At 39.2% G+C, this 72,089-nt stretch overlaps 3 protein-coding genes and 1 long non-coding RNA gene across 5 annotated transcripts in view; 1 reads left to right on the forward strand and 3 right to left on the reverse strand.

Moving 5' to 3' along the window:
• Positions 1-15,635: 15,635 nt before the first annotated feature.
• LOC125245596 (gastrula zinc finger protein XlCGF57.1-like) lies at positions 15,636-53,316 on the reverse strand. Of its 2 annotated transcripts, XM_048156265.1 has the most exons (4): positions 23,916-23,996; positions 23,302-23,401; positions 22,501-22,660; positions 15,636-17,670 (listed from the first exon to the last, which is right to left on the reverse strand). In XM_048156265.1, the coding sequence occupies exons 3-4, from the start codon at positions 22,658-22,660 to the stop codon at positions 16,160-16,162; spliced, it is 1,671 nt and encodes a 556-aa protein (XP_048012222.1). In that variant the 5' UTR covers positions 23,302-23,401; positions 23,916-23,996; the 3' UTR covers positions 15,636-16,159. The 2 variants fall into 2 exon arrangements, with proteins under 2 accessions (XP_048012222.1, XP_048012229.1); XM_048156272.1 differs by lacking the exons at positions 22,501-22,660; positions 23,302-23,401; positions 23,916-23,996 and adding exons at positions 36,946-37,501; positions 52,829-53,316 and having other exon boundaries at positions 15,636-17,441.
• On the reverse strand, positions 19,945-21,255 carry LOC125246090. The gene is made up of 2 exons (XR_007179721.1): positions 20,676-21,255; positions 19,945-20,235 (listed from the first exon to the last, which is right to left on the reverse strand). It is a non-coding gene; the product is annotated as an uncharacterized LOC125246090 (long non-coding RNA).
• Positions 53,317-64,883: 11,567 nt separating the features above from the next.
• Positions 64,884-67,737, reverse strand: LOC125266670 (gastrula zinc finger protein XlCGF49.1-like). The gene is made up of 2 exons (XM_048187587.1): positions 67,702-67,737; positions 64,884-67,590 (listed from the first exon to the last, which is right to left on the reverse strand). The coding sequence occupies exons 1-2, from the start codon at positions 67,735-67,737 to the stop codon at positions 66,835-66,837; spliced, it is 792 nt and encodes a 263-aa protein (XP_048043544.1). The 3' UTR covers positions 64,884-66,834.
• A 4,017-nt stretch (positions 67,738-71,754) lies between these two features.
• The window catches only part of LOC125245430, a 1,350,402-nt gene continuing 1,350,067 nt past the window's right edge, over positions 71,755-72,089 (forward strand). The window contains 1 exon segment of the mRNA XM_048156021.1: positions 71,755-71,812. Coding sequence (XP_048011978.1) covers positions 71,755-71,812 — 58 coding nt within the window.

A 72,089-nucleotide genomic window follows, 5' to 3' on the forward strand; every position in this document is an offset into this window, starting at 1 on the left:
TCAATTCAAAGCAGGTCTTGCTTCAAAGTTAATCCTCAAGTGTGGATCGTTGCCTACTGTTCGCGATCCAACGTCACCTCCAGAAGAAGTAAGTGTATTTAATGTTTTTTGAGCAAATAGTCATTTCAGTCGATGTCAGCCAGTCCAATAACAAATGCGTCTAAAGTTGTTGTTGTCGTCGTAGAATGTCTGTGTATATAATTTAAACCTTGTTTGTATAGTGTGTATCCACACGTATATATATTTTAAAGATATTGTATTAAAAACTGTGTATGTTTTCCGGGATGGTCTACCATACATGATGGAGTGACTTGAAGTTGTTTCATCCATCTTGTAACCTTTGATACAACAAATAGCGTCAGACAGTTTTATGTCACGTATTATTTTTTGCAACAATTACAAATGTAAATAAATTAATACCTGTTCTATCTCCCTGCAGCATATATTTTCTGGTTCTGTAGCCATCTTCTCACATTTGCCACATAAGCACCTGTACGACAAGTAATGTCAACATGACGCAACCGTTCCCTCGCATAAATATAATTTCGTTTGTACTTAGCAAACGTTATCACAGTATTTGTGTTTGTAGTTTCAAAAAATTGCGCGAACGTTATCACAGTGTGTGTGTGTGTGTGTTGCACATCCATAATTGCAAAGGGGACGCCGGAGTCTCTTCATCATCTGGGTCTGATTCCGGTTCAAACATGTACGGCTGAATGCCATTCAAAACAGCGGGTCTCTCACTCTCAGCCATTCTGCTTCTACCGACTGTTTATTGCCATAGGTATGCAAGTTACGCCCTCATCCAAAGGCAGGGCGGGGATTTGCAGCTCATTTATATTTAAGGTGGTACACACCAAAACAGCTCTTTTTAAAACAGGCCCCAAAAATGACATTTTCAAATGGTTATAATAAATTAACTGTGGGGTATTTTGTGCTGAAACTTCACAAATACATTCTGGGGACACCCAAGACCAATATTACATCTTGTAAAAAGGGGCATAATAGGTGCCCTTTAATGTTGATTTACCTCTGTCTTTTTTGTTTTTAACTGATAGAGAGCTTGCCCAAAAAAAATCGCACCAGGACTGTGGTCAGAGACTGTCCTCAATGACATTACAGTGAGATTTTTTTTGTAGGCATAATATACTTGTGATCACAAGTCCTGCTTTTAATATGTAAGCCCCAAATGCATATGTTGTGTGTTTATCACAGCAGTTAATTATAGTATGTTTGATTTCATCACTAGGATTATGAAAGACAAAGGATGTCAAATAACTGTGGAGTATTTGTCTTGATGGCAAGTATATGTAAATGAGGAGCAGAGAAGTGTAATCACTTGCAGTCTTTTACCCATTTGATTTTTTTTTTATTGTTTCTTTGAATATTACAGTATGCACTGTATGTTTCTCTGGGGTAAGTTTGACTTCACTGAAGTAAGTTTTTTTTTTTTTTTTTTTTTTTTTTTTTTTTTTTAAGATTTAGCTTGTTTTTGTAGTTATATATTTTAAATACAATTCAACATTATACTAATTTATGTACATAGCCGAACATGAAGAACATAAGGAAATGGTGGTGTGCTGTCCTGCTTGACAATTTCTCTTTAGAGTAAGTGTTTTTGTGGTGTTTTTAAGAAACCTTTAAAGAAAAGAAAAAAATAATTCTTGTTCACTTGTATGCTGTCAACAGTTAATTCTGTTCAACAAGTCACTGAACAGAATGATACAGTGAATCACTCATAATACTCAGTAAAACTATATTCTGCAAACCCTGGGTGAAAGAAATAGCAAAGTGTTTCAGATAAAAATCATAATAATAATTATTATGATTGTTCTTGAAATGTTTGTGCATGTTAAACAATAGATATAAAGTCATGCATATCTTGGATGGCATGGGGAAAGTTTTAATTCGGGTCAGCCCTAGTGCACATTGTGGTTTTTGTGCACCCACCAGGTTATGCTGGGAAGGGCAAGCGAGGTGAGCTTTCAGGAATTTACAGCGAAGCCATGCATCCAGGATTTTGCAGTATCCACTGCATGCAGGATTATTGTTCATAATTTGTTTCAGAAATAAAATAATTTACCCACCCTGACTCTGAATTGTGATTTGAGAATACATTTATTTGTGTAATGTTCTGAAGAACATTAGTTGGTCATTTGCTGTAATTTGAGTAAAAACAAATATGAAAAATAAAAAATGTTCAGTACAGATGAATAGTAAGTAAGTAACAGTATTCAACATTTTCTTTATGCATCACACATTTATTTCATGAGTGCAATTGCATCTAACTTTAATATGTTCTTTGGTAGGCTACTGTAGAAGAGTTGTAAAATACAATATCCAGAAATATGCTTGAATTACATTACAGCTAAAAGGATTTAAAATAGCATCATCACAAAGGATGACAAACGGTGTAAAAACGTGATTCAGTGTTGACAATGAATGGTATTTGGATACAAACAATAATTACAAAAATGTAAGAATTTCAATTCAGACTATGAAAATGCGTTATATATACATTTTTTAAGATACTATGAACTCCAGCCTACTTGCGGCATAAGCTCCACCCACTTGCTGTTGTTGGCGTAAGCTCCTCCCACTTGCGGGTCTCCGGGCTGCAGCGATATCTACTTGGATTCGCACGGGATAAGATATCTCAGTAATACTAGCAGAAGTGGGAGGGATAACTCGATTTGCGCTTTCCCGTCATGTGTGTATACATAGCTAAATTACCTGATATCACGAGCGCAAACACAAATAACAGTTATTATGTGCAGTTGAACAATGTATGTATTAACTTCAGATTGGATTGTATTGGTAATAGGCACTTAACGTTACCTATCGCTAAAAGTAAGTTTCGTGCATCTAACAAGTGCTTTTGAACTTCATTCTGATCTGAATAGTAAGTTATGTGGAAAACACTTGAGTTGAGGGAGGGAGATGCATAGCCTAGCTAACGTTAGCTAGCTATGATTTCAGTACAGTACTATCAAAGATCCTTGCTCCTTCTCAATTCGCTGAGCTAGCCAATGACAGAAATGGACTTGCTTACAGAGATGCTTTTGCTTTGCAGCACTTCTCATAAATGAGCCTTGAGTGATACATAAATGATTGGCATAGACAGGTAAAAAAAATTCAGGAAATTATTTATTTAACTGAGATTTTGTTCCAAAGACAATTGACACTGCTGCTGCTTCATGTCTCTCTCTTTCATAGACAACTCAAGATGAAGAATTTTCATTTTGACCATGTTCTTCTTTTAAATATTGTAATTTACGTTCATGGAACTCTATGGCAAGTTTCTCATGAATGGTCATCCTTTTCCCTCTTGACCTGCTGCCTGGATTAGAGACTGCTGGATGCTGACTAATGCTACTGCAGGAGACTGGATGCTGCTGCATGTTGGTGCTGGCTGCTGCTGGATTCATTTGAGCATCTTGACTGTTCCCTGCGCCCCCCCCAAGTCCTGTGTCAAGATCAGGTCATCTAGGTATGGAAAAAAATGTAGCATTACATTCGACTTCAACAATAAAGGTCATTACATAATTTTTGTTACAAGACATGACTTTCATTTAATTATGTTGGATGGGATAGCACATGTTACTGTAAATGAGACGTGTCCTATCAAATGAGTCTTTGAAAGATTCCTCACCTGAACTGTCCAAATGGTCATCATCTGGAATACCTTCCAGGGGTTGCTGACTTTCAATAATCCCAGCCAACAAGTCCCAACTCCTCTGTGTCTGGTGGAACTGGGAGTCCCCCACCTGTCTTGAAAAGCTCTTGACGCGTAGGAGCAGTTGTTTTTTTCAGGTTTATTTTTATGTTTTTCCACAGGACCTTTACAAGATAATATATACTCTGAAGTAGGAGTTCTATATAATATTGTTTTCTTTTTACATTTAATTAATGAAAACATTTATAATTGACTGATTTGTAAGAATGGGGCAACAATAAATCTTACCTGAACTTGTTGGAGTGTCCGTTTGGTTACTTTTTCATTTGAGTTGAATTCATTCAACATGGAAATCCATGCCTTCTTCTTCTTGTTTTCTGTACCTGAATCATGCTGTTTGTTTTCAATTACAGGATAGTTTGATACAATTTGTTTAAAAAGGGTCTTCTCAAATTCACTGAAGTTTTTTGAGCGTTTTCTTCGGCCTTTATCCATTTTTTGGTTAAGTGTAGTGACTCCTGTTCCACACACTCCTTAAGACTAATGAATTACAAGTATTCCATACCAGGTTTTTATAGCAACCTCTCCTTAGCCACATGTGCATGCCATTAATCTAATCGGGTTTCCAAAAGATGATCTCACTGGTCCTTGATTACCTTAATCTAAGACTCTGTAGTCTAGAACTAGTTAATCCAAACTTAAGCAACATCTCAGAAAGTCAGTTGTTTAGTGTTGATTAATTTAAGTAGAATTAGCCTAGTCCTGGTTTATTTTAAGCCCTTAACGGGAAACTGGGCCCATGCGATTAAGACCTTAATCTTATTATGAGAAATAATCGCATTATTGGTGCACATGTTAATTTTTTTTTTTTTTTTTTTTTTTTAAATCTTTGAATGGTACAGTACTAAATGACTTCGTCTGACTAATTCAAATCATCAGAATTCAAAACACTGGAGGCTTACTGTATAAATATGAACATGTAACTGACCATGATGCAGTGCACTGTCATAAAAGACTGTAAAACCCATCATTTGGAAAGGAGTTCTGAACCTCAAAATACTCTTTAGTCTGAATCAAAATGAAATACTACAGTATTTCACAGAGGGTTCAGGAAAATGCAGCTGTGCTTTAAGAACACTTCTTTAGTTAGTCCACAGCTCAGTACCTGACCGCTGGAGCGAGGTCTTTTCCTCTGTTTCTTCTATATTACAAGAGGGTCTGTCATCACCAGAGCGGAAACGGTTAGCTTCACCCTGTTCCAGACAGGGAAAAAAACAAAACAAAACAAAAATATAGCTGCAAGCAGCAATTACGGGGCCAAGCACAAAAGCGGCACAAGAAGCAGGCCAACATGGCTGTGAGCATCAGATCAACAGCAGCAGTGAGCAATTAAAGACCTATTAAGATCATTTTAGGCAAAAGAGTTGAAAAATGATAAAAAATGAGGATTTACTGGTTTATGACTTTTGACCTATAGGTGGCGCTGTGACCAAATTAATGTGGTATTGTCAGAGTGAGGTAATAATGACACTTGCAAAGTTTGGTGTCAATATGTCAAAGCATTGCAGAGATACAGCTTCAAGAGTGGGTTTTGCATCATGCCTCAAATTTGTTGCTCCGGTATACGAAAATTGTTTGTTGTATCGACTTTTTGTCAGCATGGGCTGAAGATGATATGGTTAAATTTTGGAGTAAAATTGGAGAAACGGTCTAGGAGGAGTTCTAAAAAGTAGGTTTTTATAGAAAAATAATATGGCGTACAGGAAGTTTATTTGCCACTATGGCAAATTTGATGAACCTATGATGTTGCAGATAAAACACACAGCATCTCCTTATGTGTGTATGGGGAGGCAAAATTCTCTCAAATGCTAAGTGGTACAACTTGACAAATGTGTCCATGCGGCAGTTTGGTGGAGAAACGTGCATATCCACAACAGCTCAGTCAAAATTAATGATGTTAGGAGATCTTGACATTGAGGTATTTCGAGTTTTTGACAACTACACAGTTTTTGAAGGGCAAGTTGTGACAGCAGAGGTAAATGTGGACTACTTGTGTCCAAAACAACACGTAGTGGAAAATGTGAACAACAGCCATCACAAGACGCCAACAGTCAACATAGTGGCAAGGGCAAGTTGACTGATTGCAGGACAACAGAACAGGTTGTTGAAGAGAGTGAGGAAAAAGAGCCGGAAGCATCAGCACGTCCAAAGTATGGCAAATGTGACAAAAAGTTGAAGCATTCTGGGAACTCAGGAAAGAAAAAGTTACTAATTATGTTTATTTATAGAGTTGTAAATATTACAACTTAGTTGGTTTTTAAATTTTTAAAATTGTGTTAAAAAAGTTAAAATAGTCATTTAGTGAAAAAGTGTTAAACACAAGTACTGTTATTATTTTTTAGTTAAATATGTTTGTTAGAGATTAAAGGTAAAAGTAGGTGTGGTGTTGTGTTCTGAGAATTAGGATAAAAGTTTAAAATGTAGCAATATTGTTTATGTCCAGTGTGAAGTTATTTTAAAGTTTTATAATTAGTCATTGCAGTTTAAAATTGATAGCAGTTAATTGTGAAGTTGTTTTTGTAATTTTAATGTTAAATGTTTAAATAGATGTTAAAGGTCCCGTTTTTCGTGTTTTTTTGAAGCTTTGATTGTGTTTATAGTGTGCAATATAACGTGTTCTAGGGATGGGACGAAATATCGTTTGACAAAATATCGCGATACAAAATGTGACGAAACGCATCGAGGTCGAAAAAAATGGATCGCGAAATAAAGATACAGTAGATGGCACTGCTGCATGATTTGCGTAATATATAAATAATTTAGTGTATTATATTTGTGTGTATGTATATGGGGCAGACATACAGTCTATGGTGGCAGGGTAAAAAAACTAAATGAAAAAAAAAAAATTATATCCGGGGAACGGTGCGGTACGTCGTAACGTCAAGACAGCGCATGTTGCAATAACAACACTGCAGCGAGCTAACAAATATTATTAGCATTAGCACCAACTGCCTTGCCCCCAAACAGCCGACCATGGAGTCAAATGAGGTCGAAATTGAGGACGCTCCGCCTGGATACAAGTCATATGTCTGGCAGTATTTTGGCTTTCTCATTAAAAAAGACAAAGACGGCAATAGAGTAACTGACAAGACTAAGACTGTGTGTAAGCTATGCCATGCTGTCATTCCGTACACCACATCCAACACATCAAACATGAACCACCACCTTCAACGTCACCATAAAAATGTGAAGACGGCCCCGGAGAAAACGAGCCTACCGAAGGGACAGCTGACCATGAAACAACGCTGACACCAACTCTACCTCCGTCAAGTCTGCATGCAAAACAGATAACCAGGCTCATTGGCGAATTCATAGCGGACTATATGGCTCCATTTAACATGGTAGAGAACAGAAAATTCATCCAAATGTTCAATGTGCTGGAGCCCAAGTTTAAGATGCCATGTCGAGGACATTTTTCAGAGAAGGTAATCCCGGAAATTTACAATAAAACCAAACAAAGCGTGAAAGAGTATCTAAAAAATGCCGACTGTGTCGCCCTGACCACCGACAGCTGGACCTCGCGTGCAACACAGAGTTATATAACCATCACGGCAGAAGTCATCAACGAGAAATGGGAGAGAAAAAGCTTTGTGTTGCAAACTCGTGAGCTAAGTGAAAGTCATACTGGTGTTAACATAGCTCACGTGTTGAGAAATGTGAGTGAGTGGGAGCTAACGAGGCCACAAACAACCATTGCTTGTGTCACAGACAACGCGAGCAACATGGACATTGCTGTGAGAGAGAGCGGTCTCCACCCTCACATCAAGTGCTTAGCGCATGTTGTGAATCTGGCCAGTAAGCGAGGCTTGGCTGTATCCAGCGTCGCGCGCCTTCTTGGTCGTGTGCGAAGAATAACTACATTCTTTCACAAGAGCACCACGGCCACCGCCGTCCTGACCAACAAGCAAACCCAGTTAGAGCTGCCTCGGCATAAACTTATCACCGATGTCCAAACCAGGTGGAATAGCACATACAACATGCTGGCGCGCTACCTGGAGCAACAAGCAGCTGTCTCAGCTGCACTGAGCTGCCCAGGAATCCGAAGGAATGCGAGAGAAATTGACACTCTGGATAACAGTGATATATCAGATGTCGAGGACATAGTGAAACTGCTTAAGCCACTGAAGACAGCCACAACAGTTGTCTGTGATGAAAAAGAGCCCACTGTTTCACTGATAATCCCACTGAAGTTCATGATCGAGCAAAGCATGTCACCAGACGAAAATGACACACAGACCATCGCCAACATGAAAAGCGGCATTCTACTCGACATCTCGGACCGGTACTCGGGGGACTGTAATGACATGCTGCAGGAGTGCACTGCGCTTGACCCACGATTCCGAAGCCTGTCCCATCTGAATGATGAACAACGCGAGTCCGTCTATGCCCGAATACGTGAAAAAGCTTCAGCACTTCATGAGCAGCGCAACCAGGTAGGCTAACTTTTATTGAAAAAAAAAAATGAGGTGCCCTGTATGTGTAGGCCAGAGCCCGAAAACTTATTTCTCATATTGTTTTTTTTATTAGTCGATGAGAGAGAGAGTCTCTGTGTGCGTGTGTCTGTGAGAGAGGGAGGGAGTGAAGGATTGAAAGACAGAAATGTTTGAGCTAGTTTTATTTTATTTTTTTCAGACCAGTGACATAGATGAAAGAACCACTAGGGCCAGTGCTTCAATATAAGGTGCAGCAGCAGAGCAGGCCAGGGTCATGGTTGAGGCAGTACAGGGAGCAGAGCAGAGCCAGGAAGAGCCAGTGGAGGGAGAAAGGCAGATGCAGGACGTGACACAGCCTCCCCCACCAAAAAAGACAGCGTTAGAAGATCTCCTTGGGAGCTCCTACACTACTGTTGTTGAGACAGTGCAGTCCTGCAGAGGGATTGAAATGGAGATACTCTCCTACAGAAATGGGATTCCTATCCCACTCAACAGTAGTCCACTTGAGTGGTGGAAAGTTAATGCATATGCTTACCCCATACTTGCCCCCCTGGCCAAAGCCTACCTTTGCATTCCTGCTACGTCAGTGCCCAGTGAGCGTGTCTTTTCCACAGCAGGAGACATTGTGTCTGCTCAAAGATCACTGATTACACCAGAACATGTTGATATGTTAGTTTTTTTGAAGAAGAACCAGTCCTGAGATAACTTAACCTAGGATTAGAGCAGCACTAAGGGAGTGTTCTTGTTTGTGTTTGGCCAGTTAGGCCTTGTGTTTCCCTGTGTGCAGCTGAAACAAAAATAAATAAGTTGTTGTTATACAGTAATATTTTCTTCTTTTTTTTTCTTTTTTGATATCGTATCGTGACGTATCGTATCGTGACCCTGGCATATCGAGGTGCATCGTATCGTGAGTTTAAGTGTATCGTCCCAGCCCAAGGATGCAGTGTGTATCCAATGATCCCGGACCCATCCATGTTCGTTTTCCAACGTGGAATAACACAAAATAGATATCATTTTAAAGCTTAGAATCTCATCTTTTTAATGCATCTAACCATTTTGAAAAACTCCTAACGAGTGCTGAGAAGCACCTCTAAACCGAGTTTACCTCCCGTTGGTGCCACCTTGGCCTGCGGAAAAAATGAACAACAATTTTCGAAACTATTCTTTATAATATCACCACGAAATTTGAACCAGATGCAGCTCACATATAGGAGAGCATCACCAAAAAAGATTTTTTTTGCGATCTTATTGTGTTCCTGAGTTATTCCATGTCAAATAAAAAAAGAAAAATTATTTTTAAAAAATTATATATATTTTTTGTCTTTTATCAGCTGTTTCTCGGCAAGAAAATGTCCAAATGTAATGTAATTTATATTTTCTTAAAATTTAAAATGTTTTGTATCAAATGATACCTACCTTTTGACTCTCCTTGCTAGAGTTTTGGAGTTATGAGTCTTTACTTTTGTGTGTGTCGCTCAGAAAAAAAAAAAACTCTAAAAAAGACTTCAGGTCTTAAAGGGTTAATTCAAATAAATACTTTAAAATAATTTGAGCTTCAGCCTGGTTTAATAGCATTTATACATATATAAAAATGTCTTTGGTCAAATTAAGCTGTAAAATAAATAGTTTATCCCTTTAAATTCAATGGATTTTGAAAGATATCAACAAAAAACGGGCAAAAAACTTTAAAAGCGATTTTCTCAGGTTTTCAATTTGAAAAAGAGGGCAGACAACCATAATTCAAATGGGTATATCTTTAAAACCATTCAAGGTATTTCAAGGACTTTGACTAGGATATCATTTTAAAGCTTATTGTCTCATCTTTCCATTGATACCAAAATCTCAATTTTGAAATTTGGGTCACTGTGACTCTTTTTGCTGGATCAGGTCACATATATATATCTTCCAAGGGGTTTTTTCCCTCCTAGGACTTTTTTCCCAGTGTTAGCGCGCTGGGTTTTTTTCCTAGGGGTTTTTTCCACCCCTGGGAGTCAGCCGACATTGGCTTAATGTAGCACCATCTTGTATATGTTACATATTACCACGCTTGCTTGTACAGCTTAATTTTAACCACTTCTCTTTTTTCTGTGCTTCTAATATGTAAAGCTGCTTTGAAACAATTACCAATTGACTTGACTTGTTGTTCTTGTTGTTCTTGTTGTTGTCCGTCAGAGTGGATCTAAACGGATCTATCCATCAGAGCAGATCTGAATGGATCTTCCTCACACGACAGGACTGCTACCTGTTAAGGCACTTCAAACTGATAAACAAAGTTTCAATCTCCCCTTTTGCCAAGACACCTCAAACTGCACCACATAGCCCTAATCCCCCTTCCTGAGATATCTTATCTATGCAACGCAGTTCAAATTTCCCCTTTGGAAATTTCCCCCTTTGGAAAGTGTCCTGACTGTAATCCAGAGATATCTTAACCATGCACTACAGCTCAAATTTCCCCATGGTTCGTCCCTTTATCCAAATTTACCAAATTTTAACCTAATCACAAATGCTTTCTTCCTAATTCTCCCAGCTCTTTCAACCAGACAGCAATATTTAAAATGCATTAAAAGTCAGAATAACAAGATGATACATAAAAGATATAAAATACATTAAAAATGAAATAAAAACAGGAAAAGGAATAAAAAGAATAAAAACATAATACGTATTAAATAAAATGCAAACAGTTTGGACATAGCACAGTGCTCAATCAGCAAATGCATAGGTAAAAAGATGTGTTTTGAGTCTGGATTTGAATGTGGCTACTGTTGGAGCACACCTGATCTCTTCTGGAAGCTGGTTCCAGCTGCAGCTGGCGTAACAGCTAAAAGCAGACTCTCCTTGCTTTGAGTGAACCCTTGGTATTTCTAAATGACTTGATCCTGATGATCTGAGTGATCTGTTAGGTTTATATTCTATGAGCATATCTGCAATGTATTGAGGTCCTAGGCCATTGAGTGATTTATAAACAAGTAACAGTACTTTAAAATCAATTCTAAATGCAACTGGAAGCCAGTGCAAGGACCTGAGGACAGGTCTGATGTGTTCATGTTTTCTGGTTCTGCTCAGAATCCTGGCAGCAGCGTTCTGTACGAGCTGCAGCTGTCTTATGGTCTTTTTGGGAAGGCCAGTGAGGAGTCCATTACAAAAATCCACCCTGTTGGTGATGAAAGCATGAACAAGTTTCTCTAAGTCTTGACTGGAGACAAAGCATCTAATTCTTGCAATATTTTTGAGATGATAATATGCTGATTTAGTTACTGTCTTTACATTGCTACTGAAACTCAGGTCTGACTCCAAAATAACACCAAGATTCCTGACTTGATTTTTAATTGTTTGACCCCTAGAGTGAAGGTACGTGTTCACTTTGAGAACTTCATCTTTGTTTCCAAATGCAATGACTTCAGTTTTGTCTTTGTTTAACTGACGGAAGTTTAGGCACATCCAATTTTTAATTTCATCAATGCATTGAAACAGGGAGTCAATGGGGCTGTATTCGTTGGGTGATAGGGCTAGGTAAATCTGGGTGTCATCTGCATAGCTGTGATATGCAATTTGGTTCTTTCTCATTATTTGGCTCAGTGGCAGCATATATAGGTTGAACAGGAGGGGTGCAAGTATTGAACCTTGAGGGACTCCGCATGTCATGGATCTCCACTCAGACTTATGGTCACTGATACTCACATAATAACCTCTCCCTTCTAAGTATGACCTGAACCATTTAAGGACCATCCCAGAAAGCCCAACCCAGTTTTCCAGCCTGTCAAGAAGAATGTTGTGATCGACAGTGTCAAACGCAGCACTGAGGTCGAGTAGAACCAGCACTGATAATTTACCTGAATCTGTGTTTAGGCGAATATCATTTATTATCTTTATGAGTGCTGTTTCTGTGCTGTGATGCGGTCGGAAACCAGATTGAAAGTTGTCAAAGTATCCATTCAAACTTAAGAACTTGTTCAGCTGATTGAAAACATCTAGGTTACGTATGTAACCCTCGTTCCCTGAAGGAGGGAACAGAGACGTAACGTCAGAGACTGACGAATGGGGTCTCGCCCGAGAGACCAAACACCTTTCGAGTGTTAACAAAACGAGCCAATGATACGAAGAGTATCTTGGTCTGCGGAATTTGCATGCGCAAGCCCTGCCCCACACAGTGGGTATATAAGGAGCAGCGCGAGCAACTCGCATTCAAGCTTTCGCTTCGGAGCCAAGCGCATCGTGCCTTCACCGGAGTGTTTTCAGCGAGTCTCTGCAGTACTGGTGTGACGGCGCATCTCAGCGGATTCCAGCATTCCTGCCTTGCCTGTTTCCCCTGAGAGCTGAAGACTCGGCTGCGGTGCCTCCCTCTGGGAAAGCAGCGTTGTCCGAGTCAGATCCTGAGCTGACGGCCATGCTTGCCCCGGGCAGCTGAGAGCATTGGGTTGGAGTGGAATCCTCCACCCCGTCCTGAGCGCTCGAGGCTGGATGATTGGCTCCTAGGGGCTGCACGCTCTGGTGAACGCCAGGGCCCCCTTCCGGTTCTTTTCTTCCCGGAGGTGCATGAGGAGGTTGCCAGTTTGTGGAGGGCACCTTTACCTGCCCGAAACCGTTCTGCTGCCTCCTCCGCCTTTACCTCCCTCGACGGCGGAGCAGCCAGAGGGTATGCTGGGGTTCCCCCTGTGGAACGCTCGGTTGCGATGCAATTGTGTCCTCCGAGCACTTCTATGTGGCGCAGTGATCCCAAGCTCCCGTCCAAGGCCTGTAAGTTCTCGTCCACGCTTGTGGCCAAGGCTTACAGGAGTTAATCACAGTGTAAAACGTCTCAGGTTACGTATGTAACCATGGTTCCCTGAAAACAGGGAACAAGACTGTGTTTCCTTGCCATGCTTTGGGTTGCCTGCCTGCAGAAGAGTCCCCCAAGACGATAGCTGCTGACTGTTTCTCCAGGCGCTCCTCTACTCCGGGTCGCACCATATTACGTCATAGGCTGTCGCCGGCCAATAGGGATTGGAGTTGTTAGATAGTTGGCTTTCAGACACCTGGGTCACGTGACGTTCCCCATTGCGTATTCCAATGCAGAGTCTCGTTCCCTGTTCTCAGGGAACCATGGTTACATACCTAACCTGAGACGTTTTACACTGTGATTAACTCCTCATAGAGATTCATCCAAAACCACATCATATATGGTCAGTCTAATCTTAAGGGCTTAGCGATGTTACTCTGCAAAGATCTTGAGTTTTCATTGAAGGGTGTGTACGTGGTGGCTTGACAAAGCCTGAGTCCTTCCTAAAGACATCTTTATGACAATATACAATATACGTAGCGCCACCAGCTGGCAACAGGAAATGGCATGCTTCACACATTTCAATATGCCACAAAGTACCAAACATGTTAGGCTGCGTTCCACTCCAGTTTTAGACATGCACTCGCGAACTTCCATAAACACTTCCCTCGGGGGAATCTCTGCCATCATTTTTAAGTGTGTTCCACTTCATGAAGTGGACGAGGGAATTTTATATGGACAGACCCGATTTTGACAGAGGGAGCGAGTCTACTTCATATGTACACTTCAGGCAGCTCCATAACCAACAACACGTTTATGACATGACAGCATATCGCGTTTAATTTACCCCACCAGAAACAACTCTATGATATTGTAATTATTATTTTTTAAAACATTTAAAACTCATATATACATATAGAATGCTGTATTAAACAATTTTGTAAGGGCAAAGAATAAATAATAAATCAGCTCCATTCTGGAATGGAGGGCTTAGGACGTTCCAGTTCAGGCCATTGCAAAGTTTCCACCAGTAGTGGGCACTAGTGCAATGTAAGCAATGACGTACATCCCAGTCAACGAGACTGAGGGAAGTTAGCAAGGGAAGGGCATTTAAAAAACGAACTGGTTCCTGACCCAGTCACTCGTGACTCCGGTCAAAGTTTAAACTATGCTCGAAAACTGTGCAATGAACTTCGAATGGACCATCATTAAGAAATCATTTTAAACTATATACAGAATAATACATGCCATGATGTAATTACTAACATGTCTATTCAATGTATTCAATATGTGGGTTTTCTTCAAATGCATTATTGTAATCATTGTTTTAATTAGGTCAGTCTCGTAATATGTGTGTGTAAGAAGTGTGCCATGTTTGAGCTCTAAATACAGAGTTTATAATTCTCTGTAATTCTGTGTGAATGAAACATTAAAATTCAGTATCAGGAAAATATTAAGAAACTTTATAAAGTTGTGAATCAAACAGGAGAATGTTCTGCAGATATCACGCGGTGTGATCAATGGACAATAGATGAGGCGTGTCTAATCTCCGTAGCAACGTCTCATTTGAGGATCGCATCTGAAGGATGGACCCAAATTGCTCCTTTAAAACTATGCTTTCCCAATAGCCAGTGGTCAAAAGATATGTAAAAGATACGTCAAAGAATCGATACGCTGAAGAAGGGTTGAAGAACCCATCTAACTGCCGTGGCTGATTTCCATCTGACAGTCGCTGACTATCTTCATCCACGAGCCGCAACAGCCGTCACATCCCGAACCCTGAAACACTCCGTTAAACCTTTTGACCAAAGTCTCCAAAGAAGAGAGCCGCTCCAGCCAGACTCTCAGAACAGCGCGTTTCACCAGCCAATAACCTTCTTCAAAGCTTCCGCGCAGCCCAACGAAGGGCTTTCCCGAGAAGACGTCACCTGAAAGACAGCCAATCCAGAACGGGATTCCGCTGTACACGAGTCACGGAACAACCCGATTACCTCAGCTGTCACAGCAAACGCAGGTACAAGCAAACTTCTCTCTCTCTTGCTGGGAACTGGTGAAACTCCTTTAAACCTAAAGAATCAAGCCAAAGCTCTGCTTTTGTGATTTTCCTCAGGTTATGAGTTAAGTTAGCACTGAACTTGGGACTTTTCATAACTCATCAACTCCGCGAATGTGTGTACATGTATGTATGTGTGTGTGTGTGTGTTTAGCCTTAGTTTTCCGTAATCATTAGAAGTAGTCAATAAATCTTGTTTTGATTTTTCACATATACGAGTTTCTTGTGCTGTGTATCAAATTACTGCCTTAAACTTAAAAGATCCTAAAAGTTACCTCTTGCTTATAATATAATAATTACAATAATAACAATAATCATAATAAAGTATTGTTACTGTTGGCCGCAGAATAATATTTTGTCCAGAATTGGTAAAATACTCTAACCTCAATTTTCGCTGGACGAATAATTGATGAAGTGTTAAATATTAATCCTGAATCATTTACAGTGAATCATTTACAGTTGATTCAATTCTTATTCCCTGTAACAATTAAATTGAGCTAATAAATAGGCTAAGTCCTTACAATGGACATATGGGAAAGTGAATATTTACACCCTACCAACAAAGAAATGGATCAACTTCTGTCAGCTTGTTGAACACATTTATTTATTCTGACATTTTCTACCATATGATGGCTGAAGCAGCAGCGCATGACACAGTTCTCATGGTAACCAGATCAACATTGTAAATCGAATTCAACAAAACTGAAGTGAAAACACTAAATAATCATTCAATGGGATAAAATATCTTCTCTTCCCTGCAAACGATACCATGAAGAATGTTAATATTTAACCAAGTAAAAAATGAAGTAAGCAGGTTCCATATTCATTTCAGTATCAGCAGACACAAAATTATATTTTAAAAGTTAAAAAAAAAAAAAACATACAAGTTACATAAACAGTAAAAGCTCATTGTGGTTTCTCGGTTTGATAGATTTGAGCAACTATAACAATGCAAAAAATAGGAATTTTGATTCCTATATAGTAAAATCACTCCTTGCCCACCTGCCGCATTTCGTGTGCAGCACTGACGTCATGTACAAACAACTTGTAGAGAAGGCATAGGATGTAGCGTAAGCTGTTTGAACTGTGAGCGTTTCACACTTTTAACATTTAAGAGGCCGTTATGTTGACCTTGATTTATTACAATATTGAGCTGTTCAATTTTATTTTGATTTTAGAAATTAATGAATCAAAGCTAAAGGCTTTTCTCCAGTGTGAGTTCTCATGTGGACTATAAGGTTTCTTTTTTGACTGAAACTCTTTCCACACTGTTGGCAGGTATAAGGCTTTTCTCCAGTGTGAATTCTCATGTGGGCTATAAGGTTTCCTTTTTGACTGAAACTCTTTCCACACTCTTGACAAGTATGAGGTTTTTCTCTAGTGTGAGTTCTCATGTGGACTTTAAGGTTTTCATTTCTAATGAAACTCTTTCCACATTGTTGGCAGGTGAATGGGCTCTCTCCAGTGTGAAATCTCATGTGGTCTATAAGGTGTCCTTTTTGACTGAAACTCTTTCCACATTGCTGGCAGGTGAAAGGTTTCTCTCCAGTGTGAATTCTCAAGTGGATTTTAAGGTTTCCTGTCTCATTAAATCTCTTTCCACACAGTTGGCAGGTGTAAGGCTTTTCTCCAGTGTGAATTCTCATGTGGATTTTAAGGTTTCTTGTCTCATTAAAACTCTTTCCACACAGTTGGCAGGTGAAAGGCTTTTCTCCAGTGTGAATTCTCATGTGGACTTTAAGGTTTTCATTTCTGATGAAACTCTTTCCACATTGTTGGCAGGTGAATGGGCTCTCTCCAGTGTGAATTCTCATGTGTTGCCTGAGGATTCGTTCCTCTGTGAAGCCATTCCCACACAGAGTACAGGTGTAAGGCTTTTCTCCAGTGTGAGTTCTCATGTGGGCTGTAAGGTTTCCTTTTTCACGGAAAACATTTCCACACTGTTGGCAGGTGAAAGGTTTTTCTCCAGTGTGAATTCTCATGTGGACTTTAAGGTTTTCATTTCTAATGAAACTCTTTCCACACTGTTGGCAGGTGAAAGGCTTTTCTCCAGTGTGAATTCTCATGTGGACTTTAAGGTTTTCATTTCTAATGAAACTCTTTCCACACTGTTGGCAGGTGAAAGGTTTTTCTCCAGTGTGAGTTCTCATGTGGGCTGTAAGGTTTCCTTTTTCACGGAAACCATTTCCACACTGTTGGCAGGTGAAAGGCTTTTCTCCAGTGTGAATTCTCATGTGGACTTTAAGGTTTTCATTTCTAATGAAACTCTTTCCACACTGTTGGCAGGTGAAAGGCTTTTCTCCAGTGTGAATTCTCATGTGGATTTCAAGGCTTCCTTTTTGACTGAAACTCTTTCCACACTGTTTGCAGGTGTGAGGCTTTTCTCCAGTATGAATTCTCATGTGAACTTTAAGGTGATTTTTATGTGTGAAACTCTTTCCACACTGTTGGCAAGTGAAGGGACTCTCTCTAGTGTGAACTCTCAAGTGGACTTGAAAGTTTCTATGTTGATCAAAAGTCTTTCCACACTGTTGGCATGTGAAATAACTTTTAGTTCCAGTCTTTTGAGCTCCTTTTTGTAAGGAAAACTTTGTTGATTTTTCTTCAGTCATTAAATTATAATTATAATTTATAATTTTCTCTTCATCCCTTTCATTAAGTTCATGACTCGCCTCTCTCAGTGCCATTAGGTCTAGGACAAAAATAGACAAAAAAAACAAGTTAAGACATTTCAAGCATCAAAATCAACAACATTGATTGATTTCGTATTTCAACAGCAGTAATTGTGTGTAAGGGATTAAAAGTCTGGATTTCCTACTTTGATAAACGCATGTCAAAATAATTTGTTTAGTGTTTTATGTCTTTTTGGAGATGGTCCGAAATTAAAGCGAAGGCGAGATATTCAGTTGCCATGACATCCAGTGAGTGTATACTTTTGGCGACGCGACACTTCACTGCAGTAAGCGTTTGAATGGGTGTGGAGCAGTGGTTCTCAACCTGCGGCCCGTCACAAATGTAAATGCGGAGCGATATGCCGACCACAATTTAGAAAAAAAATAAAATAAATAAATAATAGCATACAATTACAATGAAATTTTAAATCAGTAAAAAATAACCGCATCAGTGCACCGCAGCAGGAATGAGCCCAACTCTGCGCACGCGCGCTGATCCGATGCTGTGCGAGGGATTGCGACATGACAGAATGCTTGATATCGTCAGAGATTGTAATTAGCCTACAGTGCGCTCAGTGTTATTTGTAAAAAGAACTGAGTAACATTTGCTTATTAAGGCGTTTATGTGATTGTTTGGTGGCTATTGCGATGCTGTTGAAGAGAGTCATACAGTCATACAGAATTAAATAGCAACTTAAAGTGATTGCATACACAGTTTGTGTGTTCATTGAGCAATACGATCCGATTATTATTGTAAAGCTAATGTCAGTAAGTTAGTTTTTATTTGTTATTTATTGTGTGCAACATCTAGGTATAATAATAGTATTATCTGCTAATACCATAACATTAAATCTGATTGGTTTGCATTGGTGACGTCATATGTAAATTATATGCGGCCCGTGAGACTTGCACTTGGACCATTGTGCGGACCACTGGGAAAAAAGTTTGAACCACTGGTATATATTATATCATTAACTGTTAATTTTGTATCTGTATCTTTCCAGCTAAATAATATATATACAAAACCTGATTTAAAGAAAAAAGTCTAGTCATTATCTCAATCACTTGGTGCCCCCCTATTGGCTGGTGCCCCATCTATGGATAATCCGGCCCTTATTATGAACACATTAAGCATGACAAACCTTACAATCGATGAAACTACAAAGCTGGCACGCATGTATGATTACAAAATAAAGTCATTAAGATTGTTATTAATATTATTTTATAAAATAACATGCAGGATAAAAGCAGGCCTAGTTTTATCACGTGTTGAGCCGTTTCTGTGACAGCTCCAGCTCTCCGACGCACAGTTATAGGCTACGTCGGCGTCCAAATTTACTCCATTTCGTTCACTCTTTGTAGATATAGTGCACTCAAATGACACACGCTATATAGGGATTAGTGAATCGGAGAACGAGTGAGCGGTTTCGGACACAGCTTAAACATTCCTTGCTGTGTGTAGCATGTGTGTGGTAGCTTTTTTGTTTGTATGCAACTGCATTAAAGACAGGAAAAAACTGCTGAAAGCATTTTTAATAACATTTGAAAAACAGTATTGTTCAGAAATTACCTTCCCTCCCGATCCTATAAACATCATATCTAGCTTGTTTAGGTGAGGTTGGAGCGCGCTCGTCTTGGGAGCGGGTATCTTCCTCCACGAGTTCTCCGGTGATTCATAATGACGCATCCGCGCCAAACATGATTTCTTTGAAATGTACTTTACCTAACTAATTTTATTGACATCAGTAACTGTAATCAAATTACATAAATTTAAAATGTAATGCGTTACATTACTGCGTTATCAGGAAAAGTAATTAGACTACGGTAAAGCATTACTTTGTAACGCATTATACCCAACTCTGGTTATAGGAAACATGTTTAAAGTCACTGCAGAAACAAGGTTGGGTTGTTGCAAAGCGCCAGACGAGCAGAAAATGGAGACATATTTTGAAACCAGCGGAGACGACAGTACAGAATAAAGCCAGAAAAAAAATTTATATATGATTCCACTAAATTAGCTTATCTTTGTAAAATGGCAAAGCTCTTAACATTAATCAATCAATCAATCATTCTATAATATCATGATAATCAAATCATTTACATTTTAGTAAGTTTTTAAGGAGATGTTGTAATATTGCAACGTTGGGCCTAGTTAGGAGCAGGATTTCTGTATTTGTGCTCACTTTGTCTGAACAGATATACAGAGCATTTAAGCATTTATTTGCAGGGTTGATTGCTTACTTAGCCCCATAACAGTATATATCATGAGTAATAATCACACGACAACAATCATATTTTTATGAATAAGCATTTATTAATAAAAATATTGGAAAAAATTGTATTTATAAATCTTTTTCTTCTATCACTTTCAGTGTGGTTTGAATGAAGTCTGAGTTTTGCAGTGATAGTCCCTAAGACAGTTCTGTTCATCTGAGAAGCTCAGGTGAACATTGGACTTGATACAGTGTATTTGTGTATCCATTATTGCAGTGTCTGCAGCGTCCTCTCTTCGTCTTTACTGGGAAATGTGCAATCATGTCTTTGCGTACATCCAGTGGATGGTGGTCCGATGACATCTTGGCATTCTGAAATGGAAAAAGTAAAAAAAAAATTAATAAGTGAATAATACACATGGGTCTTATATTGTAGTAGATAAGCTGAAAGAATAGACAGGGTGGTAGATCTCTACCCTCGACACATGGTCTAAGTATTATCCATTAAAAGTATTATAATTTCAATGCAAATGCTAATCAAAATTCCACTACTACATCCAAACAATACTGTCTGGCTGGCCTATTATGCTCTCTACTTATCATACTAAAAGAACACATGCATCCCCCCAGAGCACTTACAGGTTCATGTTCAAGACCATTCACACCTGTCCCTGAACAATGCAACAGGCATCTATCTATCAACAGGCAACAATCTCCAAGTCAGATTTGATTAATGTTTTCCAAAATAACTAAATATATCTGTGTTCTAGACATCATAATATACACAAAAATATGTAAGGAATTTTACTTACTTGAATCTTGACAAATCCTGTCATGTAAAAAAAGGAGATGAGCTTGACGTGAAGTTTGCAGGTAGAGTGAGTTCGTGGCCAGATGACCGGACCTATAAACACTTATTCTGTCCAATAGCATTGTGAGGACAAACAACAAAACCCATTAACTATGTAAATGTGGTCTTGAGAGAAAAAAAACATTTGCAGGCATTTTTTAAAAATTGTTGAAAGTGATGTTGTAATTCTGCAAAAGTGGGCTTTACAGGGTTAACGAGAACTAAAACTCGGTAACCATGAACGCATATTTGTCATTTTAACTAACCAGAACTGGTGTTGGGGCTTAAGATATTGTTTGTCAATCAGTGTTTATGTAAAAAAACAGATAATAGTAATTATTATTAAAAGAAGATAATACTACTAGTAGTAGTAGTAGTAGTAGTAGCGCTGCATGAGTATGAGCAAAGAATAAACTCTTTGGTATGAGGTAATGCAGCTCTGTTTATCATATTAGATACATTTGAGTGTGTTGAAAATGATGTTATAACGTTACTCTGTGCATTCGCTCGGCGGCTGCTGTGAGACACTGTTAGACACTGCAGTAAGATAGATCGATTTTACAATATCATATTAAATGCTGGATGATTGTGTTGATAAATGGCATGCAATTAATTTTAAAACTTATTGTATGATGGAGAAAATGCTTTTAAAATAAAGCTGGATCTGTTTATGCTATGTTAGCTACTTGACAAAATAGTGTTTTTCTCTGAGGCATGGTAAAGCATGGTACTCGCTGTAAATCAAGAAAATTAGATTTAAACAATAAGACTAAATGTGTTGAGCTATATAACAATAATTAGTTTTCTGCCAATAAATATATCAAAACAGTTGTTCCCTTGTCTATTAAAACGTGTAAATATTAAAGCGTCTTTGGTGTTTCCATGGTTTCTACCCAATAAAACCGGAAACCGAGGGTAACGCGGGTATGACACCATTGACAGGCGACTCCTCACACGTCCCGGAGCCTTGGTTAAAATTGCAATTTTCTCAAGATTTACAAATAGTTGGAAACATTTGGGATATTGTAAGTACTCAAGTGAACAAAATATATAACACTGGCCTAGTGGTTTTTGGATATTTTACTGCAAAAATATTACATATTGCACCTTTAACCCTTCACAGATTTGAAAGATGTTACATCTATGTGACCATAAATGTCTGAGTAGCCTATTTTAGAGTTGTTTCCGCTTTTATAAGAAAATTCAAGATATCGCGTCGGCGCCTCGCGTACACACAACATATATCAGTTTTAGTAACTTGGCATCGCAACCTGTTAATTGTAAAAATAACATACATTCAACCAAATATGTAAAAATTTATAATAGTATGTGTAAATTAAAAGTGTTTAAATAATATAGTTCAGCCTCCAAATCATGAATATGGAAACATTTGGATTTGTGCCAAATTATAGGTTATTAATTGCCGGTTTCTGTTTCAGTTTAGCTTTAAATGAATTAGTTTTTACTTCACACTTATATGTTATTTTTTTCATAATTAAAATAGTAGTGGTGCCCCCCATATCTACAAATATACCCGTGTGACTAATGGAAACACTGAATTTTACATATTACTACATTTACTCACTATAGTAATGAGTTAATAATGCTTAATTACAAGTAACCAAACCCTAACTCTAGCTCTACAGTAAGTGCACTTGAAGAAGTGAATGAACCAACTGAGTGAATTAGGACACTTTTCTTCAAGATTATACTTCTGTATATTCTCTATTTCTGTAGAGCTGGACATTTTAATAAGGATCAAATACAGCTTTGAGAATAAAACCAACCTGTTTCTTCCTCAGTTTCTTCATGTTTCACACTGAATGTTTCTTCAATCTTTATTTCTTCAAACTCCTCTTTATTAAACTCAATCTTCATGTCTTCAGCCTCATCTTTAATAAACGCCATCTTTATGTCTTCACTCTCCTCCTCTTTTTTAAACGCCATCTTTAAGAAAGGAATTATTAACAGAGTTAATGGTCTTAAATGACCCAGTTTGACAAACAAAAAAAACACTCAAAACTAACGCTGCAAATGAATTCAAATGAAACTTCATATTTAGGCATGTATGACTGATGAAGTTAGTGTTTGTTGTTCTCGTTCATGTTCACCGTTTGAGCGGAGGGCTGTTTCATAAAACAAGATTAGAAAACAAGCCAGGCTTTTTTAACTTAATCAGACTTGTTGTCAGCGAATTCTGATTCATAAAACAAACTTAAATTAGTTCAAACTCAGTTACTCTGGCAACCACAATAGTCCATTTACAGTTACTATCATAAAAATACACTTACTTGTAGGTTTAAAATTGTACATAAGGCACATTTAATGGCCAACATCAAATATTTTAGCGAAATGTATATTTTAGAATTATCGCGCTTCTATTGCGTTCCGTCTGTTTAGCGCGCATGCGCACAGCAGCGCTCATTCATTGTGAAGTTTAGCAGCAAAATGGAAATGACTTTCAAGACTTTCATTTTGCATGACTTTCCAACATTTAATAGTATTAAAATTGTTTAAAACAAAACACACAACTATAAATCATTTAACTGTTTCTATAGATTTAAACAGATTACATTTTTAAAACAAACCTTTCTTCAGCAGAATCACAGCAGATGCAGGATCGCGGCACAGTCATTTGACGTCATGTCGTCACTCCAAAATAAAAGTCCTGTTCAGACGCTGCATTGTCTACAATCACAGAAGAGCATAGACTGTTTTACCAATTAATCTTTGTATTACAATTAACAGTGACAAATATGATACAAACAAATATGGTAAAAAGATTGTATGAGTTCATTAAGAGTTCATTCATGTGTCCTAATTGAAACATACATATATATATATATATATATATATATATATATATATATATGTATGTGTGTGTGTGTGTATATGTGATATGTATATCACATTTATTTGTATAGTTCTTTTCACAATACATATTGTTTCAAAGCAGCTTTACAGAGAATGCATGTCAAAATTACAATTTGAAGATGAACGCAGTTAGCTAATAATGTAATAATTTAGGCAATTAATTTACAATCACTGTTAGCAGTTTAACTGAAGGTAGAAGCAATGAGCTCCTGGAAAAATGAATTACATATTAACAATAATTAGGATATATAGAAATTTGGGAATGTGCATGTTGAGCCATCTGGTTGAACATGCACATTCCCAAATTAGCGTCTTCTGAAGTCCTCACAGAAGTTGGCGGCATCTCTTCAAAGGGTCATCTGAGGTCTTCTTAAGAGGCTGGATCCAAACTGAAGCTGATGTACTCTCTAGTCACCTCGGGAAAACAGAAAAGCAAATGGAGAATAATTAGCGTAGCTGCTGTTCATAACATTAAGCAAAGATAGTCATGTGCAAATGATCTGATGAGAGATGCATTATGTGAATGTTTGGCTAAAGAGATGCGTCTTTAATCTAGATTTAAACTGGGTGAGCGAGTCTGAGCCCCGAACATTATCAGGAAGGCTATTCCAGAGTTTAGGAGCCAAATGTGAAAATGCTCTCCCTCCTTTAGTGGACTTAGATATCCTAGGTACAACCAGAAGTCCAGAGTTTTGTGATCTTAAAGAGCGTGAAGGATTGTAGGGCGATAGAAGATCACTTAAGTAGACAGGAGCTAAACTATTTAGAGCCTTATAGGTCATTAGCAATACTTTATAATCGATACAGAACTTAATGGGTAACCAGTGTAGAGATGATAAAATTAGTATTATATGATCATATTTTTTTGACCTGGTAAGAACTCTAGCAGCTGCATTTTGGACTAATTGTAGCTTGTTAGATACACATCTGAAATCTCACCTCGTTCAATTGAGACATAACCGAATGTGTTTATAAGAATACTTGCTGAGAGGGGTATTTTGACTGACATAATGCGTGTATGTGACCATCCAAGTGCATTGAGGACACGAAAGAGAAATCAATTTGTGGTTCATTAACTATCTGAAATGCACCTCTCTCTCTCTGTGCGCGAGCTTTCTATGTGTGTCTGTGCGCACCGATAACAGTGTGGCATGTGATACCGAATTAAATCCTCTTTTGCCTCTTCTAGCGCTGGAATGGTTTTATATCTGTGTAAACTAGCAAGACAAAACACATGCAAATTACAACCTTTTACTCTATTGCGTTAAACTTTGATTGATCCATTGATCCGCGAATCACATGCATGCCGAACCGTGGGGCTTGGTCCGTACGGATCAACAACAGTCCGTTTAACCACTAATAGATAGATAGATGTCAGAGCTTCAATCACCACTGTATATCCAGAATTATGACTGCTGGCCTCGTATTTGGATCACAGATTTGATCATTTCTGAATACATAAATTAATGCACTGCAGTTTTATGCACTGTATTTTAAAGAGTTTTAGGTCACCATTCACTGGCATTGTATGAACACACAGAGCTAGGATAACACATTCTGCAGAAAAAGAGTGAATATACAATGAGAACATTTTCTTTACTGTTCCTGTCTGCTTTGACATGAGCTTGACCAATTGCATTTGAAGACATATGTGGCCCTGGACCACAAAACCAGTCATGAAAGCTGACTAAAGCACTCCATTGATGGTTTGTTAGGATTGGACAATATTTGGCCGAGATACAAATATTTGAAAATCTGGAATCTGAGGATGCAGAAAAGTTGTCCAAATGAAGTCTTTAGCAATGCATATCCACTCACAAAAATACATTTTTTTATATATTTATGGTAGGAAATTTACAAAATATCTTCATGGAACATGATCTTTAATTAATATCCTAATGATTTTTTGCCTAAAAGAAAAATAGATCATTTTGACCCATACAAAGTAGTGCTAGTTGTGTTCCTGGTTAATTTGTAAATGCAACATGGTCAGTCTTTGTGTATTTTACCTAAGATCACCCACCTGTTTGTTTCAACATATACAGCTTACAGTTTAGTGAAGCAACAATCCCCAAAAAGCAGTGGTTAGAACAGCTAAGTGTGATTGTTAGGCATAGCAAGAAGCAGAGTTACTGCATGTACCTGGAAACATTTCATGAAAGAAACATGCAGCTAAAAAAATAAATAAAAAAAATTCCTAAATAATTATTTTGCCAAGCAATGTAGTTCTACAGCAATGTTCAACAGAATGTTTGCCAAGCAACATCAAAAGTCGCAGTGGCGCACATATACCTGCGACCTCAATACTGATGTAATAAGGTCACAGATAAAGGTTTAAAGAGTATTTTCACAATCTTCCAATGCCAATCATAATCAAGGACTAAAATATCTATAAGTGGAGTTTTAAAAGACTTGTGATCAGATTATATTAATACTATGTGTTAAAAGGACCTTTGAAGTAAATTGGAGATTTCAGAAATTTATATAGTAAATCCTGAAAAGCCAAAGAAATACACTTACAGTTCACAGTGATCAACATGCTCTTGTATCTCTGGTAATGGATCAGTCTTGCTGCAATACAAACAGACCACTGGCGGCCCATTTCCATATACTTGTCCTACAGCAACCTGCCAAAAACATTCACAACTTACAAATCTGCAGTGATAGTGTTAAAGGGACTATTCAGCCAAAAATGAAAATTCATCATTAATTCTCTCTCTTGCCGTCTGTGGCCTAAAGGATACAATTGTTCCCTACACCCCAAAATAATATTATCATTTATAATATTGCCCACATCCCACATTTACTGGTAATCAGCAACAACATGAATCTAATTATTGGTCACTAACTCAATCTCTGAGCACAGCTGTATGAAAAGAAGCACTTGGGTGTTCTGCAAAATATCATACATTCATGAAACTGTTCAATTGTCATTTTATAGAAATGTTTTAAACACTTATTGAGATCTTTTTGAAGAACTCTGACATAAATCGTAGCTGCTTCTATTCCAACTGCATCAGATCATAGGTATTCAGGGGAATAACCTGTATCTGGACACGGGATAGGATGGAGAATGTTTGTCCTGGTGCAGCCTCTGGTTTTTACCAGCTCAAAGCCACTGCCCTCACCCATCTTAGGTTACACATTCACATGCAGAACATTACTTTACATTATCAAACACAATGTGTGCATGTAGCTACAGATGCACCGATGTATCGACCTCTAAAATGACACTTTTTTGATCAATTTTAAACCATATAAGCTAAAAGGTGAAATGTCAATACATGAGACCAGAGTTAATCATTGAGTTGCCCATGCCTTTACCAGTGGTCCATACTGGTAGTTGACCAGGAAGCAAGCCACATTGAGTAGCTCCTCAATGCTTCCACACACAGAAAGTGGTATGTCTCTGTCAAAAAGTTTGTTCTCTCTCAGGGTGAGATGCACCTCTCCACATGGACCCTTAGACGTGCAATGGATTGAGTCTGCCTGACATCCTCTCTACTCATTTGGGTGTTTCTTGGGAGAAAGGCAGGCCGGTAAACCTTGCATGGAGCCAGATTGTCCACAAGGAACCCTTTGTCCATCATGATTGCCATGTCCGGTGTGAGTAGGTTTGTGATGCCAGACAGCTTGAAGATCTCACGGTCACTCATGGATCCAGCATACAGACCAGATACGAATGTAATGGCCATGCCGATCATGGCCTTGAATGTAGCATGAGATTTGTATGTGGAAAATACCTCACTCTTCAACAGGAGAGAGGATGGAGTCTGGCAGAATATTTCAGTGCAGTCAAGCACCACTTGTGTATCAGGAAAAGCTGAAAACTCTGGTGGAAGATGAGTTTTGACAGTTTCACGTGGGATCCTCAGACGTTGGCTTCCAAGCAGGTTGTATAGGAAGTGAGTCCAGGTGGCAATAATCCTGCTGGCTGTGGTGCGGTGAATGCCAAACCGTTCTGCTAGATCCCTGAGAGGCAGACCCACTGACAGATGCATGAGGAACAACAGGAGCTCATCTATGGGTTGAAGTTTCTGTGAAAAAAAATAACTATTACACCATTGTTTTTTACTATTTATACATTTACATTTACTACACAAGTACTATTTAATACATAAAGTAAATTTTTCTGATTATACTTATTTACTTTTACTTACAGGTGTGAAACGACATGAGGGTGAGTAATTAATGACAGAAATTTCATTTGAGTGAACTAACCCTTTAAAAAAACATATTCAATGCAGTAAGAGTATGGTGGTATTAGTACTTGAATACTTCCTCCACCACTAGTGTTTCTACACTGTAGAATTACTACTTTCATTAAAGTAAAATATACTTTTAAAGTACTTCTTCAAACACTGATAATGCATTATAATTGTTGTACACGTGCACACCGTTGTTGGTTGAGAAAACTCAGAGCTGCTGGCAGAGGCAGCCTTGGTGTTGACTGCAGGCGCCACTAGTTTCTAAAAGACCTGGAAATGTTTGTATGAGGCAAACCTAAGAATATACAGTAATGACGCCATCTTGTGCACCTAGTCCATTGTTTTAGCTGTTTCATACACGTTGACATTGATATGCACAAATATAAATTGAACACTAGGCTTACCCATTTTGTAAAAATATAAGTTCTAAAAAATTTCAATAATCTAAAAGTTAAATAATCTAATGAATTGCTACATCATTTGAATTTAATATATTGTTCTAATTTAACAAATGAAAACTAATTTCAATTTAGGTATACAAGTTTTTGAAATAAAGCACATTTAATAAAACAAGTTTTTTTAAACTAACCTACACCATACAATCAAAACACTTGCAGTTAAGTACACTTCTGTGAAATTATGGACAAAGAAACAGATATGAATTTTGATTTCATTTATTAGCATCCATGAACAAAAAAAATAGCCTTTTGAATCCAGCAAACAATCAAGATATAGAAACAAGTTTAGTCAAATTTAAACAAACTCAAATACATCTTATATCAAAGCAATACAAGTAAAAGCAAGTACGATTTAGTTTATATTTAGTTAAACTTTAGCTTACTTTTTTCAGAACACTCGACTTTCATCATTGCAACGACGGAGTCGTCTTGCATTTGAAATGTATGAGACTGAGTCAAGAAAGTGTTCTTCGACATCTTCAGAATCTTGTAATAGATGCATCACGCCTTCGGATTCAAGATACCTCTTTAAGACTGAATTGGACACAGTGACATTTCGCTCTTCGGCGTCTGCAAAGACGCAGAAACTGGCTGATGCAGTTTGTTCGTAAGTAGACGATCTTTGGAGCATGTTGCATCTCTCGCAGCGATGGTTCTTGGACTTGACTTTAAAGCTCTGTTGCCAACATTTGCAATGACCACATCGCCGCAAGATCTTACCCTTTTCACCGTCCCGGACAGGGCATCAACGCGATGTTCGACTAGGATGAGTGCTCTCGAGCCTTCCAAAGCGGCCACTTCTTGCACCTCATTCTGCCTGGTGGTGGTGACACAAACATCACCCCTGAACTCTCTGGTGGAAAGATTTGAGAGCCTGTACGTCGTACCCAGTTGAATGGCAACGATATGGGTATCCCACAGATGTGCTTTAATTTTTCCAGTTGCATCTTCCAGATAGCACGTCTGCGTTTCTAAAATGTTTCTGTTATAAGATACGGATTCTGGAGTTTCGCTTATGAACGCAGCACGTGCTACCAAGACGCCAACCTGAAATGTATAAAGAAGCACAAAAGAGTCCATTAGGTCGTTGCCATTGAACAATTCACTGAAAGTACCAAAAAAAAAAAAAGCTTATGGGATTCTTTGAGCCCATTTGAAGAATTTAAGCCACAGTTTTCGGGGATCTCGATGGTGGTGCTTTTCGTGGGAAATCAATCTTTTCCCACAACCAGGACGTTTGTGTATCGGTTGCACCGGACATCGTATCCTTCACCTCCTCGAGCTATGTGGGGGGGGGAGAGAGATTACATAGAAATTGTACAAGTAAATACAAAATTTGTATTTACAAAATTATGTTAAGTTATAGGTTGTAGCCTATTCTGTTTTTGTTAAATAGCCTACGTTGGCGAGGCTACTCTACATTCATTTTGTGGTCAAAACCTAATTTAGTGCTTTATAGGCCTAAATCGATACAAACATAAAATATTTTATCTATTAGGCTACACCTTCAATGAAATGCTGCGCTAAAATATCAGAAAATGATTAACAGGCAAACGACAAGAAATTCAATAAAAAGGTTGTTTATTTTTCCGTTTGTGTGGATGGAGACGTCTCCTCGCTGCCCGATCCGCAGCCAGGTTGAACCACCTGATTGCGTGCTTGGCGACCTCTGCATCTGTGGCTGACTGTGTCTCTGTGTTTTTCTTCACAGCACCTGTAATCAAACAGACAGATATGTGTATGTTTATGGTATGTAGCATCCAAAGCCATGTATGCTGACACAATACAACATTAAACATGAATAAAATAAACAGACAACTGCAACAATACATGGTTTATATGTTGTTTTCTTCAAGTCTTCTCAGGTATTTCCGAAATAATAAAGTATATTTATAATCCAGTGCTAATAAAAATGCTATTTCAAACACTCACCTGACGTTATGAAGTGAGTTTGGAGTAAAAGCACATTAAATGTTGTTTTGTTAGAAAAGAAGTTCATAAAGGCTTCTCATGTTTGGAAAGTTTGTATATTTGACATGTGTTGTATTTTTAATGCTGTGCTCTCAGATGGGGCGTCATTTACTACTGATCACAGAGCAGCTCTTCACTAACACGCTGTGTTTATATCATTAAAAATCGCAGCCTTTGCAATGTCATAATCGCACTAAGCCAAATGGCGATTTCGATTCAATTACGATTAATCGTAAGCCCTACATACCGGTATTGCTGTAATCATCAAAATTCATATCATAACAAAAATAAATACCAGTATTCGAACCGGTATACCGGCCAGCACTACTCTTAAGCTGCATTTAAAAGTGCATTTAAAATGTTTTTGTTCCTGTTTGAAAGCATCCAGAAATGTAGAAAAAGATAGAAAAAAAAAATCCTGTTCTCTTGGATTTTTTTTTTCTTTTTCTAAACATGTACTTGCTTCACACCCTCATGGACTTGTGCCACCTTTACACACAATGTCAAACCAGGGAGATTGTTGCTCACTGACAGAATCTTACCACTGGGAAAAGTCATTTCAGGACAGGCCTGTTCAGGGCTGCTTCAATAGAATATTTGCAATAATCATGGACAATCAATAAACCTAATGGCACCATTCATATTAAGTAAGAAAACTCACCACTCTCTGTTCTTTTAAAAACATTTCAAATGCCTCCACTGCCTCCAATTGTTCCAGGGGAAAATGGATATTGTCGGGCATCTCAACATCTGGCCCCGGGGTGCTGTTCAGCCTGCTGCTGAGGTAGTTCACCTTTGCCACAAGCTGGTCTTGTTGCTGTTTAATAGTTTCCAGCAGGCTAAGGATGAGGACCTCAGTTGACACACATGAAATATAGCTAAAATATAGTGTATAAAATATATCATGTTACAGTGTTTATCCTCATTACTCATAATACTGACATTAGTTATTGACATTAGTTAATGACAAAAGTTATTGACAAAGTTTTGATGTGGCACAGAATGACCCTCCAGTATTTGTCAGTTACTCACCAGAGCAGGGAATGGTATCGGTCATTCTTCCTCCTCGCCATGTTGGTCTGTAGGTCAGGCTTGAACAGGGCTCCTCTGTTTGCCGCATGTTGAGGGCTGGTGCGGGGGGTGGAGGGAGTTGTGGAGGGCCTGCAGTTCCTGGCCCATAGTGAGGTGGGCAGTGTGCGAGAGGGTGAATTTTTTTAATTAAATGGTAGTCGTCTGTTAACCATGAACAATAATAAACATGGGGCCTTTCTATTCACTAATATTTCAGAAATCAGTCCCTACCTTGAGTAACTCTCCACATTAAATGCGGGTGCAGGGAGTTGAGGTGGTGAAGGGTGTTGCTGTCCTGTATGGGATCAGATTCCCGCCAATAGTATTGCGGTCACGGATCAAAAAATAATAAGCATAAATCAAAAATGTAAAAACACATGTAAAAATATATAGCACAAACTTAAAAAAAATAATGCAAAATGATCGGAGTGGCAAAGAACATGGTCACAGATCAAAATATAATAAGCATAATTCGAAAAATCAAAAGCATATTTAAAAAATAAGCATAAATCAAAACTTAAAACACATAAAAAATTATATTGAACAAATCTTAAACTTGTGTTTATGCGTTCTTAAAAGTTGCTTTTTCTTCCTTTTACTACTGCTCTCTTATATTTTCTGCTCATATTTTACTCTTTTGTGCGCTTGTGCTGTTTTTCTCTTTGCTCTTCTTTCTACATTTTGCTCTTGCGTTTCCAAATGTTGCAGTTCGAGTTTCATGTAAATTAGGCCGGGCTTAAGCGCCACCATTGGTCCACTAGTTCTAGATTGACATCTCCTCTAGCCAATCAATCGAAGAGGGAATTTGACGTCACTCCAGTGCGTCAAAATGCATTTTGTCCACGTTTATGTTGCAGCCTTGTGGTGAAATTGGTTATATATATGCTCAGTACACTATTATGATGAATTGATAATAGGTTTGACCTTTTTTGCAAATGTATGGAATGTAAAACCCTGAAATATCACCTTACCACAAGTAGATCTTTCAGTGGCATGTCTGCATGTCTAAATGTGCCAAAATGTATGTTGTCATTGTGGTTTGAGTGGACTTGGTGGAGAATTTTTGTTTGTATTACCATACAATGAGAACATCATAAAAAGTGAAGTGTTTTTTCTGAATGCACAATATTAAGGTTTTCTCATTATTTCTTTCATAAATTCTAATGTTAACTTTGTGTTTAGCAGGGAGAGTACCCAGATGTGGTCAGTGCAGCACAGAGCCTCATCTCTGCGCTAACACAGGCTCTTCATCAGAGTCATGTAACACCACGTTCACAAGTTCAAGTGCAGGGTCAGGGGCAGCAGACAGCGGTACAAGAACAAAGACAGACAAATACCACCATCGATCAGGAAATGGCCAGGTGCATGTTGCTGGCTATCCAGAGCATGGAAACCCTTAACAATATTTTTAAAGCTTTCATTTTCAGGCACTCTGTCATGTACATAGTCAAACCCCCATACAATTAAAATTTATGTTACCAAGATAAACAAACAAAATTATGTATATGACTATGTACATACCTACTAACATTAATTTTATGTTGAAAAAATAAATAAATTATTAAATAAAATCATTTTCCTTTGTAGGTAATTTCCTAGCATTTTCCGAAGACATGCAGTATGCGGGAAATAAAGAATAAATGTAGCATCCAGAAGACTTACCAAGACTTCAACAGTGTTTAAACCTTTTGATTAAAATGTATATCTTCTGGATAAACATTGTGAGACTACCCCTTCACCAGCACACAAACTCAAGCTGTTGAGCAGGGCTTGGAAAAAGGACCATCTCAATTACAATGGACATGACACATTCAATGTAAATTTAAATACAGAAATGCATTGCCATTTTACATATTACAAATTGAATATTGCTACTCATATGCTTCCATAGTCAGGCTTTTATTTGTGCTTAATGGATAAAACAACGGAATTGCGCACTAAGGTTTGGCTGCTCTAAATTTTACCCTCCACAAGATGGTGCTGTTTTCGACACTCTTGATGCTTTGAAACCTTTCCCGACACATTTAGAGAAAAGATCTAAAGGATTAGTCCACTTTTAAATAAACTTTTCCTGATAATTTACTCACCCCCATGTCATCCAAGATGTCCATGTTTTTCTTTCTTCAGTCGAAAAGAAATGAAGGTTTTGATGAAAACATTCCAGGATTATTCTCCTTATAGTGGATTTCAATGGGCACCAAACAGTTGAAGGTCAAAATTAGTTTCACTGCAGCTTCGAATTGTTCAACACGATCCCAGATGAGAAATAAGGGTCTTATTGTCTTATTGATGTGACAAAGTGCCTAATGGTTGGAATGTTGGAACAGAAGCTACTGTTCTTTCCTGCATTTAAGATGAGGTCCATCCGAAACAATGAAAAAGTGAGCTAGTGTGGCAAGGATTGTTGGGAGATCCACAATGATATGGAAATGCCATCTAATGAGGCTAGAGCTGCTAGCCTCATTGGTGACGTATGTATGGAACTTGAGCAGCGCAATCTGTCTTACTCAAGACATTCAGAAAAATATTTGAAACATGGCATGCCGTGGCTGTCTCATGTGCTCGGAAGGCTGTAGCAAAACTTGGGTTACAATTCTGTCTTGACGGTGGCTACATTTGTGACATCCATTGCCATGCTTGAAAATGGCGACTTTGTCAACTTCCAGGAGCTCACCAGTGTTATTCAGGATCTTCCCCTGAGCCAGGTCTGACTGCAGAGTTTGCAGATTTTGTCTAGGTTTCTACTCAAGCACTTTTGGGGTGTGAGTTTAATTTGCGAAGATATAGTTTTCTCTGAAGGGTGTGTCCGTGACGGCCTGACAAACTTTGATGTTTCACCATGAAACCTCGGTCAAAATCGAGGAAGCAAGGGTCTGTCCGTATAAACTTCCCTCGTCCACTTCACAAAGTGGAACGCACATCAAAATGGCGACAGGGATTCCCCCGAGGGGAAGTGTTTAGGGAAGTTCGTGAGTGCGTATCTAAAACTGGAGTGGAACGCAGTCCTGGCCTAAAGACATTTCTTCTTTATGATAATATTCAGTTAGTCATAGCGCCACCTGCTGGCAACAGGAAATGGCATGCTTTACATGTTAATTCACCACCAGAAACACATTTCAATATGCCATGAAGTACCAAACATGCGAGACACGTTAAATCATGCAGCTTTTTTCTAAGTGCTAATGTATACAATTAACGCCATGAAACAGGAAGTTGTTGTAATTCAGGCATACAATGTCCGATCTGCTCCAAACGTCACACGTTTGATAATATTTCTGGCCTGAACACATCTATATCACAATATTCGTTTATGGTCAAATGCCAATTGTTGGCACCAGGAAGTGTGCCACTTTGAAATGACTTTGCCATAATTCTCCTGTATTTACTCGATTACATGCATGTCGCCCACTATTCACTCTTTTCCTAAGGCCAGTGGGTGGCGGTTAGCCCGGGTGCGAGGGCTAGGGTTCTTGCAGTTTAATTAACATTACATTTGCGAGTATGACTCTCACTCGGCTTGTGAATGAGTATAACTTGCACACAGCCACTTAAAAACTGTTCACAAGCTTCTATGGCAGGGGTACTCAAGTTCAGAGGCCAAGAGGGCCGCATTTCAACCAAATGAAACGCGAAGGGCCACAAGTTATAACTTGGATCGTAAGACTTTTTAGGCCTACTTAAGACAATATTTGTAGTTTTACTGTTTATTTACTAAAAGTGCAGTTTATTATCTAGCTAAGTCTTAATAGTATGGTGTCCTTTTTAAAGTGTCACTTAACATGATAAATGGCATTTTAAAAAATGATTAATAGCTTGTCTTGCTGTATTCTTAATGTACAAATGCATAAAGAAAAACAAGAACTGATGAAAAGAAATCCTTATTCATTCCTTATTCATCCTTATTTCATTTCTTTTCACAAGAAATTTAAGGTCTGGCTGTTGTTCACTGGCTGATAAGAGTTTGTCCGTAAGACGAAAACATTGCACTTTTTTTTTTATAGCCTTTTTATACTCCATTGCACCTTTTTAACACTTTTTATAGCACCTATTTATACTCAGAGAATAAACGTTTTATTATTTATATTATTATTACCTTTTAATTTGGTAAGAATCCAAAAATCTTTTTTTTTTTTTTTAATGTTCAATCACAATCTCATGAATTACCTAACTATAACCAACGTTGTAAACATGATAAATAAGATATTCTCCGTGAGCTCGATGTGATAACAGATCTTTAATGGGAGCGCTGCTTGCTTTCTGTTTATAACACATTGACATTAAGAATAAAAGGTTTGTTTTTCATGATGCTCAGCAACTTACACACTGCAAAGTTTGAGGAATGTCAACTGCATTTCATCATGGAAAAATAAGGTTACTTTGTTTTTTACTTGCGCGCACAGTCTCGAGCCTTTGATGGCGTTCACGAACACAAAGTGCTCGACACATGCGCACTAGAGAGATTCATGCTTGTGTAGTCTTTTTCGCTCAAATAGTTACAATAAAATGTCTTTGTACTTGTTTAAAATTAGAGTTGCTGGTATCTTTTAATCCCCTCAAACGAGCGCTCTTCAACACGGTCGGCTATTGTGTTTGTTGTTACTCTTGTTCTGTCTTCTCCGTTTCTTTTCAGACTGAAACAACAGCCCGTTTCAGTGCTGACACCTTGTGGACAAACTAAATTAGTGCAAAAACTATTCAATGCGCGCGTGCAAAGTGCCTTCAGTTTATATTGTTCTTTGCGGTTAGAAAAACTGTGCTGTGCGCGTACACTATACGCGTTCTCTGCTCATGATTACAGCGTCACGCGCACTGTACGCCTACCCTAATGTACGTGTAAAAAAACGAAGTAATATTCACGCTAATTTTGGACGCAAATTATAATAAAAATACATTTATATGTAGCATGATGCGGGCCACAAATTTAATGCTGACGGGCCGGATGCGGCCCGCGGGCCGCCTGTTGAGTACCCCTGTTCTATGGGTTTGATTTTGGTTGTCATTTGTTGAAATAAATACAAAAAAAAAAATACAGTGTGTCGATGTCTGTCTACTGAATGCCCATCCGATTCTCCTCCATGGCCATATGGGAAAGTGAATATTTACACCCTACCAACAAAGAAATGGATCGACATCTGTCAGTTTTTGAACACATTTATTTATTCTGACATTTTCTACCATATGATGGCTGAAGCAGCAGCGCGTGACACTGTTCTCATGGTAACCAGATCAACATTGTGAACAGAATACTAAAAAACTGAAGTGAAAACACCAAATTATCATTCAATGGGATAAAATATCTTCTCTTCCCTGCAAACGATACCAAGAAAAATGTTCATATTTAACCAAGTCAAAAACAATAAGGTAAGCAGGTTCCATATTCAATTCAGTATCAGCAGACACAAAACGCTATAAAAAGTGAAAATTTTTAAAGTAAAAAAAAAAAGATACAAGTTATGTAAATGATAAAAGCTCATTCTGGTTTCTCAGTTTGATAGATTTGATCAACTGTAAATGATGCAAAAAATAGGAATTTTGAGTTTGTAATAGTAGCGTAAGCTTTGTAAACTGTTGTGTCAACCTCGATTTATTGCAATATTGAGCTGTTCAATTTTATTTTGATATTAGAAAATAATGAATCAAAACTTGAGGCTTTTCTCCAGTGTGAGTTGTCATGTGGTCTTTAAGGTTTCCTTTTTTAATGAAACTCTTTCCACACTGTTGGCAGGTGTAAGGCTTTTCTCCAGTGTGAACTCTCATGTGGACTTTAAGGTTTACATTTCTAATGAAACTCTTTCCACACAGTTTGCAGGTGAATGGGCTCTCTCCAGTGTGAATTCTCATGTGGACTATAAGGTGTCCTTTTTGACTGAAACTCTTTCCACACTGTTGGCAGGTGTAAGGCTTTTCTCCAGTGTGAATTCTCATGTGTTGCCTGAGGCTTTGCTCCCGTTTGAAGCCATTCCCACACAAAGTGCAGGTGTAAGGCTTTTCTCCAGTGTGAATTCTCATGTGGTCCTTAAGGTTACCTTTTCGACTGAAACTCTTTCCACACTGTTGGCAGGTGAAATAACTTTTAGTTCCTGTCTTTTGAGCTCCTTTTTGTAAGGAAAACTTTGTTGATTTTTCTTCACTCATTAAATTATAATGTTCTTTCTCTTCATCCCTTTCATTAAGTCCATGACTCGCCTCTCTCAGTGCCATCAGGTCTAGGAAAAAAATAGACAAAACAATTTAGACATTTAAAGCATCAAAACCCACAACATGTTTGTATCCTATGGATCAGGGATGGGCAGCTTTGGTACTAGAGGGCCACTCTTTTGCAGAGTAAAGTTTCATCCCTAAACAAATACACCTGCCTGTAATTTTCAAGCATTCCTGAAGACTTAAGACTGATTTATACTTCTGTGTCACGCGCACACCGTAGGTACGCCATAGGCTGCAGCCTGCCGTGCACATCTATTCTAAAGTATTGTTTAGTGTAAAACATGCTGAAGATCAGCAAACAGACTGTCAATTAATTAAATGATTAACTATTTCCCCACAAAAGCTGTTTAATCAGCATAGTGAAGCCTCTCATCCATTGACATCCATTCAAAAAACAGCCTCTGGTCTTCTTCCCTGCGTACCGCTGGGGCGGAGCGTTAGCATTAGCCGTTATGCTTTTTTGGCTAAAGGTTGCAGGCTTGCCTTCCAGTGGCTTTGGATCTACATTTCCAGCAGAGTTCAGCTCCAGCTCTGATCAAACACACCTGAAGCAGTGAACTAAGATCTTCAGGGGCAGGTGTGTTTGATCAGCCCTTCCCTTGCTAACTTCCCTCCATCTTAAGGACTCAGATGTACATCATTGTTTACACTGAACCAACACTGGCAGAATCTGTCTAGCTACTTTAACCCTTGTGCAGTTGTTGGAAATCTCAGAAGCATAGACCAGGAGACTTTGGGATCTCTTGAAGCAGAAGTTACTCTTTATTGAGAAACACGCTGTGCGTCGCTGTGGTCATCCAAAATCTAACTAAGGCAGTGACTTGGTAGTTCATATACATTCAAGGGGGAGGGATACATAGAGTAGAGGTGTGGACAATCTAAACAAAGCATGCAATACAGGAATCAGCCCATTCCCTACATTTCCCAGCCACGATCTAATCAGCATAACTGTGTCATTCAAATGCATAGGTGCTAATCCAATCAGTCTGGTAGTATCACCTATACCTTTACATTATCATAGAGACAAAAGCACAGCTGTATCTTGAGCTGGTCATGCCACATGGTCAGGAAATGCATGAGACAAAAGGTTAGTGTCTCAGACACCTGGTCTGCCTGCCTTGCCACAATATACATAAAGTTTTCAGTTCATATACTATTACATTGGAACCTAGATATAACATAGAACAAATTTGTAATCCCACAGTTCCCCCTTTGAGAGTTCTAATAACTCTCACAAAATACAAATTTAGACACTTAAAAGTTTCATTCTTGTAACCTTTGATTGTTACAGGCACATAGCACTTGCTCTGTGTTGATTGTCTTTAGTGATGAATGGCATGTTGACACAGAAACAAACATGCAGCTAGGGCCCTTGTAGTTATTACGGGTAATAGTCTTTTCTGGTTGGAACAGTCATTTCTTCGTGATGAGTGTGAGTCATTTGTTGAATGAAACACTTGATACTGTGGACGCATAGATAGTAAACTAGTAGGAAAAACAACAGCAGAATTGCTATTTCCTTGATCCACAGCCAAGGTTTACCTAACAGGTTTCCGAACCATGAAGAATTATCTTCAGTCATCTGGTGTAATTTTGCTGAAAGATCAAGAATGTCTTGTTGGATTTTGTTCAAGTTCTCTGTTGGATCCATTAACCTGGTGCAGCACTCAGGTCCGATAATGGCGCATGCTCCCCTTGCGTTGCAAGAATGTAATCCAAAGCCACTCTGTTCTGTAAGATCATTATCTTGTGCGAAGCGAGAGTGTCTGTAATGTTACCTAGAGCCAAAGCCGTATCGTTGGCCAGTTTCTGTACAGAATTCGATAAGCTTCTGACTTGATCAAGGGCCTGCATGACACCATAAGACGGGATTAATGCACCAAGAGTTCTTGACCACCATGTTTGAGCACAAGTGAGTCCTGGAATGCAGCCATCTTCTTTGTTTGTGGTAGGAGCTGAATTATATAGATGTGGAGAGCTTGGGGTGGAATGTGTATTTTCTCTGATAGCTGGTAGAACATAAACCAGGGTGCACCTGCCGTTGAATCGGCTGGGTAGGATGTTGTAGACAGAAGTTCCACATAACCAAAAGGTGCCAGTCGGTGGGGAATCATACACCACTGATTTATTGCAAAGAGTTTTGGGAGAGATGGTGTCCGGTTAAGACACCCTTCTAAGTCCTTTTCCTCTCTCCCTGCTGATGGAGTAATGTCCACATGGGATGCTGTTCTCTTTTCGACTACAAGGTTGCAACGTTCACGAGGAATTTCACCCAATGGAGTCGAGGCTGGAACATAATTTTCCACGCACCAAGGAAAAATAATTGGCAAGAGTAGATCGGTCATGATGGGAGTAGCTGAAGTTAGGTTGCAGGATGGTAATCCAGGAATGCAACATGGAGAAGCTGGAGGAGTTGTGATCTTGTGACATGCACTCTTGTTGTATATTCCACTGGTATGAACTTCGAATAAGGTACATCAGTCACAGTTGGAGATGGGGTGTGCCACCCATGCAATTCCTGCTCCTACTGAATGTGGGTGTGGCATGCAAACGTTCTTTCCAGCAAACAAGGCATTTCTTGACATATTCATCACCTCTAAGAATATGTTGTTTCTGGAGTCTACACTTTGTGCGATGTCCATGATGATTACTAGTATGGCAATCTTGATCATGTTGATGGATGACTGAAGTTCCCGTATGTGATTCTCTGCGTTGTGTATTTTTTTTTTTTTTTTTTTTTCTTCCGTGACAGTTGGCTCGGTAGTGGGTCTAGTTGTCTTCATACGCAGGTCAGGAGGTCGGTGCGTATGGGTCTCAGGACAGCTATCAAGTGGTATCTGCACAGAGTAAGAAAGAAAACAAAAGACAACAGAGCAGTATGTGTTGTAAAAGTCTGCAAACACTAGGGTTGTATCCTCTGTTCAATCTAAGTCTGCTATTGTTGTTCCTTCTTTCCCTATTTCTTAATTCCTGTGACACCTAAAGAACAGTGAGGTAAGGATGGACTAGTGAGTGGGGGAAGGCCTATGAGGTATTCTTCACCGCAGGATTAACCCCCGATGCCTATTGCATTCGGTTCCTTCCTGGGCTCCTCACTGGTCTGTGTGTCCTATCCTATCCCTGTAGGTGGGGGAACAACTTTACAGTGTGACACATGAGTCCAGGTTTTCCTTCCCTGACACAACACTGCAGCAGCTGTAATCAGCATCACTTGATGTGGTCCTTGCCACTTAGGCTCTAACGGCTTGTTTCTGAATGACTTTATCATGACCCACTGACCTGGGATGATTGTGTGTCCACCTTCTGGTGGAGTCTGCCAACAAGACTCAACTCTCTCTCTGGCACTCTGTACTACCTTTGTGAGGTTTTCACAGTAAGTGATCAGAGCATCTGAGGCAATGTGTACATCAGCATTTCTAAGATCAATCACACCTGGCATCTGCATTGGGCCTCCTGTAATAATCTCATGAGGGCTCAGGCCTACTGATCTGTTAGGTGACGCTCTCATGCTACACAGTACTGCTGGCAGTGCCTCGACCCATGGTACTCCTTCCTGATGCATTTTGCTTAGCCTGGTTTTGATTGTTCTGTTAGCTCTCTCAACCTGTCCTGATGCTTGTGGCCTGTAGGGGCAGTGAAGATTCCACTTAATTTTCATCATTTTAGACACTTCCTTGACTACCTGTCCTGTAAAGTGTGTACCTTGATCTGAGTCAATGTAATCTGGTAATCCCCACCTGGGAATAAAATCAGTGACAAGACATTTAGCAGTATGTGCAGCTGTAGAACGCCCTGTTGGATAAGCTTCTATCCATCTTGAGAACTTGTCTATTACTACCAAAACATCAGTTTTTCCCTTACAAGGAGGCAACGATATGTAATCAACTTGCAGGTGACGAAATGGTCCTGGTGGAGCTGGGGTATGTGTTGCTGCTGGCACATCATTATTTTTCTGACATGTAACACATCTTTTGACTGTTTCGGTAGCTACATTTCTGAATTTTGGATTCCACCATTGATTTGAGAACCTGTGATTCATCGTTGCTGGACCACTGTGACCCAAATTGTGTATTTGTTGAGCCAAATATGGCAGCAGTGATTCGGGAGCAACATACTTTCCCCCTTTGGTCCAGCAACCAGATGAATCCGCTGTGGCTCCTTTGTCTAACCATGTCCATGCTTCATATAGAGGAACGTCTTTGTACAGATCAATTATTGATTCAGGAGGCAGAATTGTCTTCTGTGCTGTACTACCTGAACACACTTGTACTGTTGCATAATAACAAGCCTGTTTAGCAGCTACATCAGCAAGAGCATTACCTTTAGCTTCCATAGTATTAGTTGTGAGATGTGCTTTCACTTTGATCACTGCTAATTTCTTTTGGAAGTTTCATGGCAAACATTAGATCTTTCACTAATCCAGCATGCTTAATGGGGATCCAGCAGAAGTTAGAAACTGTCTACTCTGCCAAATGACACCAAAATCATGAGCTATCCCAAAAGAATACCTGGAATCAGTGTAGATATTTGCTACCGATCCTGAAGCTACCGTGCATGCTCTAGTTAAGGCTACTAGTTCTGCAGCTTGAGCTGAAAAATGATCTGGAAGTCGACCTGAATGAAGCCTGAAGAGCTAGATGAACTGCCTGCACTGCTCTAAGACATGGGCCCATCCCTTGAGCGACTATGTCAAGTTTACCAGAATAGTAATGAATGGGGCGTAAACTGCCCCCATGATCTTGCATTAGACATGCAGTCATAAAGCCTAAGTGTTCATGGACATAAAGCACAAAGGGCCTATCAGATTGGGCAATTCCTAATGCTGGTGCTTGACATAGTGCTCTCTTCAAATCATTGAAAGCTTTGAGATGAATTTCTTCCATACAAACAGTATCAGAATCTTTAACCTGGCCTTTCAACAAGTCATAGAGTGGCTGAGCAATCGAGGCATAGACTTCAATCCAAGGTCTACAGTAACCTGCTGTTCCTAAAAATGATCGGAGTGTTTTAATGTTAGTAGGTGGAGTTATGGCTTTGACTGAAGCAGCTCGATCCTGTGTAATGGATCTATTTCCTGCACCAATTGTTTGACCCAGAAATGTGACTTGGTTTTTAGCAATTTGAGCTTTGTGAAAGCTGCATTTGTGTCCTCTTTTCTGCAAATAGTCCAACAATGCTGCCAATTCAGTTTGATGTACCTTGTGATCTGTAGAGGCAATCAAAATATCATCAACATATTGAATCATAGTGGACTGTTTGACTGGACATTCTGGGTCACACAAGTCACGTCTGACAGCCTGATGGTATATAGTTGGGGAATTCTGAAATCCCTGTGGTAACCGTGTCCACTGGTATTGCTCATAGTCAACTCTGAAAGCTAACCATGCCTGGCTGTCAGAGTGCAATGGTACAGAAAAGAATCCATTAGACATATCAATTACTGAAAAAACCTTGCAATCTAATGGTAGGCCATTACAAATTGTAGATGGATCTGCTACTAGGGGGTGATTTTATCAATATGTTTATTGGCTACTCTGTAGTCTATGGTGAGTCTCCATGTCCCATTGGATTTCTTGATGGGCCATATGGGTGAGTTACAGGGACTGTTAGTCTTAACTAGCACTCCTTGCTTTAGCAATTTTTCTACAATAGGTTTGATTCCCTGTATAGCTTCCTTATTGATCGGATATTGTTTGGTAACAGGAGGTGGAGTTCCTGTCAATTTGACCGGTTCTACACCTATCAAAAACCCACAATCATCCTTGTCTTTAGCCCAAATTGGATGATTCTGTAAGAAAGCATACTCAGGAGTGGTCGCATTATTAGTAGAACTTGTGCTGAGGAAATTTTTATGGTAGCAGATTCTGAGGACAGGTCTAAAGTTAGATGCACTTGTCTCAGTAGATCCATGCCTAGAATTGCACCTGTATTTAATGGAGCACATAGCAATTTCGTAGTCAGAGTCTTTGGGCCTAACTGTACCTCTATGGACGGGGTTTCATACAAAACAGAATCTTCACCTATTACACCAGTTAAACAAAGTTTAGTTTTCTTGTACGGGATGTTTAAACCTTCAGCCAATTTTGTAGGAATTACTGTAATTTCTGCACCTGTATCAAGCAAAAAGTCAATCTCTTTCTCTTGTATGCTACCTTTCACAAAATTCTTTGGTCATTGTGATGGATTACAGGGGAAAGGTAGTTACTCACAGCCCCAACAATTAGTTTTTTTCCTTTTCTTTTTGTGCTTTTAGAAGAGCCTGAGCGAGCTGTCCTAAAGTTTCAGTGTAACTTGGCGGGACTACTTCAGGGTTGTAGGCAGGCTGAGAAGGAGCAGAGTTATGCATATTGTTTCTTTTACTATCTTGCAACTTCTTCCTACACTCTTTCTCCCAGTGACCTGCTTTTTCACAGTAGTAGCATTTGCCTTCTTTTCTATGCCATCTATTGTCTTGATTTGTTGTGCTAAATGTAGCTGCTGCTACTCTCACTTTTGCCTTAATATCAGCATCTCTTTCCCATGTAGCTAAGCTGTCTAGGTTAGTTCTGATGGTTTTGTTAGACCAAGTTAGATCTAGGAATGGCAAGACTTTTCTGTACTCGACTAAAAGGCCATCTGACAAGATGCGGACTAAGGGTCCCTTGTCATCTAGCACACATTCAGAATCATCAACTATTCCACTGTAAGTCACAGCTGACTGACAAAACCTTTCAGTGTATTCACTCACAGGTTCTTCTTTCCTTTGCACACAGTTAGTGATTCTGGACCAGTCTATTTTGGGTCCCATGATATTCTTTATAATTTTCAAAACACCTTCTCTCAAATCGCCTTTACTGACATGTTGTAGTTCAGAAGTAACACCAGACTCAAAACTGTTGAATTCAGTTTCATTTAGAATTTGTGACATCAGCTGTGTGACTTCTGTCAACGACATGTCATAGAGACGCATTTTGCTTATCAATGCACTTCTAAATTCAGGAAAATTTGTGCGTGCTGAGGGTAAGCTCTGGGATAGTCTCTCTACATCTTTAGGTCTTAGCGCCTTGGCAACAGTTTGTACTTGGACAACAGAAGAATTTGGAGGAACACTGTCAATTCCCTCAATTCCCTGAGATCTTCTCCTAGCACCACACACCTGTAGCAAATTAGCTCAAAATAAATATGAATAATTAATCATAACTAGTTAATATTACAATCAATTAACCTGTTGTTCAATGAACACACAGTGTTGATTGTTTATTAATTCTAAGAAATGTTCATTTCCAGGTTATGGGAAATAACAATCTTATTCTACTAAAAGCCTGTAGTCAGGACCGACATGAATAGGGACTCCCGTATATGAGCACAAAACACGGACAACTTTACGTGTGACATGAACAAGACTTTATTAACTAGACTAAACAGGAGGCTCCCGTTGAATCTTTGCTGATATTGTCTTGATGAAAGAGAACCAGTTGGATTCAGAGGATCTTTGGTGAATGGAAGGTCTAGGCCGAGGCCTGGCACAAGCTTGGGGTTCCTTAGAAGCTTCTAGCTTCTTAAAGCGTCATCTTGACGTCAGCATTTGTCAGTAAAAAAAAAAAAAAGAAGAGGAGGAAGAGCAGGAAGAGAGGTTCTATCTTGTGATCAGTGAATAATAAGGGGTGAAGATGTCACACCCTCTTGAGGTGTCTGAGCCAATAAGGAGTTTCCCTTTCAGAGGGAAGTTTTACGAGTCTTTGTTCTGTAGCATGATATTAGCATAAGACACTGGATTGGATGAATGAGAGAATAACCTTCTAGATTCCTATAATACTAACATGTCACAGAGTTAGTAACATGTAACATGAATTACCAAATAGGAAATTAAAGTTGGAGTCCGTAGATACCAAACATGTTGCCAATGTGATCTCAGTTATCTAAACATTTGCAACTATGGAACATTAATACCAAAATAGTTCAAAAGAGAGAATTAATACATAGAATAAAGCCTATAAAAGGAAAGTCATGAGATGGGAAAATTGGATACATGTTTATACATTTCCCAAGTGGTTATATAGAGAATACATAGGATTAAGAGAGTTTATTTGTCCTTCTCAGGAAGAATGAGTCACTAGTCTCTACAGCATTCTTCTGGATCATAAAAGTACCATATAACCCTAACAGGACACCTAGTTGTGCCTGTGTGCTAGCTACACTTGGGATGCTGGTTGCAGTTTTAGGGGGATGAGTTCAGAGATCTTTCATAGTGGGAGTGAGTTTATGGGTAATTCATTAAATACAATGAATAATTGTGTGGCTGATTGGTCCAGACGCTACACACCTTCACTGAATCTAGGGGCACATCAGTTACTGATTGGATGGCTACATCTCGGGACTCGGCCGTGAAGCCAGTGCTGAAGCGGTCTCATATGAAGCAGACCGAGCGGTGTTACAGCCGCTGCAGCCGCCATATGCCCCAGGAGCCTCTGAAAGAATTTCAGTGGGACCGCTGTCCTGCCGTTGAACGTATTCAGGCAGTTCAACACCGACCGAGCACGTTCCTCTGTGAGGCGTGCTATCTGTTCGACCGAATCCAACTCCATACCGAGAAAAGAGATCCTCTGCACTGGGGCGAGTTTGCTCTTTTCCCAGTTGACCCGAAGCCCCAACTGGCTGAGGTGACTGAGCACCAAGTCCCTGTGTTCGCACAACTGATCCCGAGACTGTGCCAGAATGAGCCAGTCGTCTAGGTAGTTGAGAATGCGAACACCCTGTTCTCTCATGGGAACAAGGGCTCCCTGCACGACTTTCGTGAAGACGCGGGGAGACAGGGCCAGCCCGAAGGGTAGGACTCTGTACTGATATGCTCGACCTTCGAACGCGAATCTCAGGAATGGCCTGTGTCGCGGAAGAATCGAAACATGGAAGTACGCGTCCTTCAGGTCGATCGCTGCAAACCAATCTTGGGGACGGATGCATTCGAAAATGCGTTTCTGTGTGAGCATTTTGAACGGTAGCTTGTGGGGGCTCCGATTCAAAACTCGCAGGTCCAAGATCGGTCATAACCCGCCGCTTTTCTTGGGTACAATGAAGTAGGGGCTGTAGAACCCCGACCTCAAATCGGCTGGGGGGACCGGCTCTATCGCGTCCTTCGCCAGTAGGACTGCGATCTCCGCACGCAGAACAGGGGCATCGGCATCTTTCACTGTAGTGAAGAGGATGCCCCTGAACTTGGGGGGCACCGGGCGAACTGAATCGCATAGCCGAGCCTGATGGTCCGAAGGAGCCAGCGAGACGGACTGGGGAGCGCTAGCCAGGCTCCCAGAGACCGCACAAGCGGCACCAAGGGGACCACCGGCGTACCCGCCGCGGGGCAGCGAGGTGGAACGCAGGGACGCGGCCCGGGAGGCTCTCTGTGTGAGGCGGCCCGAAGCGGGGTCACAGTGTGCTGTGCAACACTTACCTGCTTCCACGGGTGGACAGAGGGAGCAGTCGAGGTTTTGCCTACCTGCTGCTCGCTGCTGTCCGCTGGCGACAGAAGAGGTGGATGAGAGTGGTGAGGTTCTTGCCCTCCCACTGCTCTCCGAGCCCTCTTCGGACCCGGAGATAGAGGAAACTGCTCTTCCATTGAAAATTTGGGTACCGCTGGCCGTTGAGCCAGCGGCGGAACAAACAAAGGATTCTCCACCCGGCCCTCCTCCGGGGGAAGGAGCGGTGCGGTCACCACCTCCTGAAGAGCAGTCCCATCCATCTCCGGGTCGCCCGTCCTAGGGCCGCTTGGACTTGGCCTTGCCACCCTTCTTCTTAGGGGTGGCGGGACGGGCTGGGCACCCCGCCCGCGACCGGCTCCACGAAGCCGCTTGGATGGAGGCTGCTGCTGCTGCTGGGCGTGGGAGCGGGGGCGGCTGCAGGGGGGCGCCCTCGGCGACGGGCAGTCTGAGGTGCCGCCGGCGGTGGAGGTGCAGCAGCTGACCGCCTAGGCAAGATGTGACTAATGGCCTCAGACTGCTTTTGTACAGCCGAGAACTGTTGGGCAAAGTTCTCGACCGCGTCGCCGAAGAGGCCGGTCTGGGACACGGGGGAATTAAGAAACCTGACCTTGTCGGTATCCCTCATGTCCGCGAGACACAGCCAGAGATGGCGTTCCTGGACCACCATGGTGGACATCGCACAACCCACTGACCGCGCCGTAACCTTCGTCGCACGAAGCGCAAGGTCCGTCGCGGCACGAAGTTCTTGCAGAACTTGCGGATCATGACCACCCTCGTGCAGGTCCTTCAGTGCCTTGGCCTGATGGACCTGCAACAACGCCATAGCGTGTAGGGCAGAAGCGGCTTCCCCACAGGCCTGATAAGCCTTGCCGGTAAGGTCCGACGAGTACTTACAGGCCCGGGAAGGGTGGAGTTAGGGCACAGTTGCATAGCAACGGCCCGTTCCACAGGGGGTATGCGCGTATAACCCTTAGCCGCTCCGCCATCAAGGGTGGTGAGGGAGGAGGACCCACCGACACGGTTTCGGGCAGTAAAGAGTGCCGTCCACGTGCCAGTGAGCTCTTCGTGCACCTCCGGGAAGAAAGGTACTGGGGTGGGGGGGCTGAGAACCAGCCCTTGCCACCCCGAGAAACCAATCGTCCAACCTCGAGGGCTCGGGACATGGTGGAGGATTCCACACGAGCCCGACCCTGTTGGCGGCCCGGGAAAGCATAGCCATCTCTGGGGTCTGAATCGGGCACAGTTGTCACTCCCGAAGGAGGCAGCTGCACCGACTCGTCATCCCCAGAAGCGTCAGGCTCACCCTCCGATGCACCGATCGACATCCGGTCGTCTTGGGGAGCTCCGAAGGATACGGATGGTACACACCTCTGGGGTGGTCCACCGCGTTCCCCCGGCAGCTCTACTGGCTGCGGAGTGCAAGAGGGGCGAGGGTTCCTAGGGGGTTGGTTCCCCGAAGGAAGCGCGCTCACCGTAATCCTCAAGTCACCGGACCCGCTGCCCGAAGCAACCCTCTGGGGAGGATTGGAACAAGGCATGGGACCGGGACTCCGCCCCTTTGCAGGAACTGGAGTCTCGACCGCAACTCCGCGACGGTCATCTTCCCACAATGGGTACATGACTCGTCCACAAACGCCGCCTCAGCGTGCCTTAAGCCCAAGCACGCGATACAGCGTTGGTGACCATCCCGAGGCGCCAGGTAACGACCGCATCCAGAAACACACAAGTAGAACGACATCTTTAAAAAGACGCAAACTACTTGTGTAAGCTCTTTCAAGGACTGACTCTTCTAGGTGCTGAAGCACGCAGGGGAATAGCCGCTGCAACACAGACAGGGAAATGTGCAGCCTGTCGTGTGCACTCTCCTTGAAGGCGCTCTCTTACCAGCTGTAACAACAGCTTTTTAGCGCTCTAGGCGCACCGTTTCACCAGCCGTGAGAACGGCCTTCACGCTGACTACAGCTTTTTTGCTCAAAATAAAAAGGCAAAAGGAAAAACAAAGGAGAAAATCGGCCCCGCTGCTGCGCTGTCCGCCTGCACCGCAACAAAGAGACGTCTCGAAGAGCTGACTCGTTTTTCAACACTCGTGCTTTCAGTAGCTTTCTTCACACTGTTGCAGAAGTTTGGCTCCGAAGCGAAAAGCTGAAGATGCAACGCACCTGCTGCTCATTATATACCCGCGCTGCGAGGCAAGCAGCTGATGCATATGATTGCATGCCAATGTGCATTGGCTCGTTTAGTTACACTCGAAGTAGATTGGCCTCTCTAGCGAGATTCCTATTCGTTGGTCTGTCCGACGTACGTCGAACGTGACCGACTGAATGGGAACCCAATATTAGCACGTGATGCCAATCTTCCCTGCCTAAACAGAGGATAAACAACCTTCCCTTATAAAGCAGAGGATAAAACTTCCCTAACTTCACAGAGGATAAACCAATATTAGCACGTGATGCTAATCTTCCCTGCCTGAACAGAGGATAAACTTCATCTCTAAAAGAACATTTTTAGAGGATAACTTAGTTAACCAAACCCTACAGCTGTCTGTTAACTCTTCTCTGACGGCGCAGAGGATAACACATTAGTACTGGTCTTAATGGTTCTTTTGGATAGAGTATCACTCACCAACCCTTGGGTGAACAGGAAAATTCAGCCTGGATCTTCCTTTGGATCAGATCTTTGTTGTGCTTGAAGTTCCAATCTGGATTGAGGTGAGAAGCTCTATCCGGGTCACGGCACCAAAACTGTTGGAAATCTCAGAAGCATAGACCAGGAGACTTTGGGATCTCTTGAAGCAGAAGTTACTCTTTATTGAGAAACACGCTGTGCGTCGCTGTGGTCATCCAAAATCTAACTAAGGCAGTGACTTGGTAGTTCATATACATTCAAGGGGGAGGGATACATAGAGTAGAGGTGTGGACAATCTAAACAAAGCATGCAAATGCAATACAGGAATCAGCCCATTCCCTACATTTCCCAGCCACGATCTAATCAGCATAACTGTGTCATTCAAATGCATAGGTGCTAATCCAATCAGTCTGGCAGTATCACCTATACCTTTACATTATCATAGAGACAAAAGCACAGCTGTATCTTGAGCTGGTCATGCCACATGGTCAGGAAATGCATGAGACAAAAGGTTAGTGTCTCAGACACCTGGTCTGCCTGCCTTGCCACAATATACATAAAGTTTTCAGTTCATATACTATTACATTGGAACCTAGATATAACATAGAACAAATTTGTAATCCCACACAGTCTTCATTTGGGAAGTACACTCAGGATCTTTGGGGTCTCCACAGACCCCAGGCAACAAAATGTAATTTTGTAACAAAATAATTGTCTTTAAAAAAAAAACAAAAAAAACAAATGTAATTTTACTCTGTTCATTACTTTTTTCAACATTTGTGCAGAGCTCTGCATAATTTTTTACTTTTAAAACTGCACTTTCCAAAAGATGAGCAAAAATCTTACACTAAACCATGTCAAATTATCCATGTTATCCCCATGAATGAAATTTAGAAATTTATAAAGTGAATTGTACATAAAAAGCTGTTTTTGAATAAAAACCTACTAAAAAAAAGGATTTATTTATATAAATGTAAAAGATCTGATAAATCTTCCAAAATATGAAGTAAATACATTAATAAACAGAGTAAAATTATGTTTATTTAAAAAAAAAAAAAAATTATTTTGTTACAAAATTACATTTTGTACCCTGAGTGTGACTTTTTTTTCTACACTAATATAAAAACAAGATATCACTCCATTTTTTTTTTTTTTTTTGTAGATCTAGAAAGTATTAATCCCTGTACAAAGTTTCATGTCATTTGGACAAAGACTAAAAAGTAAAAAGACCCCAAAGACCCTATAAGGGTTAAATGTACCTCTCTAAGCTCTTGATTGCTTAGAATCTGCTATGGAGCTGATTTGCAGATGCACTTATGTTCCAGAAAATACTGTAACTATAAAATGATCATTTTAAAGGCTTGACTATGTGCCACACTTATTGCTGCTAGCTGGTGGCACGATAACCATTTCAGGGTTCCCACTCTTTTTCAGCGATCATTTTCCTGGACATTTTAAATTTTACTATGGCAGGAATAAAAGACAAGGATCACACTCTATAAGTAATATATTGCTCTCTAAGTCTTTAAAAGGCGTACAGTTTATTGCCATGATTTATTGCCCTGACTATAAAATCAGTTTTTAATATGAGCTCTTAATCATACATTATAACTATGGAAGCTTGTTTCAGCCACAGAATTAAAAAAAAAGTTGCAATTACCTTTTTTGTATCTCACTATTCTGACTGTTTTCCTCGCAATTGACCCTTCACAAAGACCCGCCCCCCTTAGTTGCTGTTGCTTTGTCCGACAAGCCGTGGCGCTGTCACGCCACACACAGTGAAAAATACATTGCAGAGATGTCAATATACACAATTTTTCAAGTTTAACTCCACCAAAGTTAATCTTCTAACTCGTGACTGCTTTGTCGGACAAAATGGCGGATTCTGCGTTCTGATTGGTTAGATCGCGTGTCAATCAAACTCCCGGTGAAGGGTCAATTGCGAGTTTATCTCACAGTTATGCAATTTATAATTTTGACTTAATAACACAATTGCGAGTTTATATATTATACATAATTATGAAAGCTCAGATTTTTTTTTAGAATTTTGAGATAAAAAGTTGCAATTACCTTTTTTATTTTTTATTTAGCAGCAGACACTTCCATAGTTTATTGCCATGACTTAACTATAAAATCAGTTTTTAATATGAGCTCTTAATCATACATTATGACTAACTGTTCTCGTTACTAGTAAAGCAAAAAATATTGGAACTATTTTAATGTTTTGTTTAAGTCAAAGACAAAGTCGATGAACAACAAAGAAACCCATAACACGTAATTGAATATGTGGCAGGTCTATTAGTTATTTCTGTCCCGTCCAATGCTGGTTATCATCATGTCAATCTATATAATTTTCAAACTCCAAGTTCTGCACTGTTGTGTAAACTCCTGTAATCATCAATGAAGCTGGCTACACTGCACAATGAATCTCTTACTTACCTTATATCGCATCAAAATTATTAGTTAGCAAGTTACTGAATTAGGTAGCTGCTTACTGATTTACTAACATTTTCTGCAACTTGCGCGGGTATATTTGTATATTTGTACCCGCGGTTTTGCAGGATCAGATTTAGTGTGCGTTCACGTTTGGTTCGATTAAAACAAACCCTGGTGCGGTTGCTCAGTTAGTGAGGTTCATTTGAACATATGTGAACGCTGCCATCCGAACCCTGGTGCGCACCAAACAAGCGGGCCGAGACCGCTGAAAAGAACGAACTCTGGTGTGGTTCGAATGATATATTATGAATGATATACACACAGAACGAGCGCATTAACCTCAGCACACAGCACTGTTTTGGATGTTCGGTAAGTTCCGTCTCAAAATAGGCAATGTATCATAAAATCCGACCAATCACGTTGTGAATGTATCCCTATGCCTTTAGGTTCGGTATCTTTTGGTTCGGTGATAAAATTGCTAATCTGAATGCTAATCGGACCAGGACTAAATGTTTTTTTTCTTCTTTGGTCCGGACCAAATGAACCAAACGAACCAAACTACAAGTGTGAACGCACCCTTAATGGAAACACTGAATTTAAAGTGATATAGTTACACATTACTACATTTACTCACTATTGTAATGAGTTAATAATGCTGAATTACAAGTAATCAAACCCTAACTCAAGTAAGTGCACTTGAAGAAGTGAATGAACCGTAAAATTATACTTCTGTATATTCTCTAGCCTATATCTGTAGAGCTGAACATTTTTATAAGGATCAAATGACTGAGTTCAGCTGTGAGAATAGAAACCAACCTGTTTGTTCCTCAATATCTTCATGTTTCACTCTGAATGTTTCATCAATCTTCATGTCTTCAGACTCCTCTTTAATAATTATCTTCATGTCTTCAGTCTCATCCTTAATAAACTCAATCTTTATATCTTCACTCTCCTCCTCTTTTTTAATCTCCATCTTCATGTCTTCAGTCTCATCTTTAATAAACTCCATCTTTATATCTTCACTCTTCTCCTCTGTTTTAAACGCCATCTTTAAGAGAATAATTAACAGAGTTAATGGTCTTAAATGACCTGGTTAGACAAAATCTCTAAAAACTAACGCTGCAAATTAATAAACTTCATATTTAGGCATTTATGACTGATGAAAACATGTTTAGTTGGTTTGTTAGTGTTTGTTGTTCTCGTTCATGTTCACTGTTTGAGCAGCACGAGTCGTGATTCACTGAATCATTTCTCAAAGTGTTTGATTCAATTGACTCGGAGTTGAAAAGTTCAGTTTCTCCATCATGACTCTCCAGAGACTGAACTCGTGTTCATGATAAACTGATTTATTATATAGAGAGAGAAATGAGACGCAGGTTTACTGTTTCTCATCAGTGGATGAGCTTTACTCACACAAATATCCTTCATTACAGTTAGATAAAGAATCACAATGTTACATTAAATAGTAAATAAACTCACATCGCTTGTTTAAAACAAAACACACAACTATTAATCATTGTACTGTTTCTGTCGATTAAAACAGGTTAAATTCTTAAAACAAACCTTTCTTCAGCAGAATCACAACAGATGCAGGATCGCGGCGCAGTCTTATGACGTCATGCCGCCGCTCCAAAATAAAAGTCCTGTTCAGACGCTGCATTGTCTACAATCACAGAAATGCATAGAAATCCAACTATTTTACCAGATAACCTTTGTATTAAATATGATACGAACAAATATGGTACAAACAATGTTTAAAAGGTTGTATGACTTCATTAAGCAGAGTTCATTCATGGGTCATTCCTGGTATGCAGTAACATTTTGGCTTCATAAGTGTTGGAAAAAAAGGTACATGATTTTTATGTTTTTTGCATTCTACCAAAATAGTGACGTTTAACTATTAGGATACATATTGGTCAAGCTCGGCGACTCAAAAAAATAATAATTATTGTCCAGACACTGGCCATGAAAATATTCCACCCTGTTAGGGACATAAACATAGTCATCACAACATGTTAATAATGTAAATGTTAAACAAAAATGAGCTTTTCTTGGATAGTATATGTCACTTATGCCATCTTATTATTTTTTTATTTTCAAAACAATAACAAAACAATTATTGATGAATATAATATGTCTTCATTATTAAGAATAGGTCCTTTTTGTGGCCATTTTTGCCAATAGGGTGGTAAATAATACAAATTTTTTGTTCAAAAACATATATATGCTGTTAGTCCTCCTCACCTCATAAAATAAGACAAAAGTATGCCAAAAATGTAATGTTGCTGTCAAATTATTATATAAAATGACTAACAGGATGAACAGGATGGAATGGAGTATAACAGGGTGGAACACCAGTGTTAACAGGTTCTAACAGTGGATGAGCTTTCCGTCATTGTCCTGCAGTGTGTCCCATCTGTAATTTGTGGAACTGCACCCATATAATATTGTTTCAAAAAGTAAAAAATAAAAATCATTTGTTGTTCATGTATTTTCTCAGGTGAGCATTATACTTATTTTTTTTTCCCAGGTAATTGTGGAATTCCTATTATCCGGTTTTCTGTGGTGTTTTCTTAAGTTTGTATTAAATTAATTTTCAATGTTTCATCAGATTTCCTATTGTTTGTTTGTTTTTCAGGTGAGTGTAGTTTTTTGACACATTTTTGTAATACTTAGTTGAAATTAAAGACAAAATTACCACGATAAAATTACACTTACCAACAGCATTTCCTTCACCTTTTCCTCCACACTGTTCTCACTGACAAAGAACAGCTCCACAACTGATTCCTGGAGCTTAAGCTTGTTAAAGAGCGCCTCTGCATCAGGGATGTCCTCTCCTAAACACACTAGCCTGTCAGCTGACCGCTTCAGGGTCCCCCCAACACCATCTGGTGCCCCTTTGCCATGATTGGCCTCAAAGCCTCTTTTGAAGGGCTCAGTGGAAAGAAGAAGAAAGTTTCCCTTCTGTCTGTACTGAGTTGCCGGCCCATCAGAAGTGGAGCCGAGTCACCTGGGGAAACTTTGACTGGACCATATCCAGGACTGGATCCAGGTGTGCCCAGATTGCTGGTGGATCATGTCTCCGTGAAGGGGAAATGGAGCAGAATGCTATAGGATTCTGTGCTGCTGTATATAATACACCAGTGTGCAGGGTTGCCTGCTGATGGGATCCCCCAAAATGGACAGACTGCACTTCATTTGCATATTTGCACAAATAGTTTTCACTGAAGTCCACATGAATTAAACATCCATGGTCCTTGAGATCCTCTCTAACTTGCCTGTAGGCCTTATACTGCCAACGTATGTTGAATAGATGTTGCTTGAATTTGACCATTTTATCCTGGAATTGATAAACAACTTCCTCCTCCGTCTTGGTCAGTTCTTTTTTGACAGTTATTATCGCCTTCTTCTCCTTATCAGATGTGGATGTCTCGGTTGACCACTGATTGAGTAAAATGGCATTGTTGGAGGCAGGTCTCACCATGGTCACAGCAGTAGTGCGGCAACTTAAACATTCGCCATGTGCACAGGCTTTTGGACTTATTTTTAGATTTTTTTTTACCAAAATTACTTTTCTGAACACCGCACAACAATCATGACATATTTAAATTCCAGAAACTCAGGCCTCAAATCCCTATTATTATTATTATTATTATTATTGTTATTGTCATTATTATTTGTCATTATTTTAAGTCATGGACACTATGGGAGCTCTCTGAATATTATTATAAAGTGTATTTGTGATAAAATCAACATTTTTCTATTAATCAGATGTCCCTCACAGTAATTCAGTTTATTCCAAACATAAGTTACATGAAATCTCACACTTTTACTGTACTAAAGCCTGAAATGGGCACTTTTTGTGAAAGCAACCTCATTTTTTTATCAAAGGCTTCAGAATATGAACTAAAATCACGATTCTTATGATTGCTCTGAACATTTCAGACAGAGTTCAACAAACTTTAAATTAATTTTTCATAAACTTTAAAAAAAATAAAAATGTAGGTGTGACGGGGTTGTGATTTTTTTGCACAAATTGGCCACTGCTCTAAATCTAGTGAATAAATGGAGAGCACATGGCATGCATAATATTAAGAAATCATGAATAATGTTGAAATAAAGATAATTTTAACTAGTAATAGTTTTCTATCTTTAATTGAATCGTTAAGCTTTACAAGCACAATTTCAAAACATAATTGAGTTACAATTATTAAATAAAATGGTAACTTGCCTGTGTCTGCTCACATTGTTCAGAAGATGTCTATGATGTCACTTCCTGTTAATGATGTCATATAAGTATCAGTTCATTATTTTTATAGGGGAGAATGGTTTGTGTAACGGGATTGAGTCGAACACAACAGGCTTGTTTGAGATGAGTAAATTCTGCACAGAACCGATCACCGGTGATCACCGCGAGATGCATGCCGGTTGGAATTATGTCCGAGGGTGGGCCGCCTTGCTCTGATGTCATGCCGACGTGTGTCAAAAACCTCTCGCGAGGGCGAGGCGGACTCATCTGATTCTGCAGTCGAGCGCAGGTGCTCTCCACCGACTGCGCTGACCAAAAGCATGATGGGAAACGACTTGCTGACGACACAGCTTAAAGCTTATTGGTTTAAACAACCGTGATGTATTGATCTCTTTTAAAATGTTTGATTTTAAAACTCTAATATCATGTTTTTATGTGTAAAATTTTATGTTTTATGTGCAAATATTCTCAAACTCTCTGACAGTGCGATCTCTCTATGGGTTATGTGATTGTTGTCATTTATAAAAAATATATATAAAAACATGTCTATAATTAAAGTTAAAATGAGTGATACACATCTTTTGAATGGAAATAAATAACAAGTACTTTGGGTGTCTTGTTCATTGTGTTTATTTTTATATAAAAGCAACATAACTTAAATTTAATTCAGTTTATCAGCAACACAGAGTGTGAATCCCGCGATATCCGCCTTTGATCTCGTAGGTTCTGATGATCCACTAGGAGAACAGAAAACTGTCCGTCTGTCCTGCACTTTTTTCACTCTTCTCCTCACTGCAGCCGCCTACTCTCGGCTGAACTTCAGGCGAGGTTAGGCGCATCTCAAACAAGCCTACCTTCAAAATATAATTTAGTTATAATTATTAAAGAAGGTGAAGACTTCTATGATGTCACTTCCTATTAATGATGTCACATAAGTTCATTAGTAGGCTTGTTTGAGATGTTAATTATAAATGACAACAATCACAAAACCCACAGAGAGATCACCATCTGAGAGGAATATTCACATTATTTTTACAGATAAAAACATGATATTAGAGGGTTTTTTTTAAAAGGAAGGACTTGATTGGACTGCACTAAACCAAGAAATCAGTATATCAATTGTCGGTATAAAACTAAACTGTTTGCCCCCCTGGTGGCGGTTCTGAACTGGAATGTGCAAATGCCAAAAAAACCTAATTACATTATTGTTTGAGTAGCAGATTCGTTGAATAGGTTTAAGACTTGTGGGTGAAATTCGGTGGGACCCCCACTGAACACTTTTGGGATGGAGCCTGTGTAACTGGTTTGCTATATAGACCTTACCTAATGCACAAGCAACAGAAAATTCCCTCAGTCTAAATAACCAAATCATTTTCATTACATTATAGTAATTTAATTACTGTAAATCCATGTTTGTATGCAGCATATCAGAAAGCATAATTCTCCTCTAAACCTGGTATCATTTTAGCAGCAAGTCTATTAATAGCCAAAAATATATTAGACATTTTTATGAATGTGTGTCAGACAACAGTGTTAGGAATCAGAGAGCTCGAACTGTTGTATCTGTCATTAAAACCTCAGTTACCTGGTCTACAGTGAAATATTGCTCCGATTTGTCATAAGTGAGTAAATGTTGTGTGACACTATCTGTATAGATCATTAAGAAAGTAAGCTTTATCTAACTTTTGTGCATTATCAAATGTCATGATTTTTAACGTTGTATTTCATCTTTTCACAGGAGATTATGAAGGGTTCAATCTTTGAGAATTCACACATGGACCTTTTTGCCTGGCTCAAGATAATGCACAAGTCAGTTTATTAATTTACTTATTTGAATATATGTAGTTGAATGTATTATTTGATTGATTGAATGATTGATTGATTTACTTTATTAATCCCCAAAGGGGAAATTCAATTGTCACAGCAGCACAACATACTACAATAAATACATTATTAACAAACCCATATCAGACATATCAAACTCAAGTCATGATCACAATTGATTAAATAATCTCACAGCAGTTGGGAGAAAAGACCTTCTGTAACGCTCCCTAGAGCAACGTGGATAAATAAATCTGTCACTAAATGAACTGCACATAGCCTGTACTGTGTCATGGAGGGGGTGAGATATACACTTCATGATGGAAGACAATTTACCAACCATCCTTGCTTGCACAATTTCATCAACCGAGGGCAAAGAGCACCCTATAACTGAGCCTGACTTCCTAAACAGTTTGTCAAGTCTGTTTTTGTCTCTCCCAGAAATCCCCCCACCCCAACAAACCACAGCATAAAAAAATAATAGAAGCTACATACGGTATCATACGGTATCATCGACAAACCCCAAAAGATCTCAACTGTCTCAACAAGTGAACACGACTCTGGCCCTTTTTGTACAAATAATTAATGTGGTCACACCAATCCAATTTATTATTTAAATAGACTCCCAGATATTTGTAGGATTTCACAATTTCAATATCCACGCCCCCAATATTTATAGGAAGTACAGACTGCGTGTTCTTTCGGAAATCTATTATAATTTCTTTGGTTTTACTTGCATTAAGCTCAAGACAATTTAGCTTACACCAATCAACAAAGTTCATAATCAATTCTCTATATTCATCTTCATTATTATCAGTTATACACCCAACAACTGCAGTGTCATCTGAAAATTTCTGAAGATGACAACTAGCCGAATTAAACCGAAAATCAGATGTATATAAAGTAAATAAAAATGGAGCCAAGACCGTCCCTTGTGGAACCCCTGTGCTACATCTCACAACATCAGACACACAGTCCTGCAACCTCACATACTGTGGTCTATTTGTGAGGTAGTCGGTAGTCCAGTTAACTAAACTAGGAAACACTCCAACTCTCTCCATCTTGTTCTTGAGTACTGAAGGCTTAATAGTATTAAAAGCACTTGAAAAATCGAAAAAAATAATCCTGACTGTATTTCCGGCTTTCTCCAAATGAGAGAGTGCTCGATGCACGAGAAAAGTCACTGCGTCATCAACTCCAATACCCTGTTTATAGGCAAACTGTAATGGATCCACACTAGAACACACCAGGGGTTGGAGATGGTCGAGGACCAACCTCTCCAATGTTTTCATTAGGTGAGATGTTAATGCAACAGGCCTATAATGATTTAGTTCTTTAGGGGTAGTAATCTTGGGTACAGGTACCACACAAGATGTTTTCCATAATTTTGGCACTCTTTCCAAACGCAAACTCAAATTAAAAATAAACTGAATAACTTTACATAGCTGATCAGCACATTCCTTGAGAATTCTGGGACTAATCCCATCCGGTCCAGCCGCCTTCCCCACCTTAATTCTCTTCAATCTTTGTCTCACCTGATCCGTTGATAAGGATAGGTGTTTGATGGAATGATCGAAATGAAGGAGAGGATAATCAGACACATGAAAATTATCAGATAAGGATGGCAAATTTAGAGGAGGGCAAAGGAATAAGTAGGGGCTAGTTGATATATCTGAAAGAGAACTTAGACAGACTTGATTAGGGGGAGCTTTAGGAGAACCCAACGTATCCAATGGTTGAGAAACAATACCAGAATTACTATGAGTTGAGTCAATGTCGAACCTATTGAAAAATAAATTCAGCTCATCAGCCCATTTCTGGTTACTCATTTCTGATTGTGCTCCACCTAATGTAGAGCGACCAGATATTACATTCATACTTCTCCAAACATCACGCACATTGTTCTGCTGCAGTTCTTGTTCAATCCTCCTTTTATAACTAACCTTTCCTTCTCTTATTTTTCTTTTAAGTGCCCTCTGCACCCTCCTCTGCTCCTCCCTGTCTCCTGACATAAAAGCCCTCTTCTTTTCATTCAAGAGCATTTTCAACTCAGGTGTAACCCAGGGTTTGTTATTCGAGTAACATCGAACCTTCTTCGTTGGTACAATATTCTCAACACAGAAAGTAATATAATCTGTAACACAAGATGTTAAACTATCAAGATCATCACCATGTGCGTCTGTCAGTGTTTCCCAATCAGTAGATTCAAAACAGTCTCTCAAAATATCACGTTCCTTCAGACCATTTCTTTACCAGTCTAATAGTTGGTGGCTGTTTTAGCACAACAGGTTTATATATTTATAACAGTAAAAATAGGTTTTTATTTATAACAGTAGACAATGAAGCATGATTAAAATCTCCCGATATAATGAGGAGAGACTGTGGATATTTCATTTGCAGCCTAGTAACAACAGAATGTAAATTTTCACAAGCAACATTTGAATCCGCTGAAGGTGGGATATACACCGATATCATGACTGCAACCGTAAATTCTCTCGGCAGATAATATGGTCTCATACTATTTGCTAATAGTTCAATGTCCTTAGAACAAAGTTTATCTTTGATAGTAACATGCCCACATAATGCTGCACTCTCGAAACTCCCTGTGCAGCCTAGTCAGCGCCGATAACTCATCCAGTTTATTTCCCAGTGATCGCACATTTCCCATAATGATTGATGGCAAAAATGGCTTGTACCGTCTCATCCTGCCTCGACGCTTCACTCCGGCCCTGCAGCCGTGTCTCCTCCTCAATAACTCTCCAGGGATCGCAAAACTTGCTTCGGGGAGCACCGCAGTACTCTGTCATGGCAACATCACAAGACTACTTTTTGCCTCAACAGGAAAACTCGTCACATTTTAATCTCTCGAGATCTCGTCACACCCCTACTTTCAAATATTTTTAATGAGAAGACTGGATCTGAAATATGTTAACATGTGGGACATAACGCACACCAAAACTGATGAATGAACTAACAGACAAATTACCAAGGAGAATTACTCTTCTTAACATTGTCATCATCATATCTCACTTTTGAGCCACTCTTGATCCCTGAAGTTTCCTGATAAATAAAGCTCATGGTAACCTCATGGTAACTTATCAACATTATCATGAGAAACATACTGTTCTTTTAATATTTTAAAAGGTATATTCATAAAAACTTTAAAGTAAATTAAAGAGTTTAGAAACTATTTAATTTTTGACTTTATTACAGAAGCAGAAACAGAGCTTTTTTGTTAAAATACATATAATTGTACTACCTTTTTACCCGAAGATTCAGACTCTTTTTCAGCACAAGGACTGTCATCCTTTAAACCTGATCAGCAAAACAATGTAAACCCTTTATAATACTAAAATGCCATTTGAATGTTGTTGTTTTTTAATATAAGATAAAATACCTTCCAAACATGAGCAGTGGCTTTACGATTTTTTAGCCAATTCGCAAAGGTATTTGGCACATTCAAGTCTTTGAAGACATTTCCCCATATATTAGCTTCACTATAAACACTAAAGAGTGGTGCAGGTATAATGTCACTTTGTAGGTAAGTTAGCGGCTTTGAAGGTAAGTTAGGGTTCCCTCAATCGAAACCCTATGTAGGGTTATGACACTTACATGTTTTATCTATCAAGATAATCTTTACAAGTTAACACAACATTTATACATTGTGAAACCTAAATAAAGTCATCAGATATAAAAAGCTAACAGTAGGCTATAAACGGACTACAGCACACCATGGTCGCGGATCAACGTCACCACCACCAAGCTTCCTCAAACTTTATTTAAAAAACAATTTTATTTAAAAACATACTTGTTGATTATGATCTGTGCTGTGTATGAATACTTATCCACTTTTTCATGAGAAATGCTGTCCAAATGTCTTGTTTGTCATGATGACGTCAAAAGTCCCTGCCACTTTTTAAGACACAATAAAGGTTTAAAAAAAATCACAAGCAGGTTATAACTGGTGTGTTTTATGTCATAGATCAAAACGTTAAAATATTGAGAGGCTTTTTGAACCACAGACCTTATTTTAGGAGATTTAGCAAAAACCCATTAAAAAAACCCATTGACTTTAGGGCAATGGAACCGGAAGTCCTAAAATGCTAACTCGCTTCCGGGTTTTGGCCTACAAAGTGATGTCATACCTGCACCACTCTATAGTCCTTTATATTGGTGCCAGGTCTAGCAAATTTGTGAATGCTGTGTAATATTTGGTCCAGGCTTTTGGAAATTCTCCTCGACTGTAAATTATATTTTAAAAAAAGGTAGGAAACCGTCTCAGGTTACGTATGTAACCATTGTTCCCTGAAAACAGGGAATGAGACTGCGTTTCAGAATGCTATGGGGAATGTCACACGTGAACCGATGTCTGAAAGCCAAGTATCAAACCACTCCAATTCTATTGGCCGGCGACAGCCTATGACATCATCATAGCGTGACCCGGAAGTATATAAGGAGTGCCTAGAGAATCAGTTAGTATCTTATCGTCTGGGCAACGCAGAGTCTTGTTCCCTGCTCTCAGGGAACCATGGTTACATACATAACCTGAGATGTTCCCTTTTGAAAGGGAACTCAACTGTGCATTTCATAATGCTATGGGGAATGATATACCCACACCGCCATGCTTAAGGAAAGTACATGCCATAAGATGGCTAGACATCAAGCAGTTTCGAAAGAAACACCAGATAGCAACTCACCCTCGGGTCACACAAAGGCTGTCAGTGACAACATTCCCTACAGCCAACAGCCCAAGCTAAACCTCAAAGAGGCCTTCTGTAGAAAGCCTACCAAGGCTTCTGGGACCAAATCTTCAGAGGAAAGAAGGTCCCTTTAAGGGAATGTGGCCCTGGAACCGAAAGGAACCACTAGAAGGGGGAACGTAGTCACTCCAATGCCACCAGGAAGGCCAACCTGGTCTGAATACAGAATCTCAACAACGCATTCTTCAGAGAAGACAGCAAGTAAGAGCGACTGCAAAAAGGCAGTAAGCAACTCAAACCCACGCGTAGAGACGGGCATCCTGGAGAGCAGAACTCAGCTGAATGCTATGAACCCTCTTATTGAGGGGAGTATAATCTGCTCAATCCTAGGATCTACTCAGCGCTTGATTATTTGCACTGAAGAGGCTGTGCACTGAGAAACCTGCTACAGGGGAGCACAAACCAGCCTGGTGCTGATCCTCAATGGAAGGCCTCATGGAAGCCTTCAACCAAAAATCAGCTTAGGGAGCTAAGCACTATACAAGGCAACCCTAGCAGGGGAGTACAAAGCTCAACCTAACAGATAGACCATACTGTAGGCACATAATCATGGAGGCCAGAGAGGGGCCTACAACATGAAAATAGTTCTATGTGGAATCGAAACTCATACGTGTTATTCTGCTTAAGTCACAACCCCAGAAGTGGGAGTGGGAAAAATCCAAGGGCGGCCTGTCAAGGCCACTCACCTTGAACACCAATCTTGCTGGGAGCAAGAAACAACCACACAACAGCAACAGCAGATAAGACTGAAAAGTGCCCACATAACAGTCCACCTAATACAATCCAATGAGCAGTGTACTCTGTAAAAGCACCTTTTACTCTTTAAAGCAAGAGGAGTACAACATACGCCATCATAATCTAAAGGAGGCCCAAAAAATGGCCTACAACTTCAGACAGATACATTGCGTCAGCTCGTGGCAGTGTTTCAAGCTCCAGGGAGGACAAACAAATGAACTACAGAGAGGTTCAATAAGTCACCTGGGGCCCTGGCCAACCAGCAGTGTACTCAGTAAAACACCTCTAAAACTCTTTCAGCGAGAGGAGTACACTATTACATACACCAACATGCTCTCAAAGGAGGCCCCGAGGGCCTATTACTTGTAAACATGTGGCATTAGTCTAGTGGCCACTAAAGTTCTAGGAGCAAAATAGAACCAACCTACTTATGAGGTAGCTACTTAGCTCAACTAGAGCTAAAGTATAAACACAAACCAGGCTCAAGGAAGGAAATGTAGAAAACCAAACCACAGTAAAGTTTACTATAAAACTCACCCTGAGAGGCCAGCCACTCAGCAATGTACTCAGTAAAACACGTTACTCTCAAAGTGAGTGGAGTACACAAACGAACGCCAACATGTTACACAGGAGGCCCAGAAGGCCTACAACTCACAAACACGTTGCATCGGCTAGTGGCAATCATGACCACACCACCCAACAGGCCATGCACTCCGCCACATTACTCTGAGAGGAGGCCAGAACTAGGAACTATACGACCTACCAAGGGATAGTAATACAAAGGGTGATTTATAATAATAAACACCTAAACCCAGTCCTAGCCTGGGCCGGTAAGCTGTAGGCCTACAGGGCCACATGAAGCATAGCAATGCCTGGGCTTCACCTCTGAATTCCACTGAATATGAGTTAATAAAGTGAATATCAACAAGCAAACAATGTCAGGCAGCCGATTAAGGCCGACACTAGACATAAATATTAACTGAACTGATGAGTGCTAACTCAAACTTCAGTTTGCCCAAAAACCCCTTACTTTTTCCGACTACATACTCAGGTAAACCTATACAGGAACACAAGGTCAACATATTTAGAAACATAAATATAGACCCAGCTTACCTTCCTGCGGCTTGAAGACCGAAGACTCCTCTTTTCCTTTTCTTTCACAGGACCGAACTTGCCTACCCCTGTACTAGACCTACGTCAGTCTCATCACCCTTAATTTCTGTACAGACACTGAGGATTTTTCGCATGCACCCTCTAGTGATAGTTTTGATGCCAGTAAGTATATAAGACTTGTGCCTCCATTCAGAGAGACAGAAGTCGACTCTTACTTTGTTGCATTCAAATGTGTTGCTAATAAATTAAATTGGCCGAAAGATTTGTGGGCTCTGTTACTCCAGTGTAGCCTTACAGGAAAAGCCCAGGAAGTTTGCTCATCTCTACCTATAGAAAGCTCTCTTGACTATGACATGGTCAAGTCTGCAGTGTTACTAGCGTACGAACTTGTCCCTGAGGCCTATCGTTACCAGGAAGTGGTTTCTTTTTTTCTTTCTAACGTTGTTTTGGTAACTAAAAGGTATTGTATTTTCTTACATTAAATAAATTTTATGTTAAAGGAAGCTGTAGGGAGGGGGTGCCACTTTTTCTTTTGTAATGTTTATGCCTGTTTTTGGTTAGCCAGGGAGTGGAGGGAAGCCTATGTTGTTTATTTCTTTTACCTGCATAGGTCATTTAGTTTTCATTCTAACAGTTAGTAATTCTTTTGTTTGTTGTTTTGGCTAGCCCCTCTCCTGAAGACAGTTTGCTTCCATTTTCCCTGCATAATTAAAATAAATATTATATAAATAAGTGGCTCGTTCACATTTCTGGGGCAGAGGACTGAAGGCAACCCTCCATGTTCTTTGGTTTTGTTTCTCTTTCTAATTTAATTTAACCTTGTTTACTGTCTCCCAACCATAGACTAGGAGAGCTTGTAACACTACAAATATAAAGCACAACACTGACTCTTTTTGTTAAATGTCAGTTTTAATGGTCAACAATAGCCATTATGAAAGTACAAGCAGCTACAATAAAATGATTCATCAAACATACAAAGTCAGTGCTCAAATAGGCCACAACAGCAAACTCTAATATATAAAACTATATAAAGTTATGAGATTTCACTTTTAGTTCAAATTATAGATTCATGTAGATGAGCACTGAGCGCCCAAACTCCAAATAGGCACTACTTTTAAAAATAAACCTCAAATTTGAGCTTTAAACCAGTATATTCTTGCCTGAAAAACTCTTTAAACTACATATGACATAACTGTAGTATGTTTGAATTACACAGGTTTTCTGCTTTACTATTGATGCTTGCTGGTTAGTGTGCGATGCATTCTGGTATACCTGGCTGTCTCAAGTCCGCACAAGTCACCTCTTGATTCATCCTCGATAAAAGGGGCGGATCAAGAACACATCTGGGGATTTGAACTGTACTTGGCTAGATGTGAACTTTGAATTGGATCAGTACTTGGACAGCGACTGATGACGATTCACACAAGTACAGACAAGAGCGCATATTGAGAAAAGGCTAACTATGAATAAATTAATAAATGAGGCATTTCGGGGTCGCTCCTCATCCACAACCTGGATAATTCAACAGCAGCCACAGAGCAACAGCACCAACTATAGGTAGAGATATCTGACTGTGTCTAACTTTGACAGAAGAGACACTGTTGCTGAGCACAAAGATGAAACTACTTATCATAGGGTGACCATATGCGCCATTCTCCCAGGACGCGTCCTGTCCAGGATTTCTAAGTTGCATAAAATGTCCCAGTTTTGGTTTTGCTTTCATATTTGCGGAAAGTAACGACTGAAAAATAATTTGACCAATAGCATGCATTATACATAATCAACCGATCGTGGTTTGCAAGAAGGCTGGATCTACAGAGAACGGTCAAAGCATTGCAATTACGACAACATTTTAATGCATTGCATGAAGAATGTCAATAAGAACAGTGGCTTGCACAGACCTCCGTGTAGAAATCGTGTTCCGGGGGCACATCAATATGACCACTTTCACAATTAAAGTGGCAAGGGCTCAAGCCATTTTAGGCAATTTAGAAATCCTGGACAGGACGCGTCCTGGGAGAATGGTGCATATAGTCACCCTAACTTATCATGATTTCAGAGTGTGGTATTGTGGTTTCTCCACTGCATGGATCTTCATGTGTATCTTCAGCTGATTTTTAAAAGAGAAACTCTTTCCACACTGATCACACGTGTGTGTGCCGCTTCTCTCTGCTGTGGATCTTCTCATGCCGTTTCAGATTTGATGACAGACTGAATCTCTTGTCACAGTATGAACACTTGTGAGGTTTTTCTCCAGTGTGAATCCTCTCATGTGTTTTCAGATTTGATGAATCACTGAATCCCTTGCCACACTTTGAACACTTGTAAGGTTTTTCTCCAGTGTGAATTCTCTGATGCAGTTTTAATTGGTTTAATGTAGTAAAAGTCTTCTCACACTCAAAGCACATGTACTCTCTCACACCAGTGTGTGTTTTCTCATGTTGATATAAATAATACAGCTGTGAAAAACTCTTTCCACACACAGAACATGAATGTGGCTTCTCCTTTGTATGAACTCTCAGGTGTCTCTTGAAGGCTGATTCCCCACGAAATGTTTTGTCACATTGATGACATGTGAACGGCCTCTCTCCAGTGTGGATCCTCATGTGTTCTTTAAGGTTTGATGATCGCGTGCAGCTCTTCCCACACTGATTACATGTGTGCGGCTTCTCTCCAGTGTGAACTTTCATGTGACTCTTAAGAAGTCCTTTTAGTGTGAAACTCTTCCCGCACTGATCACATGTGAATGGCTTCTCTCCAGTGTGAACTCTCATGTGATCCTTAAGATTTCCTTTTTGTGTGAAACTCTTCCCACATTGATCACATGTGAATGGCTTCTCTCCTGTATGAACTCTCATGTGAACCTCAAGATATTGTTTCCTTGAGAAACTCTTTCCACACTGAGTGCAGGTTGTAGATTTCTTGTCTCTTCTTTTCTTTAAAAACGTCTTTTTAGTCTTTGACCGACTCAAAGGTTTTTCCCCAGGTTTGTCATAATGTTCCTCCTCCACTTCACTCAGTTCTTTGCTCTCCTCGCTTTCTTCCATCAGCTCTGAAATTACAAAAAAGTCATTTAATTTTCAGTACATCAAAATAATTTAAAGACAGAAATATGAAGTGAAAGGTTATAAAATTGAGACTTGCTGTGACAACTGCTATAAAATATTCAGATCATTCTGATGCACAGAATGAATCAAGTATAACATTTTATTTGACAGGTAAAAATGTGTCATGCCAATTACACAATTAGACATTTAGAAGACTATTTAAAAATAAGAAATACATAACATCAATTGCTCAAAGGTATAAATCTAAACATAAGAAATGTATACCTGACTTAGGATATATATTTTTTTATGTTATATTACTTTACTTAAGTAAAAAAAAAAATCCAGCAAGTTCAGGCAGCCAAAACCTAAAATTGTGGTAATTTTGGTGACATATGATGGTATAAAAAAATGGCTGTAGTACTCAACGGCTGCATATAGGCTGAAATTTAAAAAGCATTGTTGTAATGAACTAAATTGCTTTTTTGTTTGTTTTATTGTAGGGTGTTTGATCTCAGTTTTTGTTGTAGTTGGAAAATTAAGTCTTAGACAATTTTTATATTGAAAACATTAGAGTATGTTTCTGTAGTGAGAAATATTAAATATATTTGATCAATGACAAAATCCATTTTCATTTAAAGTCAATTCACATTTATTTGTATAGCACTTTTCACAATACATAACGTTTCTAAGCAGTTTTACAGGAAATGCATGTCAACATTAGCGATCTGTTATAAGAGAGGACTGTGCCCAAATTATCTAATGTGGTATTAACAGCCATATTTTGACATCAACTTTTAAGTTGATATTTAATTTTTTTTCCTAAAAACTGTAAATATTAAGGGCCAGTCACAGTATTTACACTCATAACCCTGTCAGCCATTCTGGAAAGTTCATTTACTTCATACATTTTGGTGTTCACAATTTATTCCTAAAAAAAAAACAACAACAATGTTGAAAACTGTATTGAAAATGCCTAAATACTGGAAACACTCTTGTAAATTGTGAACCAGATATGAAATACATGTAAAATAAATATTTAGTTGATGTTGACAATTAATATGACGGTTTCTCAAACCAAGTATTAAAAATGAACATTATGTATAATAGGTTTACTGTTTCTCTAAATGTGCAGAAGTGTTTGAATCTTTCTAACATGAATGTTGTTCAGCATCATGAATGAATGAAGAATAAACACCAACCTCTTTGTTCTTCAGTATCTTCAGTGTGTTTCATTCTGCAGGGTTCTGGATCACTCATGTTCTTTGAAGTTTTCAGCTCTTCCTGATGCTTCAGTGCTCCTCTGATGGGAATATTCCAGCATTTATTGATGAACTGCTGTGGGAGGAGCTTCATTAAGTGAATTGCAGTGGGCGGGGCTTTGTTGACTGAACTGCAGATTGGTTGGAGGAGATGATCTGCCCAAATCAAAAATAAATCAGTTACTGTGTTTGTTTTTATAGGGTTGAAGTCCAGATATCAAACTGTAGTGTCTGCATCAAATGAAATGTACAAAAGCGATTTTACATTGAAAACCCACTAAATGAAGTGTGTTCAATGTTTCAAATTACTTTTGTGAAAATAAAATGTTTTAATGTGCCATCATCATTTGGTGTAACTGATATATTTAATGCAAAAAGGAATCAGTTATTTTGACCTGTACTTTATAAAAATATATATAAAAAATAAGAGATATCATACTAAATTTCATTATATTTTAAATGATTAAATAATTCTTGGTGACAAATGGGTGAAATCTAGTGGTTTGAAGGAAAGGGGCAAAGTATAAAGATTTAAAATGACAATTCAATTAAAGAGTATTTTGGGCTGCACTGTGATCCTTAAATACAGTGTTTGAATGTCATCAACTGATTCTCCTTCTAAATATGCCTGAAATATGCTTTATTTTCTTTTTTGATATATTAACCCCTTTTTGTATTTCACCCATAAACTAAGTGCATTCAGAATTTATATTGGTCTATCGTAAAGCAACTGATGCTAATTCAGAACTTCATTCTGTTTCTCCATTAAAATATTGACAGATATCTAGAAAAGTAGTAAAGAACTGTAAGAAAAACTGTTAAAAGCATAAAGACAGAAATAAATGTAGATATTTGTAGTCATCAAATTCCCTCAGTCTGTTGATCTTTAAGTGTCAATTTACAGCAGATCTGAAGACATCAGCATAATAAATGAGGTGAAAACAGGAACTATTGACATGAAATAAAGAGTGTTTTCAGCAGTTTCTCTGGTAATATTGATGATCCTCAGACTATCAACACTCATTCAACAAGACATTCAGATCATTAGCAGATCATCTCACTTTATTCTGAGTGTTTGCTGTTAGAAACTGATTATTGGAGTCAGGATATATGAGAAAATCCTATAATCTGCTTTAATGAAAGACAATACTGATATTTCTCACAATATGACACCAATAATACAAAAACAAACACTAATGGCACTCATCTTCATCAACCACTGCTGCTAAACATTTTACCAAATAAAATCTAAACATTTCGTTTTAGATAAATTAATCTTATTAATTACACAATGTGGTGATTAATTAATCTAATTTAGCTCAGGAATTATCCCCAAAAGATCATCTAAGAGACATTACAAAAAGTAGCTTCAAATATTGTATTTGATTCAACATGAGGGTGAGTAAATGATAATTATTAATATGGAAATACGATTTATTTATTGAAGTTATACTCTAAAAAAGAATCTAAAACTGCCAGTAGTTGGCAGTAAATGTCTCAATGAGTGAGTTATTGAGTCCTTCATTCATTTGATTTGTTCAAGCGGCTGAATGGAATTACTTCAGGAATGAAGTAAATGCTCTCTTTATGAGTGCACCACTAAATCATTGATTCACCAGATTGATTCGCTCAAAACGCAGATTCATTCAGAAACAAAACGAAACACTGTTTAATAACAACGTCATACTAAATTAAAAGCAAAACATTTTAGATAAATGACCATATTAATAAAAAATAAAAAATGTTCCAGAAATGACAAATGTTCCTTATGCATTGATGTCCATACAGTGAATTAACGATTTACAAAAACTGCAATAGTTAAAGTAGAAATGTAAAATCTCAGAGTTTTTCTCTAAGTGAGATCTTTCCAGCAGGATTTGTGAGTCTGAGACGGGGAGAGTTTTCAGTTTCTGCACATAAAACTGTTACATGTTAAATCTCTAATTACTTTATTAAAATTAATCTTATCATAAAATCAAACCATGTTTCATAGTTATAGTTAATTCATAGGAATTAAGCAGCAGTGGTTGTTGAAGATGAGTGCCATTATTGTTTGTTTTTGTATTATTGGTGTCACATTGTGAGAAATAACAGTATTGTCTTTAATTAAAGCAGTTTATAGGATTTTCTCATACATATCCTGACTCCAATAATCAGTTTCTAACAGCAAACACTCAGAAGAAAGTGAGATGATCCTCAGACAATCTTGTTGAACATTCATTCAACAAGATCATTCAGATCATTACCAGCAGATTACTGCTGAAAACACTCTTTATTTCATGTCAATAGTTCCTGTTTTCACCTTCATTTATTATGCTGATGTCTTCAGATCTGCTGTAAATTGACACTTAAAGCTCATTTCATTGCTGTCAACAGACTGAGAGGATTTAATGACTACAAATATGTACAATTATTTTTGTCTTTATGTGTAGAACTGTTTTTCTTACCATTATCCATATTTGGAATAATTTTGTTACATTATATTCTTTTATCATTTATATATAAAAACAAACCCTGTAACTGATATATTTTTTATTTTGGCAGATCAGCTCCTCACACACTGGGATTCATCATCAGTGAAGCTCCTCCCACAGTAGTCACATCATCAGTGAAGCTCCTCCCACAGTAGTCACATCATCAGTGAAGCTCCTCCCACAGCAGTAGATCAATAAATGCTGGAATATTCCCATCAGATGACCATCAGGAAGAGCTGAAACCAGTAAAGACTGAGTTTATTAAAGAGGACAGTGAGAACATGAGTGATCCAGAACCCTGCAGAATGAAACACACTGAAGATACTGAAGAACAAAGAGGTTGGTGTTTATTCTTCATTCATTCATGATGCTGAACAACAGTCATGTTAGAAAGATTCAACAACACATTTAGATATGCAGTTCATCTAATATTCATCAAATGGTCAGTAAAGTGATATTTGAAAAATGTTCATATTGATTATCAACATCAGGTCAAAATTCAGATTATTTTACATATTTTTATATCTGGTTCAAAATTTGCAACAATGTAACCAAAATTTTAGACGTGTTTCAAAAAAAAAAAAAAAAAAAAAAACAGTAATATCAGTAAACACCA

Source organism: Megalobrama amblycephala, linkage group LG1 (assembly GCF_018812025.1).
Source record: "Megalobrama amblycephala isolate DHTTF-2021 linkage group LG1, ASM1881202v1, whole genome shotgun sequence".
In the NCBI taxonomy this organism is placed as follows: Eukaryota; Metazoa; Chordata; class Actinopteri; order Cypriniformes; family Xenocyprididae; genus Megalobrama; species Megalobrama amblycephala.

Excerpts from the sequence above, each read along its gene's own strand:
- LOC125245596 (XM_048156272.1), bottom strand. The coding sequence starts at position 53,060 with ATGGCGTTTAAAACAGAGGAGAAGAGTGAAGATATAAAGATGGAGTTT. Across the intron at positions 37,502-52,828 it reads AGATATTGAGGAACAAACAG|ACCTGATGGCACTGAGAGAG; the intron begins GTTGGTTTCTAT and ends TTTTTTTCCTAG. Across the intron at positions 17,442-36,945 it reads ACAACTCACACTGGAGAAAA|TCCCTTCACTTGCCAACAGT; the intron begins GCCTCAAGTTTT and ends CACTAGAGAGAG.
- LOC125266670 (XM_048187587.1), bottom strand. The coding sequence starts at position 67,737 with ATGGAAGAAAGCGAGGAGAGCAAAGAACTGAGTGAA. Across the intron at positions 67,591-67,701 it reads AGAGCAAAGAACTGAGTGAA|TGTGGAAAGAGTTTCTCAAG; the intron begins GTGGAGGAGGAA and ends ACCTGCACTCAG.